This window comes from Ceratosolen solmsi, unplaced genomic scaffold, assembly GCF_000503995.2.
Source record: "Ceratosolen solmsi marchali unplaced genomic scaffold, CerSol_1.0 scaffold29, whole genome shotgun sequence".
Classification (NCBI taxonomy): domain Eukaryota; kingdom Metazoa; phylum Arthropoda; class Insecta; order Hymenoptera; family Agaonidae; genus Ceratosolen; species Ceratosolen solmsi.
Window position 1 is genome coordinate 10033622 of NW_011948417.1, and position 72089 is coordinate 10105710.

The 72089-nt window shown below is 27.4% G+C and overlaps 1 protein-coding gene across 2 annotated transcripts; it reads right to left on the minus strand.

Annotated features, from left to right (window-relative positions):
- Positions 1-1504: 1504 nt before the first annotated feature.
- mirr (iroquois-class homeodomain protein mirror) lies at positions 1505-44216 on the minus strand. 2 transcript variants are annotated; one of them, XM_011496544.1, is made up of 6 exons: positions 43919-44216; positions 23357-23878; positions 21461-21573; positions 3012-3316; positions 2189-2763; positions 1985-2112 (listed from the first exon to the last, which is right to left on the minus strand). In XM_011496544.1, the coding sequence occupies exons 1-6, from the start codon at positions 43955-43957 to the stop codon at positions 2074-2076; spliced, it is 1593 nt and encodes a 530-aa protein (XP_011494846.1). In that variant the 5' UTR covers positions 43958-44216; the 3' UTR covers positions 1985-2073. The 2 variants fall into 2 exon arrangements, with proteins under 2 accessions (XP_011494845.1, XP_011494846.1); XM_011496543.1 differs by having other exon boundaries at positions 1505-2763.
- Between the last annotated feature and the right edge of the window lie 27873 nt (positions 44217-72089).

Below are 72089 nucleotides of genomic sequence, written 5' to 3' on the forward strand. Positions count from 1 at the left end.
AGCGTTCCTTTCTATTTAATCGAAATTCAGTTAGGAATCTCGCTCTCGGAATATATAGAAGTGTCGCGAAAGCAGATGTAACATTAACTTATACTGAATGCGAATCAAGCCTCAGTACTGTTGTTGAATCTCATATAAAACAAAATGATTGAATTATCTTATATACACAATATTTAATTTCGTGCTCCTTAATTATTGTAATTAAATTTAAATTTCAAATCGCCCCAGCGTGCATACAAATTAATATCAATCTATATTTCTGTAAACCCTTTGATTATCTATTAGCAATTAATTATTACATTATTCAACTATTATTTCTAATGAACTAATAAATGCGAATAATATAAAAACTTTTGTTACTTTAATAACATGTAAAACCTAAATGTTATAAAATAATTAAATTTTATGTGTACATGAAGTTTGAACCTTAATTATGAACAAATATGGAATATCCAAAATTTCAATAATTTAAAAGTACTTCCAAATAGATTATACTTTGTAAAATCTAATTAAATAGGTTTATTTCAATATCGGCTTGCAATCTCATCAAAAATTTTTTTTATATTTTATGCGAATGCATATTAGTAATGCTAAACCACATCATAATCTGTAAATCGATAATTACATCATAACAGCACCGCAATAACAATAAATAATAATAATAAGACATCATAATGATTCGATCATAGTGATTGTCACTGTATGAGGGTCATTGTCGTCATCATAATAATCATCGCATTGGTGGTCGTTAGCATGAATTATGAATATCATTTAATTTCATTTTCATCATCATCGGATATCATAATAATATTGTAATCGTTCATAATGTGCCTACTCTACATACAATACATACATCGCATCCGGACGCACGAGCCGGACAGAGTTTTCCAATTTTGTTTCTTTGACTACTATTTACAAACGCATAAATAATATCAATAATTATTATATATTTATTTATTTATAATATTTATATGGTTTCACCTATAGAGAATATTTATCGTGATTTGACTGTAAATACGGTTAATCAGGTATTCCAACATCATTATCATCTGGTTCCACCTTTGCTTAATACGTACTCATCTACAGCCAACTCAACAACACGATTTCTACTGTCACGCACATACGCTCAAGATGGTTCTTCTATTGCTTTTAAATACTCCTTCAAACTATTTAAGCGATAAAAATCCAAGGAGTTTGAATCGGTCCATAGGAATTTTGATGAACGTGTAGAAAGCAACATATTTAAATAATTTCAGCACGTTCAACATTAATTGAGAATTAGTATTAATTGTTAGTACTAAATGTTTCAATATTAAAATATTTTTTAATTATAAGTATGAATTTTTAATTTGATATAAAAATTTAGTAAGGCATTCAGTTATAAAATATGACAACAGTAATTGTACAATAATTTAACAGAAACATTATTTAACAATATAATTTTAATGAAACTTTAGATTATAATTAATAGAAATAATTAAGATAATAAAGGAAATGATGTCCATGGATCGACTCAATTTGTTTGCATGATTTGTTAGAATCTCTCTTACAGAGAGATATTGATATGAAATGAAGAAATAAAATAAAAGTTCACAAAGAATGCATTATGAGAGAGACGATAAATCGCTCGATCGGCACAAATATCTTTAATGGTCACGTATGTTATTTTGTACACTAATTACAAGTTTTTATTTTTAATTATTTTATTGTCAGCCACGCGCCGCTCTCCACACTCACTGCATTCAACAAATAAACGCTGTCAGAGATATGCTTTACCATCATTTATTTTTAGATTAAATCCTCATAATATTAATTATCACGATCAAACGCGTCCAGGTGATTTCAATTCTGTAGATGTCAAAGTACCCCCTGGATTCGGCGACTGGTCTGAACCATTTGATGATGCTGTTGAGGATGATGATGGTGACACACCTGATGATGCAGTTGTTAAAAGCACGGATGACGAACCACCAGTAGTACCAGATCCATTAATGGAAAATGGAGATTTAAGATTAGTCGACGTCGATGAGGCCGATGAGGAATTAAGTATTCCCGGTGCACTTGTAGGTGGAATTACTCCACCAAGTCCTCCCAAAGTTCTCTGATATGTCTCTAATAAAGATATATCCCCTGAGCCTAAATGTGAGCTACTATAAAAGTTTCTATAAAAGTCTGGATGAGGCCTTACGAACTGAGTGCCGTGATGCATAGCTGGGTGTAATGGGTGATGAGGAGTTAATCGACTTGCCAAAGGACTTACAATTTTACCACCTGTATTTCCACCATTATTCATATTATAAGGGGAACCTAAGATATTTCCAGTATTGGGATTAGGCTGGTCACCGTCTTTACTAGCCATATCTGCAAGTGACCATATTCTTGGTTTGGTCGTTACACCACCTGATGTTGTAGAGGTACTGGTACTGGGTGGTATCGCGTGATGATGATGATGAGCACCGGGTGACGTAGTTTCTGGAGACAGATGACGTATTAACCTTCCATGAGGCGATGAACTGAGAAAAGCCGGATGATGTTGATGAAGTTGTAATGGATGTCTAGGTGGTTCTCGTTGATCATATAAACACTCTGGACTATCTGGTCCACTGTCTGCTCGAGATTCACTCCATTCGCTTTCAGCCCGTCCAGATCCTAAACCACCAGCAGGCCCACCAACTCCACTACCGTGCAACAGATCAAGGCGATGATTAGCAGAGCCCCCTCGTTCACCATCCTCACTCGAACCCGTTCCCGAATCTTTTGAGTCTGCAATTCGAACAAAAAAAATATATAGATGAAAATTGAACTTTAAAAATCACTCTCTAATAAATAATAATATTATAAGAATTTTCCATTTTTTATTAATCGATTAAAAATAATAAATAATGGAATATTAATAAAAATAACATTGAAGAAAAATAATATATAACCACATTTATATAATACAAAAACAATTTATATTTATCAATTAATATAACCGTAGAATAATCTTAATTTTATTTGAAAAAACTTACCCAGACGGTCTTTGTCGTCAACGCTTTTACGCCCGCTATCATCGTCCTCGTTATTATTATCTTCATCTTCTACCCTGTTTCTTGGCTCCCACGTCATTTTATTTTCTTTTTTCAGACGCCTACGAGCATTCGCGAACCACGTAGATACCTGAGTTAACGTCATTTTCGTTATAATAGCCAACATAATTTTTTCACCTTTGGTCGGATAAGGATTCTTCTTATGTTCATTCAACCAAGCCTTTAATGTACTTGTTGTTTCACGTGTAGCATTTTTTCGCCTTGCTCCATTCAAATCCATACCATAACTACAAACGATTACAAAATAAAAATATCATATTATTAAAAGACCAATTATATCTTTAAGCAAAATATTAAATATTGAAAATAATTGTTTTTAGCAAAGAGAAAATATTTAAAATTATATAATTCAAATAAACATTTCATATTATACTACTTTGTTTTAGACCTTAGTACCTTATATAAAAGCAAGAATATAACGAAAATAATTTGACGACATAATAGAGACAAAGCAAGCAATTTAGAAAAATATAAAGAATAATAAATAAGTCTCTTCTGAATAAGATAAAAGTTGAAGAAAAAAGTGAACTAGGAAGAGATCTAAGGAAAAGATTGAACACATCTAGAGAGAGGTCAGGCAAAGAAGAAAGTTCTCATCGAGAAAGTTATCCAATCGTGAGACTCGTTACGCCTCTGCCATATAAAAGTCGAGTTCGGTAGGTATAAGCGGTGGGTATTACTTTCATCCTGAAGCAGATCTCTTATCTAACGGTTTAAGCTTACTCTTCGTCGGTGTATGCTTAGACAGAGAAGGAATCCTTTTTCCAAACTCGTCGTCGTTGTCCTATCCGAGTTGGCAAGCCTGCAGGAACCGACAGATCCTCTACTCACTTGCCCCTACATCCCATTACTAACAGACTAACCCTTATCAAAGATTAAACTTTGGTATAACTGCTGAATCGACGGGATTGAAATTAAATTTTCCACCGCTGAACGCGAGGCTCTCCTTCTTCCCCTCCATTCTTACAATCTTACTACGTGCCCACACTTTCTCTCTGCTTCCTGAACTTCCTAAGATTTTCTGTAACACAATCTTTTCATCTTCTTATAGTACACCTTTCTCTTAGCTAAGTTTTACTTGTAAGTACAACCGAAGTAAATTAAAAAATGTCTCAAAATCAATCAACTAATTATTAAAAGAATCTATATATACTAATCAATAAACGTGTTCCTATACATAGAAACTAAATAGTAGATATGCTATTATTAATTAATATTAATGAAATAATCGTAAAAATGATTAAATTATAAGTAGTCTTTTCTGTATTTTCATAAAGTATTTTCTTTGTAATAAAAAAGTTTTCTTGTTAATAATGTTTTGTTAATATTAAAATACTATTTATTTGAAGATGAATTTAAATTTCTTAATTTTTTAATTGAAATATTTCGAAATTTTTATTACACGTAAAAATATAACATATTTTAATGTTATGAATAAAGAATTTATTTTAACGTACAATATTTAAAATTATAAAATAATGAAATTAAGTTTTTCAATAGCAAACTAAAGTAATTTTTTAAACAGTAAATATTTTATCGATACGTTTAAATTAAGGGAATTAAAATTTACATAATGCATATGTGTCTGCAACAAATTAAATAACATGACAAAGAAATCAAATACAAATATAGAACAAAAATATTACTCTTACGGTCTCTTGGTAAAGTAATATTCGAGATTTTATATCGTATATCTTATTATTGAATTTTATGTCACAACTTTTTCTATATTGCATACATATGAACATAAACGCAAGGTGGAAGAGTGAAGTAAATGGAAAGAAAAAATTAAAAGACATCAACTTGATATCGCAATCACATCAAATAGGAAAAATTAATAAACTTGTCGTTTCTATATAAAGGAAAATATAATATTTATCTTAGATTTTGTGTACAAACTATAAAAGATATATAAATATTTCGAAATTCAATAATTGATATATAAATAGCTAAATTATGTATGTTTATAGAAAATAAGTTATGTGCATATGATGTGATGAGTGTTTGAAAATATTTGATTGCATGCATATATATTTTTATATATGTGCCAATGATATGTAATATGTTTCTTCAACAAGATATATTTCTTCAACATGTCTTAATGCATCTCTATATTTTATGTGCTATTTATTTGTTCCTCCATTTTTTAGCAAATATTATAAAATACTATCTACAATCTTTTTTTTAATTATTACGCATTAAATTGATTTAATAACATTTTACGTAATTTTATTGCTTATTTTACTAATATTAACCACAATAACTAATGGTTTTTAAATATGTTTAGTTTACAATATTTTGCTTAATCACAAAATATCTAGAATTTTTTTATTGTTTATTGCTGAAAGGTGTTTCAAGTTTTAAAAATGTTAGCTTTATTTATAAATAGAAATTTATCCGATAACTTTTTAATTTATCTTAATTTTGACTAATTACATATCTGAAATTTTGTTAATATTCTCCCTACATATATAATTAAAAATTGTATATATATATATATATATATATATAATTAAATATATCTTTAAATATGGAAAAAAATTAATTCAATGTAAAAGAGAGAGAAAAAAATGATGGAGAAAATTTTATTCTCCTTTAGGGACCATGCTGTACATTTCATCCTATCTGTCTGCCGGACAAGGTGCGGCAGAAGACAAAAGCGAAACCGAAGAGAAACATAAGCGCGAGTTAAAAAAGCAGAAGAACCAGTGGTGCAGTGCGAGGGGTTACCTCTGAACGATGAGGGCTTAATTCTGTCTTTTCGTCTCTCTCCCCTACTCGAACTTGCTCACTCTCTCTTCCTCTGTTTGTTTCTCACAAATGGTGTTCTGCAGCTATTTTCAAATTCAGCAAGAACGGAAAAGCGAGAAAGAGACGATGGAGGCGGCGAAGATCGGATTAAAAAATCAGAGTGGAAGCTTGTTTCTCATGATAACAGCCAGCCAGTCGGTTGCTGTTACTCCAATGTAGAGAGGGAGAGAGACAGAGCGAGGGGAAAGGGAGTGATAGTGTGAGAGGGAGGAGGGCTAAATAGAAGCGGGAACTGCTGTTACCGCGTTGCCGGCTTTCTCTCCACCACTTTCATTTCTTCTCTTTATCTCTCTTTTCCTGAATCCCACTCTAAATTCTGATACACGTTTCTCCCTCCCTCTATCTCACCCTAACCCCCGATTCATCTGTCGGAGACTGCGCAGCTTTAAATGCGTTCTGTTGTATAAGTGATGAGACGGATGTATATACCTATATTCTAAGGGAGAAGGATAGAGCGACAGCACATCGAAACCCTTTCTTCTCATGCGCAAACTGATCGCATCAAGTGCTTGTTTCCATGGCGATTGCTAATCGGACCGTGCTGTCTCGTCTTCGTTTCGGCATATTTGTGTTTTCAGTCTATCTACCTCCGCTTCTTCTGCCAGCAGCAATTTTCGTCGATTCTCGCGCATTTATACGTATATGATCCGCCCCCATGCGCCTGTCGCCTCTCTGATTCGTCCTGCCACTCTAGCGAGTACAAACGCACTATTCCTCGCTTAATAAAGGACGTGGATGAAGAAACTTTCTCGTTTATTGGATTATCATATTAACCTGAGCATTTATGCACAAGTCTGATTGGTTTATTGTATAATGCAAGAGTAGAGTCGTATCTTTTTGTTTCCTTTAACACCATTGTGAAGTACGGTTTATTGGAAATTATTTAAACAATTAATATATACATTAGCTAAATATTACTTTAAGATGCTACAATAATAAGCCAGTACAAGAACAATCTATTATACAAACATTTTTTGGTATAACTTTGTTAGCTTTAAAATCATTATGTTAGAGATTTAAATGGCTACATAAAAGTAGTTTAAATATGAAAAATAATATTGGTTTATAATAAAACTCCTTTAGTTTATGTATGAATATTTAACGTTTGGAACAATATCATTGATATATATGTTAAAAATTATTATTCTAATTGCAATCGCATATTAAAAATAATTTATAATGTCAAAAAATATGTTATAAATAATTATTTTTGTAAAGCACTATCAAATATATAGAATACCTCTAACAACTAAAAATTATCAATGAAGAGATAATATTTTTGTGAGATTTTTGCGTTTGACGTATAAGTAATATCTAATACGAGATTATGCAGAATTTTAAACAACAGTTATATAATCACATCTGTTAACATGTGAATTTCATTTCAGCAGAAAAGAAATAAATGTCTTTTAAGGTACGAAAAATGAACACATGCACGATTTCTCAAGAAACTCGGCTTGTATATATGAACTAGCAACGAAGTTTGTATCGATAATCGATGAACGTTGTTTGACATGATTTAAACAAGTGCTACTGATAGACAGTGGAAAAGAGATAAAAACGATTACATTCATAATAATACAAGGTCGAAATGTTACAATGGATTGCTCCTATGTTTTGTTAGTAAGGCTGTTAAAATGCATTGCACTACCAATAATTTCTTTTGAAAGTCAGTGAGGAATTAGTTATAAACAAGCCTCATTATTTCATTCGATCAACAGTTATGTCTGATAATATATCAAATATCTCTTATACAAAATCTATTCTCACATTCATTATAAGTATAAGTTCTATTACATACAATATAAAATTTATTGATCATATTATAGTTATCAATTTTTTTTTATATTATAAAAATATATAATACAAAAAATATTGAAAAATACATTGAAATATAAATATTGCATCTTGTAAAAAATTGTGAACTAATAATTTATATTTAATATTGTTCTTGTTTTAAAAATTATTACTTAATAATGAGTAAGTTATCTTTAAATATATGATACTATATGTTTCATAAATGTAGTATCAACGAATCTATTATAAAATAGTTTATTTAAACATAATTGTTACTCACATTATTCTGGTTCCTATGTCATTCGATAAAACTAACTAAGAGAGCCGATTTCATTAATCTATTGAGTTAAAAACGAGTCTTCACTTGTGAATTATTTACTTTTATAAAATAAATAATAAAAAATTCAAATATATTTAATTTAATAGAAAAAATTTAATTTAGAAGAATACAAAACCAAATCAGTATACGAAAGCTGTGTTTATTCATTTTGATAATGGTATAGCCCCATTTGATGCGAGATGTACGTCCCAAGGGAAACCGTGCATCTACACGTGAAGTACCACATTGAAGAAATCGAATGATTCACTTACATTGTAACTACATTAAAAGACTTTAGAAAGATTACACTTAATTATTATTTCTACTTGATGCTATTCTCTCTTCTACTACAAATTGAATGTTTTTTTACATTTAATATAAAAAAAATGAAAGTCTTATATTTATCTCCTTTGATAAAAACTCGAATAACATTTGAAAATGTCGCTAGAAAGAGATGCCCCAATAATAATTTCACCTGTGAAAGCATTTATCCAGGTCCAAAAACTAGTAAAATCAACGTTTCAGCCCATCTAAATAAATATAACAAAAATAGTCAACTCCATCCAAGTCGACAGCAACTCTGTGATAACAATAGAACAAAGGACAAAATGAACCTTTTTATTAACGTTTATTCAGCTCCGTTCGTAGCCCATTATTCCAAAACACGCATCCCTCTGACAATAAAAAAAAAGAAATTTTCTAGCCGCCATATTAGTCGAGGGGTAAGGTCGTCGGCCGAAAACGGCGCTCTGTCCAATTCATTGGAATACACAAAACGAACCGCCTAGATGCATAAATAAAACCCCAGGTGGTGGGGATTGTATGTTATGTGCCCACGCGCGAACGATAGGTAAGAGAGATGGTTTCGTGCATGTGTGCGCAAACGCATCGTCCGTTCAACTCCGCCCCTCATTAGCAGTCGCGCAGCCTAAGGGCTAATATCTGACCTCGGTGGTACAGATGCGGAGAACCTCCCTTTTACCTTCTACTCCTCCCCCCTCCAATTCTTTTCCGAGATATGCATGTGTATCTCACGTCAACGCCACTAACCGACTCTCGCTCATAATGGTGTACTTTATCTGAGGGATGAACCCGAATAAAATAACTAGACAATCAAGAATATAAAATATATGTTATTTACTGTATTTTTCGAAAATTCATTGATAACAATATAAATGCATTACCTTAATTTCATTAATATATTTATTATATTTATTTACATATCCGAAATAGAATTCATTTTTAATTGTAATTGAAATCAAATTTAAAATTCTTAGTTTCAGTGTTGGTAATTTAAATTTAACTAAACTTATGTTTATTATACAAGATTCAAATTAAAGATGATCAATCATAATCATTTAAAAACATTTATATTATTAAATTTATACTTTTTAAAAAGAAATCGTATTTTTATTTACTCTTCATTTCAATATTTTCATATTTTATATTTTTAATATTCTAAAAAGAGTATTTTTTTTAGTGAACATTGAAAATCAATTTATACAAGAATAAATTTAATATTATAAATAATAATTATGATAAATGAAATTGAAGATTAAAATTTCAATTTATAATTGAGATCTTGTAATTGAATCACAAAATAATATAATGTGTACAACATTCGTTTTTATCTTTGAGTTTTCGAGTTGCTGACTTAAAAACATATTTTTTAAAGTTTATCTACAACATTTGAAAATTAATAGTTAATTTTAAACATATTTAAAGTGGATAATTGTTTAAACAAAAGAATTTTGAAAAGAGCATAAAATACTATATGCTTATTGATCTATCAAATTTTAATTTGCTTAACGTATACTGCTATACCTTCAACAGTTTTCTCTCCTCACTCATTTTCTATATCGTTATCTCTATCTGTCTCGGTATAGGCTTGCCTATATATCTATTTTTCTCATTTAGCTATACTTCAGATTCGGCAAATTATAGTACTAATGACGCCATTTTTGTAATGTTATGGCTTATTGTGCATACATGATAATTCCTCTTTGAAAAATTGGTTCTGATCAATCAATACAGATTTATCTGGCTACTTGTATTTTTCGCCATCTTCCTAATTCATAGAGATGGTTTTGTGAAAGGGGCGAGACTTTTGTGCTTAATCAAGTATGAAAGCACACCGCCACTGCTGGTATTCTTTTCATCATCAAGATTGTTTGCATTTGCTGATGCGACTATTTTTCATACATTTTTATGAGTAATAATGTATAAGATTGAGGATTTTTAAGTTCATTAATGTTGTTATATGGTAATTATGTCATAATGTTTTGAAGTCGTTGTAGAAAACATGATTAAAATTAAAAATATTTACCTTATTAATTATATCAATTATGATATAATTAAGCATCATTAAATACTATTAATAAATCAAACTGCAAAATTTCAGAAATTGTAACAGCGTATTTATATTTATTAAAGTTTATGAAAATGAATCTTAACCTTAATTAATCTTAATTAATCTTCAATAATGTTGATGTTAAGAAAAATTTTTATTATATTAATTACTTTAATTATTGTATACCACAACTTAATGGTGAACAAAGATTATGTAAATAATTATGACACTAGTAGAAAAAGATATGTTAACTATCAGATCAGAGATACAGACAAGAAAGAGTAAGAACAATTATTTCATTGAATCAATAGGTAGGAATCGATTTATATAATTACTTGTAATAGTTTATAATGTACACTATACGATTGTTATTACATAATATTTTTGAATAGCATAATTGTTTAGTTGTACAATTTATAGTAAATTTTAATTTTAAATGACATTCGTATTTTAATTTCAAAATATTAAATTAATAAATGAAGATATGAATATCATTTCAGATTTCATTAATATAAGTCATACAATAAAATTAGATTAGTTTCCGTACGAATTTTTATTATAAACAAATTTTTATTATAAAAAGCAAAACTAATGCAATTAAAAATATTTTTGTTCATAGATGCATTCATGCGTATAATCTTATTATAATTGTAATTGTTAAGTTAAAACTCAAAAGATAAAAAGTGTATTATTTAATAATTATTAATTACAAATATATCGATACAGATTCGCAAACTTTTCATAGCAATAAACCCAGAATTTTTCTCTTAAATATAGACGATTTATTACATAGTAGCTGCTTTATCATAATATAATTAAATAGCCATAACTATTTTATTATTAGATCCGCTAATACGTATGTATGCAATCCATGTAAATCAATGAAAGCAAATATTTGTAGAGTAACACAGACACTTATACAACGGACTTCGAGTGACATAGAGCTTTGTCATATAGTAAAATAACTTGTGAAACTGCTGCCATTGTTTTGATCGGTAATAATTGCATGGGTTTTCGGTAGTTGACGTTGCACCCCTATATTTGCATTGTATTATTATATACAAAACCTGAATGGAGAAAGTGGAACCGAAGCCTTCCAAATTTTACATTCTTTGATGAATTGCGATTCACATTTACTGACCATGCTGTTTATATGATTTTGGATGTTTTTAAACAATTTATATTTAGACTTCAATGTATGAACGAATTTTTAACATGATTAAATGAATGAAAGAAAAAAAAACGATGAAATATTTAGAATTCATTTAGTTTGTTCATTAATATCTTTATAAATATTTCAGTAACCATTAATTTAGTAATACATACAGTTGTACAAACAATAATTTATCTTCAATAAACTTATACAAGACTTTTCTAAAAATTTTTAAAAAAACATTTATAAAATATTATTTTATAGGTTTATTTTTAATAATTTTTCAATGTCATTATGAAGTTACACTGTTAAATAAAAATGGAGTTAAATGTATTATCTTAAAAAATATATCTCTCAAGTTAGTTTACAGCAATTGCAACATAAAATGCAGGCAAATCTGAGCTGCATGCAACTTTTAAAACAACGAGAGAGAATGACAAAGAAAGAGAGAGAGGAAGAGCGAGAGAGAGAGAGAGGAAGAGCGAGAGAGAGAGAGAGAGGAAGAGTGAGAGAGAGAGAGAGAGAGAAAGAGAGGGGGGGGGAGAAAAAGAGAGACAATCGAGAAAATTATACGTGTCAGTTAGAAAGTCCGACAGATTTTCATTGGTCTTTAACCATAACCCTTCCAGAGTTTGTCCTACAAAAAGTCATGTATCTATCTATTCTCCAGTAAGCGGGTCATTAAATGGCTGTATATCATCCCGACCTCGCAAACGATATATACAGGGGCTGTTGTACGCTTAGTCTGGTCCTTTGTCATTAGTGTCGAGTATTCGACGCGCCGCATGGATTTCTCATTCCTCATCACGCTGCCCAGATGCGATTGTTTCCTCATCCATTTTTTCTTTTTCTTTCTGTTCTTGCACGAGGATACAATAATCGGAAAGAAGATTGAAGATTATATTCGATAATTTATATTAGACTATTTTAGTTTTATTATTCCTCACAAAGAAATTCATATACGGAAAGTAGGACTAACGAGGATCAAAATAACGCACATGATACTTTACGGAAAAAATATTTTGACGTATTTATTAATAAATTTCCTAATAGTCGACGCTTCTCATTTTTGGTTATTTCACAAAAAGAATAAATAATTTTCTTATTTTCAATTAAGAAAATAACGGAAATTTTATTTTATAATTATTATATTTAATGTGATTAATAAATACATTCAATTAAAAATAATATAATACACAATTAATTCTCGGTATAATCATCAATATAACTATAAAAAGTAATTTATACACGTTGAAATATTCAACATCGAGTAAAAACTTATTTTTATGAAGAAGCATGCATCACTATAAATCTATCGTTATTTTAACTTTATTTTTCATTTCTTGGATCTGCTTAGCATCTCTTCAACTTAGTTGTATCGACTCGACTGTAACAAACTCAAGCCAATGTAGATGACAGGCAACTGTCATCTTGAAGGACGCACACACGCTTTTTTCATCAACGTGTTCTTAATCTTGCTTAACGACATTTTGAGAAACCTTAAAGGCTCTACTTTTCTTTTACTTTTTTTTCCTTCCTTATTATAGTGTAAAGCCAACGTGTAAGTATTAGCTTGTGAATAGTTTTTGAGGCGGATTCGTGAGATGACATTCAGTTTTATGGGAACTTTTCCCCCTACTTTAGTAAGCACTCAGCACTCGTAAACGTTAATGAAGATAACGTAAAATTGGATAAAAATAAACGGTTACACTTATATTTATGTACGATTAGAAGATTCTAAAATAAATAAATAAATCTATATATATGTTACACATATATTATTATATATATATAATAATACGTATATATTTATATATATATATATATATATATATATATATATATATATATATTGTATATAAAATAGGAGAATATTTAAAAAAAAAAATTATGTTACTATTAAATAATTTTGTGTCAAAGATAAATAAATAAAAATATTTCTTTCAGAATTTTTAAAATTTAGAACATTATCATTGATAAATTATAAAACATTATAAATTATAAATCATAAAACATTATAAAAATTTGATAAGTTATCATAAATTTAATAAGAACATTGATATTTTAATTATAATTAATAGTAGATTAAATTATTTATAATACACGAAGTATAATCAAATGTTATAAATTATGTTTAAAGGCTAATCTTTAAACATGTGTGTTAAATAGAAAAAAAATATCGAAATACATTACTGCAAAATTTATTAGCCTATTATATGCATTAACAACTATAATACTGGTTATTATATAAACATGATAACATTATATAGTAACTTTAAGAACATTAGCTATAAAACGGTATATAATTTCAAAAGAAATATTGAAAAAGATAAAGTCTGAAATAGAGCCATATATTTGTGCTTACAGTGATATATGATTTTCATAAATATACTAAGCAAATATTCGTTTTAGGAGAACGCATACTTTTCAGTAAAATAGAACAGCAAAAAGTCCTATAGATCGTTTCCCTATATCCGATAATAAAAAATGAAATATTTGATTTTTGTTACTTACGCTTATAAAGAAACGTGATAGTTTGGAATGTTAATGAATGCCTTCATTTCATAAACACAGAATATTAACTAAGTTAAGAATACAAATTTAAATTAGTTTTACATTTCGACAAGCTACAAGTGTGTATTAATAATAAGTATTTAATACTGTACAAAATTATATTAAATTTTATTTACTTATTTATTCAAATTTTCTATATGTGAAAAAACGCATATAGTATTAGTTAATTATAAAGTCAATAATGAAGATATCTTAATTTCCGACAAATATATTGAGTATTGAATCTTTTGAAGTTCAAATTTAAGCAAGTATTTATCAATCTCCACAAGTTTATTAGATATGGTCATTCATTAGTTTGAAACCTTGTTGCGAAAAAAACAGTAGATAATATGTAATCAAATGCGCCCCTTATTTATTTATTATTTATATTTGGATAGAAATGATCATTTTTGGAAGACTATTTTGTTTTTACGTTAATTTCATTTGCGTGCTTCAATATTGATAAAATTAAACATATTATAATATTATTTCATAATCTAAGGTTAAAAATCCACGTAAAATATGTATTTTACAAAAGTCATAATAAAAGCAGCTCGACTACGTGATTGGGGATATCGAATCGATAGTTATCAAAAATGTTTATGAATTTCAGCGTTGTGTTCACTTTTGAAATTAATTGTTTTTACCCATTTGGTTTATCCACTGCTGTACTTCCGCCCCCCCCCCCATCCAAATTGCTTTGACTTCATTCGCAGATGACTAACTCTTCGGCACTCGCCTCACGTTCCCACCTCGCATACGCGCACGCACAAAGTCGTTGTACGGACACGCTTATTAATACGTGTCGACGAATCAAGGCGATAGCGAAGACTCCCGTGTGTGCCGCACTCTCGTCCATTGTCTTCATACCCTATATGTCCCCGGAAGCAGGGCCAAGTCCGGCGGAAAGCTGGGACCGTTAACTCGCCGAGACATTATAGGTCCTTTATATGCTTGCCAGTGTTAACTGGTAGCCGATTCGCGATGTGACATGCATACGACTAAACATCGAATCGAGCACGACTTTGCGTAATCACTCGTGTCATGCGGTTAATTTGACGATCACATTGCCTTGTACTCATCGAACTTCAAGTTACCGATAATTTAAAATACTATACTGATGGGAACAAGCAATATTATGCTGTAAGAATTATATATTTATTATAAAACTATGCATCAAATTAAAATAATTAGGTATAAAATCGTGCGAATAACTAAAAAATTATTTTTAACGTGTAAAAAATTAAGTATTAAAATCGATCATTATTGATTGTTTGTTAAGATTAGCTTAGTTTTATATTTATCTATTAGATTATATATTTAGTTTTCTTGAATTTAAGAATTATAATTAATTAACTTTGTCTTCATGCTAAATTAGATTTTATTAACTAAAAAACGTCTAAACATGTTTTGTATATAAAAAGTACTTTATCTTAATATATAATAAAGAAAGGGGTATAAAGAATATAATGGAAAAGAGAGAGAGAGAGATAATATGCAATATAAAATATAATATACGATATAAAAGAAGAGAAACGTATGTAACAGTCGAGAGAGCGAAGCGGTAAGGCGATATTCAAGTCATACAAGTTTGTTCTCAAGGCTCAAACTCAACACTGATGACAAGACTGACAACGATAAGAAAAATAAGATATGTTGAATCATGTAGCTGTTACTATATACGTATATATAAACTTGCTGCACTAAATTTAAACTAAAAAGACAAGCAACACTTTTCAATTATTACAGGGATTTTAGATGAATTATAGTTGTCTCGTTATAAAATTGTAAATAAAAATTACAGGAGAAAAAATATTTAAATAAACGATACAAATATAATTAAAGAAAGTGATCATTTTTTTAATTTCTTGCTCTATTACTGCATTTCCATTCTTAACACAGATGTGAGGGTATACGAATTTATTTATTTGAATAAATTAAATTAAATCATTCTCAATTATTAAATAGATTCATTTAAATTTCTAATACGATGTTATTCAAAATTTTAAAATTCCCTATATCTCGCGCATGTTTGTCCAGATAAGTTTGAAATTATCACAGCAAATGAATGTGCATCATCTTTAAAGACGAAGAAAGTCAATAAAAGCTTTATTTTATCTGAGAATAGCTTCTTTTAATTTAAAGATATATTAACATAAAGTTTTAGATATTCGAGAAGATTTTACATACAAATAATGTGATAAGCAGCAGATACAAAAGTGCATCAACAAATCCAAAATAGCAAAGAATATACCGTGAGAGTTATCCATTCTAGTTATCTATTAATTATAGTATAATTATGACAGAGAATTAATAAACCCAAATTTATTAAATGATACTTAGATGAAAATACATTGATAAGTTGAAGAAAAAGAAAAGGAAAAAACATTGGAATGTGAACATGTTAGTTTCAAACAAAGTTCAACAGCAGCTGCTAAATCCAATAAAAGCAGAAGTCGTTGGAGTTGAATGTGATATCTCGCGCGCACAGTTCGATTGCAGTTTCTGTCGTACTTAATCGATAAATTTGTCCATGTATTTGTAAACTTCTACCATACCAAGATAGCAGAAATTGAATAAGTTTAATTTAAAAAAATGAATATCTTGGTTAATTAATGATTGTTCCAAATACTTATTAATAACAAATTTTTTTTTAATTAAACAATGTAAATAAATATTTTAATTAGTTCAGCTTATTCAATTTTTTTTAATAAACATTTCATTTTCATTACGTACAAGGAGACATTTATTTTAAAAGCTTTCGAGCAATATAGCAATTGCATGTGTTTAATATACTGAATTTATTAATTATGAAATATTAATGTTTATTTATTAAATATTTAATGAATTTATCGAATATGTTATTACTCTTATCCGATATTATATTGATAGTACATATTCGAAGATTTACATATGTCTTAATTCCATAATTCAATATTACAATTCAAATTGTGATAATTCTTGACCGCATAAGATCTCTAAAATTACCAATTAGTAAATGTACATTGACATTAGCTACGTTACAATGTAACAATATATGATACAGAGAACAAATTATTAGAGAAACTATATTTCAAAAAAAATTGTCCATAATCTTTTGCGTATGTAAAAAGTCAAAATAAGTCTTTTTTCAATTGTATTTCTAAGTGTCCAAATTAATAGATGTTTAGTCTTATTATCATGAATTAGTAACAGAACCGTTCTCTATAAACGGTACTTGTCACTTCGTCGCCCACTATGAAGACGCGGAGCGAATCATATGCTAAAGTCCAACGTTGAATAAAGAATTAAACGAAATAAAGGACACGATTCCGAGTCACGTAGTTACAACTGCACGATTCAACGCTCCCCTCGTCGATTTTCCTCTATAAGGGCACGCACTAGCTACCAGAGTAAACGCCAAAGAGTGGAAGAACTGACGCACTTCCGGCGCGTGTGCCACTGCGACACTGCTTTTCTTTTATGTATGCACGAAAGTGACTCGGATAGTACAGCTTGCTTAGCATCCCGTTCGGCTTAACATAAACGAGCACCTCTGGTTTTTCTTAGTATACATTTGGATGATTCACGCATGCTTTATTACAAACTGTATTTAGTAACTGAATGATATCAAAGTTTATTTATTAAACGAACAATGTCATCGTGCCAGGGGCGATAGTATTACGTAATTGTAGAAAAATAGGATCCTTACTGTTGACAAGTACAAATCTTAATGAACTTAAAACCCACGATTTAAAAAAGGTTTTACGTGATTACATGATTCATATGTCAAATCACTTTCTATCGTTTTTCAATATTTTTAATTGTAAACTAAATCTATCAGTATATAAAATTATAGTTTTAATTTCTTAATTTAATCCCTCTATTTACAATTGATGATTAAAGGAAATTGTATTAAACCTTGACAGAAAACATAAAAAAGGCATGAATTTTATTTCTGATAAGATTACCGATTAAAAAATAATTTTCACGTAACTAAAAATGTTCATTTTAAGTGTATACTTCAAATATCATGAGAAATTATTATTTCTAATTGCTAATTTTTTCACGCTTTAGAAACAATTTTCTTATATAATTCAAAATAAATTAGCTTACAAAGGCCTTAATACAAAAATTTGAGCAATTACAATCATCTGTTCATTAAATACATAAATAATCAAAATAATCAAAATACAATATATTTTTCCATGCACATGAAAATGTACAGTATCTTTGTAAATCGAATAGATATATTATTTACTATTATTAATAAATACATTTAAACATGAGTGTCTTCGGGAAATTTCTAATAATGCTTCGCAAATAAGAATACAGAAATATAAATATATTCTATAGAATATTTTAATTTTTATGAAGTCGGAAAATAAAAAGTTTTTTATTTAAATAATGTACAATTTTTTCGATTTCTATTTTATAGTATATCAAAAGTAGGTAAAATGACATCTGAAAAAATGATATTCGTAATAATTTTAATATTTATAAAGACTATTTAAAAGAAAAGTATTTAATAATTAATATTTTTATTTATAGTTAAGAACGCATCTTTCTGTATAACTCAATCACCTCAATTTCAAAGTTCGATACGATGAAACAAACTGAAAATATGTGGTACGAAATAAGTTTACTTTCGGTTAATATAGAACTATACAGATACAAAGCAAAAGTTCGAGATGATAAAATTAAGAAAGATATAAAAAAAAAAACTGAGAGGCATTTGAATATCCTGCAACGGCTTTTCATCATTTGTAAGTCACTTAAATGTTATCTAAGAACCAACTAGAAACTTAATAACCATTTTGTATTTTTATATTGTGGTGGGTCTCGATTATCGTGTGAATAGTTTATGATACGACCTTTTAATCGCTTAGTCTTTAGATATTTTGCATTATTATGTGCTGAAGTACGCAAGCAAGCAAAAAAGGCCAAAGATGACAGTCGCGGGTCAAGTGAACGCTAATTTATTGGAATGTTTATGTGTCGCGCGCTGGTTCACTCGTTTGTTTTATCGCTTATGACATTTGCTTTTATATAAAGGAGAAGAAAGATTTATCATACGTACGCAAAACGATCGAGTCCCTAAGTATAATCATGAAGAACGATCACGCTTAAATTCTTCCTATTATTCTACCTACACATTCATGAGTTCATGCATCGATCTATTTGGATAAGCAAAATAAAATAAAAAAGTGTCTTCTATTCTTTTCATTTTGATACCGACACTTCTTAAATTCATCGTATTTTTTCTGTTTTAGATTTAACAAGTATTATATAACAAGTACTAAAAGAATTAAATTTTGTTCAATGTCATTTTCTTATATAAAAGAGTAACATCATTTTTTTAGATTAAATAAGTATTAATAAAAATTTAAAGAATAGGAATACATATAAAAGAAGAGAAATAAGAAAATACTTTGGATGATTAGTTCATTTATAAACCATATACTTTCAATCAATGCTTTTGTACTATGATTTTAATCGTGGTCATATATTACATACAATTAGTATTACCACATTCTGTGAAAAAAGTTTATTAGCAGGTGAAATTTTATATTTTCTCTTTTTTACAACTATATATTCATATCAAGGCTACTGAAATTATAGGTTAGTATTCATTTTATTATATTGAAACTTTTTATTTTTAATGAATATATTTAAAAATTCCTCTTATTATTCGCATGATCGCAGAAAAATATAATGACGTTATACAAACAAATCAAATTGATAAAAATATTAAAAGACGTCATGATCCAACGAATGCCTCACTGTCAACAGATTCGATAAGGCTTATTAGCAATGTTTTAGATATTTCCCTCATAAAAACCAAAACTCATCATAAATTTTATGTTCTTACAAATCTATGGATCATGCGAAGTTTCTATCGTTACAAAACTCCTGTTTTGTCTAATTCCTATTCATATAAACAGGACGTTTCAATTATCAATTCAGTGACCCATAACATTTTCAATATTCCTACTAAAAATAAATTGAAATAAAGCTTCTCATCACTGTTAATTTTACTGTTAATTTCAATATATGGAAATGTATGATTCATGTACAACTTTTTATACATTTGTTTTTCTGTATAAAAAGTTAATAAAAATATATTTATAAAGCTATTTCATATTATTTTTAGTACTTTATTTTATTTAGCTTTAAAAGCATCTAAACCTAAGTATGTATAAATAATATTTATAAGATTTTATTAAAAAGTTATATTATAAAGAATGTGTCAAATCATCAAAAAAATTTGTAGATAATATACTTTTAATTCATTGATTTTATAAAGTTTTTATAAATTATTTTTATTTAGTACAAAGGATGAAGAGAAAATAATAAAAGTTTTAGAAATTTTACTCTACAATTCTTTATTAAATTAAATTGGGAAATATATATTTTATGAAATTAAAAGAAAACTATATTGGCATTGATATCTTTTGAAACGCTGCTTTGAAATACAATTTGGTCTTTCATATTTCCTTAATATATTTACTTTATAAATTAATTTTATTATATGCAAATATTTGAAAAATATGTAACTCGAATAACGCGATAACATTAAAAATCTTATAATGGCTAGATTATTTTATCACAAGAAATAATCGGATATGTTATCAAAATCCTGCTCTTCATAAGATGTTCTTAATTGTAAGATACTTTTTATATAGTAAAAATATGATTTAATATAATTCACTATCATTTCTATTAGATTTATTTTCAAATCTGAACAAATGAAGGTTATCGTAAATTCCATTACAATATTTTAATGCATTAAATCAAATTAAAAAAGAATACATGGTAATTATATTCAAAGAATTATATATAAAATATTAAGAAAATAAAACCCTTACAATATAAAATCTCAATGATCAAAATGAACTGAAAATAATGCAAAGATTTAAAAGTAATTCTCTTTGAAAATTATTATTCCGTTGATTCATACATTTTCATAGTAATTCTGGAATCATTTTAGCTTCTTTTTTTTACTTTGGAAATTAAAAATTTCACCGATTAATAATTTGTTATTAATAATATCCGCTATTAATGATGTATTAATGTATGTATGTAATATATTTCAAAGTAGAGCTCTAAATATTGTTAAAAATATGAAAAGTGTAAATGATGTTTTTTAGCAAATTATATTCGCCTCAATTTTTCTTTATAAAGGTATTATTTATTATAATCCTTTTGATCAAGCAAAAATCAATTAAAATATTTAATTAAAACATTACTCCGAAAATACATAATTAAATTTACATTACATTAACTTATCGTTAGCGATTAATTGTAATCTGTAGATTACCCTGTCATAAAAAAATCAAAACGAAACGTCGATAACGCGGTACAAAAATATTTTTTTATTCAATAAACATATTGATTAAGGAACTCACCCATTGAATGGATAACTTGCAAACGCTGCGTCGTACGGGTGATAAACAGATGGATAAGGCCAGGCCGCGGCCGCTCCAGCGCCAAGATTCTCCTTAAGATCCAAACCAGCTGCCTAAAAATAAGTGTACAACTTCAATATACAATTTTCTTTGAATTTGAATGGTTGAATTATAAATATTTTATTGAATGACGTATACATTACGCATAACATATTTTGTATCGCATTTTAATTTGTAAATAAGATTATAGCTTGGTAATTAATAATTCCCTATTGTTAAAAGTTAAAAACATTACTTATGACGTTCAAAATAATCAAACTATATATAATAAACATTAATTCAACATTACTTCATGTTCCAGCAAAAATATCCGTTAAATTATACAACTGTCTTATTAATTCAAGACAGAACTAAAGAAAGAAGCGAACAATCAAGTCGATAAAACATCCTGGTCGCAATTTGTGCACTCCAACAAAATTCTTGGACCTGGTCATTATTGCGTAACATACTTATAAATTCGACGATCAGTTGAAATCCAGTGGCTTTAATTGATATGAAATTCAATGTCTGTCAAAGGGGCGCATCTTTCGACGTTTTGTAATCTCTTATTCACAACCAGTACAATATCAAGAAATGCCATGAACAGTAAAGCGAATCGAGAACTGACAATGCCCTACCTCGTAAATTAAAGTAACAATCTGTAGCTTTTGAACAGAAGCAAAAAATCAAGCAGATCGCCGAAATTCATATTGTATTTACGGCACGCTGACAGCATCCATCGAATATTATACCTTTTTAGCAATTTTGTGAGATCTCATAGACATAAACTCACATAAACAGATATATAGAATTTTTTAAATAATCGTTTACAAATATAATTATTATATTTATTATGTTATTGTAAAATACTCATGTAAGAACTATTCTAATTTCGTTTTGGGCTTTTATTATGATTAATATAGCGAACTCTTCAGCATTCGTATTAAAAATAAGAAATTTTTATTTACTCTTTTAATACTACATTATACACTCCGACGGAAAAAACGTTATTTCATATTATTATGTGAAAACGTTATGACTTTACATAATATGCACTTCAAACATATATAAATATATCTGATAGTTAATCGATAATCTATCACAAATAATAATAATAAATAATAATCAATAAATGAATACAACTTTTCAAAATACCGTAACATTTCTTTTATATAGAAAATATAGTCCGTTAAAATATTTGAACGATAACGTAATTTTTTGTAATAGAGTACAAGCGAGTTCTGCGCTTTCGCATAATTCTTTACATGCAAGCATACTAGAATGTAGAAGCCTGAGGAATGGAAACCCCCTACTTTAAAGCCGATGAACCCAATTTCATTTCTCGGATCAATTTCTTCAGGCATCAGTAATTCTCGATAAAACTTTGATATATGTTTTTAAAACAGCAGAATGTATGCTTTCATTTAAATATCATAAAGTTAATACCATAGAAATATATAATTCTAATATATATTTGATTATTAATAAAAGTAGAAAAAGTAAATTAATGGAAATTTATGAAAAACTTAATCGCAATAGAATATATTTCTGGATTATGAAAAAAATAATAATGTTTTTATGTAATGGAATCATTTTTAAAATTTGCAATATAAAAATTTATGAACTTTCTTGGCATTAAAATTAATGTCACTTGCAACAAAATAATAGCCACAACGTAAATATTCGAAGTGAAATATAATTGGGAGATGCTGGGATACGCAAAAAGAGTGTCTAACTAAACAAGTGAGCCTGATAACGAGCTGACTAGAATATAAAACTCAAGAAAAATTTGCAAATCAGTATCTTCATCATTTTGTATAGGAAAGTATACTACCCGAGACAAATTGACAAACTCACCGTCGGAGTATAGAAGGGCGCCTGTTCAGCCCCTAAGCCGGGGAAATAAGCCGCCATGCCCTCACTAGCAGCGGCAGCCGCAGCCGCAGCGTAGGGGGCGCTGTACATAGAAAGGGCTGCAGTCGGTAAAGCGCCCAACCTTTGATAGCCACCGAGCAACTCATATTGGCACGAGCAGACGGTTTGACCGGTGAGGGGATCCGTGAAAATGGGCCTCCCAGTGTCACAGCATCTGCCAGGCCCAGGTCCCGAGCTCGCAGCCTGAGTCGCCGTTTGAGGTCCGCCACTTTGCGAAGCCGGACTTACGGAGGCGACGGCCGTCGGACTGCCTCCCGGTGGCCTTACCACCGCACTCGTTACCGCCATTCTCACGCCTAAAGGGTGATGGGGCTGATGAAGCGCTGTCGTTCCACCTGACGAAGAAGTCGCGTTATTTCCTGAACTACTCAGAAGGGACGAACCGATTATGGAAGCCGGAGAGACCGAGGATGACGCCAACGACGAGCTCACAGTCACAGGGCACTAAAATACAAAGCATAAATATTATTATAAAATTGATAATGCACATGTTACTTTTGTACTTTTTATAATATTATTTTATGACATTACAAAATTTCAAACATCTAAATTTCATTCTGTATTAGATCATTGAGATATGTATAATGTATTCTAGAAACATTATATCATGTTTTGTTATTATTAATAAAATTATACTGAATTTATTTATTTGAATGGCTAAAATACTTCTCAATGAAATTAATGTAAATTTAGCTGGAATTTTCTGCTCAACAATTGAGAAGGTTTTAATAAATCTTTAAAAAGTAATTTATCCTTCTGTTCGGAGATTTATTATTTTAATTATATTTATATTTGTTTATTATACAATATATTCTTTTACACTATCAGTAAAATACATAAACATAGTACATAGTACAGTAAAAAACATAGTACATAGTATAGTAAAATTAGTTAATTATTAAATTCAAGTATCGAACAGCGATTCAATTATTAGAAATATAAAAAAAATTCATATTTATGTTACCGCAATATTTAAGTCACTCGTTACATATCAAAAAAGTCTACAATAATTGGACGTTCAATGCTTCATATATCGGCTAGTTTAAAAGATGACAGCAAAAGACTTCTCATTTCAGTCATTGTGTATTCCAGTCTAGCACATACCGAGTCAACGTATTTATAACATACGCCACTTGACATTTTCCGGCATAATCGGTTCGCATTATAATATGCAGTGCGCAATATCCGGTAATTCAACAAAACAACAGACGCACGACATAAATGTTAGAACTCGTTGTATCGTATTGCCCCACCTTAAAAAAATTACTCATTGCTCATGTACAAATATAATGAAGCGACAAGGTAATTTTCATGAACTGGTGTGTCTTCGATTATATTGACGAAACTGACAACTGACGCGGATAGAGGAACAAGAAGGGAACTAATGTGACTAAGTATGGAAACAACATGGTCTCAGCAAAGCTGTCCTCTTTTTAATACTTTTTTTCTCTATCTCTTTCCGTTTGCGACGACTAATGATGTTTATTCAGACGAGACAATAACCCGCGGGCCTTTGACTCACAGATATTATATATTTTCTGCATGTATGTATGCTTGCATGTGTACCTTCAGACGAAGGAGAAGAAACTCATTGTTCAGCTTTACAAGGTTCTAGAGGAAAAGGAGGAAAAAAATTTTAAATTTCTATTAACATTATTAATAACATTTGTTCTTATTGCAGTGATCGATGTAATTGTTATAAAAAAGCAGATCTTTATAGAGGGTTTGGATATTCTTAGGCACTTCAATAAATATTTATTAGATAATATAATGTAATAATAATCTATTATTTGAGCATCATCACGAATTATAACAACTATACAAAATATTTTTTTCATAATTTAATTAATTTGATTTTTTAATAGTTGATTTGTCTGTAATATTAATTAATTGATGTGAAAAATAGCCCATTTATTTCTTTAAAAATATATTTTGCAATTTATATTTTCATAATTTAAAATTATAATTTATAATATAAGAAATTCGTATATTTTGGCGTGAATTATCAAAAAATTTACATACCTTATTTCTATTATTTATTGAGAAAAGAAATATACAATTGGTTATATAAAGATTATTCTTTGGGAAATTATTAATCGTTCGAAATAATAATTTTTGACGCATTAAAAGCTTTACATAAAAAATTTAAGGATTATTTAATAAAATAATCGGTACAATTTAAGTACATAAATTTTAACATAGCAATCATAGTATAAAATTGATATAACCGTTTTTTTCAGGCAGACGAGTAATGCATGTATGCTAAAACATTATATAACATATCTAAAACATTAGAAATACTTTAAAAAATATATTAAAATGGTTTAAAGAAGTATATAAGTATAAAACTTTTAGTAATAAGCTCAGAAAGATTCATAGTTAATGTTGAAAAAATTCATCGATAAAAGCAATCGAGTAATAGGGATATTTTTAACAAAGTATATTTATATATTTCAGGAAAATTTTGTGGTTTTGCAGGTATAATGAAAAATATTTTGCTTTATATTATAGATGATTATTTTTAAATTCTGAAAAATGATATATTTATTAAAAAGTATTTAAATTAATTTTAATACTTTTTAAAATAATTTATTCACATAACCTTTTTTAGAATTTATAATCAAATTCATGGTAGAACTTCAGTGAAGATGCGAATCTTAAAGAAAATCTTCAGCAGAACAGAGAAGTATAAATTTTTGACACGCAGGCTGAACGATGCACTACAATATATTATCCGTTTTGCATATACGTGCTTTTTGTTTGGACGTTTGGACACATACGACAGAGCTGAGATCTATTCAAACTTTTATCTTTACGCGTATTCGTGCATACACTGCATTTTGATATAGGACGACCGTGTTTTTCTTTACACTTTTTGTGCACGCTTGTATAAGATCTTCTTGAGCACCGATGCGTAAAATTACAAATTTTTCATGTATAAAGCTTACGATTAGATTTGATTGTCCACGCATTATTTAAACTTTTTCTTTTAAGAAAAAGAGATTATATGAGAAAGCAAAACGTGAAAAAATGACATATTTTAAAGTTGTTTTCAAAACGCGAATAAAATTTTATATTAATATTCATAGTGGATTGAAGGATATCATTGTATAATAGATATGAAATACATTAATAATATTCATAATCTGTAAATTGATAGAATTAAAGGTGAAACGAAAGGGTTGATGTCCAAAAGAATAAAACTGATATACAAAAGTGAGGTATTTAATTATTCGAATAAAAAAAAGTTTTCAATTTATTTCATTAAACTGATAATTATTTAACATTAACCAAGCAGATTTCTATAAAATATATTTTTATTTAAAAATAATTTATATCCGATTGAAATTCATTTATTAACTTAAGTTGTGATTTAATACTTAAATTAACATTGTGTTAAATGTATGTAATAATTATAAAATAATCTTTTAAATCTATTATACATCATTTATTAATATTATTTTTCAATCTTTATTAATTCTATTGAAATTATTTGTCGACTGTACTAACATACTTCCTTTACTATTATTTAATAAAATAATGAAACTTGTAAAATATTTTTTTTGCATGTGCACATATGAATTAAGAAAATAAAAAATAAAAAAAGTTTATACTAGGAAGAAATATTTGAAAACGAAATAGTTCAGACTGTTATATGATCTACCTCCATAAATCTCAGCATAGTTTAACGTTTTATAACCTACAACCGCAATATGCACACAAGCAAAGTTAAGCTTTGCAAAAGGATCACGCTCAGAACCGAGAACAGCTGTCGTTCTCTAAAAGGTTCTCGCACTTTTCACCAATAGGTAAAGCTCCCCTCAAACATCCCCGTTCACAAGCTTGTTCTTCCCCTCTCTTTTTCTCATTAATTCTACATCGAATACCGAGCTAAATAGATTAGAACAACTTGAGTGTTGTGCTGCCTTTAGAGATCAACGATTCTCCTCCCTTATGGGTCTGTTTACTTTGCCTATGCGTCGCTTATGATGTATGTACGTGGCTGTAAACGTGTCTGGACACGCGGCATCGAACGAGAACCGCGATTAAACATAAGATATTTATGGTATTTACGGATGAGTAACTGTGATTTTTCTGCTCACTCTGTTGACTCAATGATTGTTATACTATGACTTTGAAATCCTCGACGGTTTGATCCTTAAATCTATAGCTTCACCTTCATTCCATTCTTCGTACATTTTATTTCTATACAATTTTATGTTTATTGATAGTGATTCGTTCATGATTCGTATTTAATACATTATATATTTTTATTATGTGATTTTTTTATAAATTTAAGTAAATAATATTATAAGTTTATTATTCGTATATTTATAACGATGAATGAGTTATTTATTTTAATTTATTTAAAAGGAGTGAGTGAAGCTTTTTATTTATACTTTATGAAATGTTCTAAATTTTAACTATCACAAGCTGTTTCCGCTCCACGACTAATAAATGTTGAAATCATTGTTACTGGTTTTTCCCACAATCACCAAGTTAAATGGGTACATGTAAAATAATGTAACATGTAAATATTATACTGTTTACTGCGCGATTTGTTCCACGTTCTTTTTACTTTCCTCATTATCAATTATCAAATATACCATAATATATTTTATTTCGTAAGCTGTAATTGAATCAATATGTAAGAATTTATATATAAATTTAAAATCGAACGCAAATTTTATAATCTTGAAATTTTTATACATATATTTATATATTAATTTTCATGCTTAAAATTAAATTTTTCATCCATAATAAATTTTTTTACATTATTGTATAAAAAAATTTCAAATACATTTTTTCTACCGAATGAATAATATCAAAATAAAAAACTGTAATTAAGATCGCAAAGTTAGATCTAATTTTCTTATTGTTAAAGAAGTTTTCAAATTAGTTAAAAACGCCTCATTTAAATACAAAGAAACTACTACATATATCATGAGTTAATTTATATAAGCATTTAAGAAATTTGTAAAGTCAATCCATTCTAAAACCATTACAACATGATTTGAATTAAATTTAAGCTTTTATTAATTTTTTCTATATAAATTGTATTTTAAAATAGTAATATAATAAAAATTATAATATAGCAATACTTCAATTTAAAAATTTAACTTTTATTGTATAAATAAAATTAAAAATGACAATGCTATCAAATTTTAATATCTACATGCTTGTAATTTTGCACTTATGACAATTAAATATAAATAACAAAATTAGTATTTTAACAATAAATAATTTACCAAGTTTAATATTTCATTACATGCAACTATTTCATTTAGACAATTAAGATTAACGAATTTTCTCTCAATAGTGAATACAAAACTTAATTAATTACTAAAATCGTTTGGATAATTAATGTTAAGAAAGTGAAAGTTTCAGGAAAATTTAAAAAAATTTTTAAACCAGATATTTTGTCTTCACAAAATAAACATTTTACCAATTCTCTAAACAACTTTGCATGAAACTATAAGAAGTTAAGAAGAGAAGTCGGAAAAAAAGAGAAACTCTTTACTTACGGCATTCGTGTGCTTCGGCAAAAAGAAGCGCACGCAACGAGTAGCGAGGACTCGAAAAATGTAATAAAAAAAAATAAAAATAAAAATAAAACAAGAAACGAACGAAAAAGAAGAAAGTATCAAAGAGTGAGAGAGTGAGGGGATATACGGTATAACTATTTCCTGTGCCGACGAGACCGAGGTCTTGGGCCCTGCACGTCGATCGCGCGAGTCCGATAAAAAGCCGTCCTCTTGCGGTAGCCGCTTGCGCCCCCATCACGGAAATACAAAAGCCGCCAGGAATGCTATCCCCTTGACTCGCTACGGCCTATCCTTCTCACATGCGCTCACGAGAAGATCGGTATGAGGGTTAAACGACGAAGCGTGTTGCAAGTGACCCGTGGGCCATAATTCAAGCTCCGCGACGAGGAAAAGAAGAAGCGGCGGAAGGAGAAGAAAAAGTGCACGGGGGCCCGATATACGCCAACACCATCGTATGCAGTGTTACATGGTATAGTCGCAGTCGAATGGAGTGCCAGAGGGGTGGCGGCGAGAAAGAAAAGAAGAACGCCCAGCGATTGCATCGGACGGTAGCAAAGACTGCAACTATATCACGCCCTTGGCTTCCAGTCAGATAGTGAAAGAGAATGAGAAAGAGAGAGAGAAAGAGAGATAGAGAGAGAGAGAGAGAGAGAGAGAGAGAGAGAAAGAAAGAAATGCCAATTGCTCGGACACCTTACTCGAGTGCATCTTTTAAGAGAAGAGATGGGATAGCGCAAGAAACCTGTTTCCAACTTCTCGCGGAATATTGGGAGCGCACTGGCAATCTTTCAATACAGACTGCATACACCAACGAAAAATAATTTCATAATAACTGAAAACAAATATTGTACAGCTACATACTATTGGAGTTGAAAAATGCTTTCTACTAAATATTCATTGTCATAAATTTGAAATGGTTTAAACTATATGGTACTGATTATTCAGTTGCTCGGTTAATACTTATAAAATATAAAGTTTTAATTGAACTTTGCTGAATTTATATTTATATATATATTTGAAGAAATAATGAAGAAATAATATAAAAAAATTAAACAGATAATTGATTGATTGAATAAATTATTTACAAAAATTAATTTTATATCTTATATATTTAATTAACGCTTGTGATTATTACAAAGCAGGTATCGAAATTAAATTTTGCCTTTTATATAAATATCTAGTATGTTTATAAAAACTTGTAACATAGTGAAAATGTAGATTATTACTTCAAATAATATTATCGAAATCATAATTCTATATCTTTCTTATTAAATAAATACACATAGCAATTTAAAAATATCCAATACAGAATACACGTTTACTCTTTATGAAGTAATGGTGTTCTTCATTCGCGCTCCCTGCTTAATCGCAGACCATGTGACAGTATGAATTACAGACCTTTATATAAAGTATGAAGAGAAAACATGCAAATGCAGGTGCTCAAGTGAAAAGAGAGCATCGCAATTACTATAATATGAGAGTGACTGGGCATGTGAGTGCAATCGATGGATATCGATGCATTAGGCTCGTTACATCGTGGACTTGTTTGTTTCACGCTCGCACTAATTGCCCCTTCCGAGAGACGACACACGCACAAAACCGGAATCTCCCGTCATTTTGGTGTAGCTGTGATGTGTCTTTTTCTCGCGCTCTTTTCTGCTTTTTTATACTCTCGGTTGCAAGCTGTTGTGTTGTATACAGTTTGTATATAAATGTTTTTCTTATAGTCAAACTCCACATCATTGACCGATGTGAAATTGAAAATTACATTTTCCATTAAATTGAAAAAGTTGCAGCTCCTTGCAGAAATAGAATGAACTTAAAGTATCCATTAAAATTTGCATAATTCTACAATAATGAAGGAATTAAAGGATACTAATAAAAAAGTCTTATTTTTCAACAAATATTTCAATAATTTATATAATATAACAAATAAATTTTAGTTATATTGTCATAATTTTTTATATAATAACAACCTTAATTAAAAAATATAGATTTCTAGATAGATAAAAAATATAGAATATTCTACTATATTTTAAGATAAAATTATATAAAAATATTTTCTAACCGATTCTAGTTTAGTTCTAGTTTCTATGATACATTTAAAAAATACATAATTTTGAAACTATTAATCAAAGTACAATTATAAGGCTTCAAAAGTTGATTAACGCTAGGCATATTTCGTATTCTACAATGAATTACTTAATTTTTACAAAAATAATTAAGATTTAAGGAGAAAGAAAGAGAGAAAGAAAGAGAGAGAGAAAGAGAGAGGGAGAGAGAAAAGAAAGAGAATATAACCCTAAAAGTCTAATAATCCCAAGAGACTAGTGATGATTTTGAAACGAACTGCAGTTATTCTCAGAAGAAGTATGAAAACAAAACGAGAACTACTTCTTCTATTTCAACACCATTAATGCTTTCAATTTCCTGAGTGCCGTCTATAATGATTAATATGCATAGCAAGCAGTAATGCTATCCATTGAGCTTATGAGAATGAAGATGAAAGAGAAAACTAAGAGAAAAATATAAATAATACGTACAAGTGATATAGGTACAATTATACTATTTGGATAATATGTATATTAGTGTTCTATAAAAACGAATCAAGAATTAATCGCAACTTTTCACATGAGTTCAGTATAGGTTCAGTATATTATTGTTAGATAAAAATTGTCAATTCTTCTCTGATATTTAATACTATCAAGAATCATTTACCTAATGTATTTATATATTGATTATTTTTTATAAATATTTCATTAATTAATTTATTAGAATTTTATTTATATAGAAAGCAAATTATTTTCTTTTACTTATACCCATACGTTAATTATCCATTTTCTATTTTGTAAAAAATATATATAATAATAAAAATGTATTTATTATAAATAAATACTCAAATGATAATCTCTAAGGCAGCTTTAACCAATTAACAACTACCAATTAAAATCACTAAAGTATTAAAGTATTCACATGAAAAACTTAGAGATTTCAAAGTCTTCGTAGTTCTCCCAAATTATTCTCCCAATCTATAACAGTTATGTAATTATTACCATTTACATGTAACACTTTTATAGTATGAATATATAATAATTCATATACATAAGAGTAGGACATTGAAAACAATTTCTATTCATCATAAAAATATCTATTTACACCGAAATACTACAGATATTGGATTTGAAGCAGGTATAACAACTATTACATCACATGATGCTGACCAAATAAATTATATCATAAGGTTAATGAAATTACTTTTCAATTACGTTTTATTTTAAAATTTATTATGAAATATTGTATAGATATTCAATTTTAATCACATTACAATTACATATAAATTTTTATTTACTTAATGTATTAATACATTAAAGTTATATAATTATTATGTATAACTAAAAATATTTTTCATTTTTTAATACAAATCACAGAATTTATTAAATTTTAACTCCTTATGCTATTCAAAATAAACAACAAGGTAGTATTTAAAGAAATTTTCTTTCTTATAAGTACATAGAAGCTATTAAATTTTTTATGTATGAAATGTTTGTAAGATAATTTTAAGTTAAAATATTTAACGAGTAAATTCTAACTAGGTTGGCGACGAATACACTTATCTACACAATTACTTGTTTATAATGTGACTTCTAAACGTTTTCGTGCTTATATGCAGAAGTATATAAGTCCAATATAGCAAAAAAATTTTTTTAATAAACCAACTGTAGACAATCGTAAAGGAAAAATTAAGTCACTCCTACTTTTGTAGCTTAGATACATAAAATGTATAATTAGTTGCTCGCGCAATTTTTTCCCTTTTATTATTTCATGTTTTTCTCTCTTACTTCGGGTACGTCTGAGACATACGTAATGAGACCACGCACTTTTCGAGGCGCGCGCGTAACTGTCTATTTAAGGACAACGCCACCAATGTACGCGTCGAAAAACTTATAATATACATCGGCGCGCGTACGAATGATCGATGAGGCAGCAATCTTCGGGGGAAGAAGGCCGGCGGCTCCGCGACGAATCGATGATGAGCAAGTAACGAGCCTTGAATGGCGAGGGGTCGCGCGAAAAAAATCAAAGTAAGAAAAGCTTGTAAGCACGAACACCAGCTGGCCCGTTGAGTTGCACTATATTGTCAATATTTCGCCTTTGCAAATCGGGGAAGACGAGTCGACGCCGTCGATCAAAAGAGTTCCAGCTGAGATTTATGGCTGATGGCTGATAATCAGAATTTTTAAAGATTCTCATTCTGTCATATACCTTAAAATGTCTTGTCATCTATTTTTTACGGGCCATTTGCTGATTTGTTCTTTTTATATTTCTTATTCTCTCGTTATTGGATGTAATACATTTAAAAACTATTTAAATATGGCTAAGATAATTATTTTGCTTATACCCTTGATCTGTATTTTTTGATTATGAATAATTCCTGTTTATAGATGCATAAGTTTAATAATATATACATATAAGAAATAAATTATATATAAGCTAATTTATTTATTATATCAAATGAATAAGAAAAAAAATTAAAAAGCTTTCTTGAATATTAAAAATTCTTGTCATCAGAGTGTTTAAATTTAAATAAACTATTTAAATGTTTATGTGTATGTATGCAATAACACTATAAAGTAATATTTAATATTATTACCCCTATTCTCAACTAGATTTTTCACATACTTTACGTACAGTATGGCCGAATAGCTCGGAAATTCTTCCGTAGAAGCTCTAAGGGCATATATAAATAATCTTTATTGCTTCGAGAAAGATATACAACTCGTCGCATTATATCGAGTCCATCATCCCCTCATCACGGATCTCTCAGTATACACACGCTCTTTGACCTGCCAAAGATTCGAAGATCTTCCTACCATCGGCTGTGCGCAGATGCGTCGTGTTTGCATCCTGTATATTTGTCACGCGTGTGTCCGACGAAAAGTTCCAGTGGACTTCAGCGTCAATATTGATTCTGAAATTTCAAGGCTCGGATTCTAGGATGTGTAGCACTGCCGTTTCACTCACTTATATGCACCAGCGCCACTGAGAATGACTATGCGAAATATCGTGCCCGTGTAGACTGGATGCTTTTGAGCGGACCGTTATTTGATTTAAACGAATTTAGGACCCTTCCTTCCGCTTTCAGCGAGCTACAATGTTTATGTTAAGCCCATAATGAATTATGATGCGTGTGGGATCGAATCTTTTGTTTGAAACCACAACATGTTATTAAAATAATATACACATAAGAAGCTTTATGTTACTTGAATGATTTAACCAAATGATGTAACCAAAATTATGCTATAAATTATTTTAATAATCTGGTATTTACGAGTTTAATATTAGTATATAATTTCAGACTTGATTTAATTCTTAAATGCTTTCCGAAATTCATAGATTTCAGTTTCATAGATTGAGATTTCATACACCGTAAATAAATGAATGCAACGATGATGTCACTTCACATTTGCCTAATAAATCTTTAAGATTACATTCTAATTTTATTAAATAAACAAAATAAATAAACTGCATTTTTCAAGCATTCAATATATTGTAGTTTTTATAATGCACGAAGAAATATCCGAAGTGATACAGTTTCATTCAATTATATATATTTAAGAAATATCATTTCAAACACGATATTAAAAAAAAATTGGACAGCTTTACAAATTGAAAATTATTTATCTACCAAATCATATGATCATACATTCGAGTCACCGGATACCACGTCTCTCCATTACACATTATTAAGTGTTTATAAAACTATCAAATACAAAGTTTCACGCCGCACGGTTATCACGCGCAATATTAAATAAAGCAAAGAGCATAAGGTACTTACAATCGCACATGTGCGCAGAGGTCCACTCACTGGCATTATAATCCGACACCGGCACTTCCTTATTGATAACAAAACAGACTAAACGTCCGTTATAATGGCGAATTATCTGCAAGACTGGCAAGTGCCTGACCTCGACAAAGCCATCTGTGAGTACGTGATTTTTTAAATCCCATCTTACATGTCCTCACAACAAATGAGTTTCATAAGTATTTTAGTTCATAAATAAAACTATTAATAATGATATTCACATTCTCGTTTGTTCATTTCTCACTTGGATTATATTGAATACAATACTAGAGCATGATAATTTCGCTTAATCACGTATGTTCATCAACGTACAATTAAATATAGTAATGTATGTTAATGTTCTCATATACTCAAGTACGTTGGTATACGAAATAGAAGAATTATAGAAAATGGAATAGGAAGCCCCCTGGTGACGAGTACTGGTGAAGGAATAATGTGAAAGTGAAATTTGAGTGCCGGATGTCTCGAGCTTGACTCGACAGTATTGTCAACAATTGCTACATTGTTCTCGGTTGAGCTTTGAAGTATACCTGTGTGACATACGTTAAAATATAATATCTCTTGATTGTTAGTAAAGTACTTTACAGTTTTAGGAATGCAATACTCATATTTCGGGTACTTCCTTTGGCTTCGTTTAAACTTCAACGTCTTTAATCTTTTGTATTTTTTTTTCATTTCCTATGTTTTAATTATATATTTAATAATTTTTTTATTGTTAATTTCGATAATATAACCTACATAATTAAATTTCTTAACACGTTTTATATTTTCATAATTCTAAAAAATAATTCTTAAAAAAGAACAAAAAAGATCTCGTTTATTTAAAATAATTTTAGTTAAAAATTTAATTATTACAACATCCTATTTAATCTTTATCCAATATGTAAAATGGATCAATATTAATCTTCAACTAAATTTATATAAATTAGAAGCTTATTACAATCTTCTGTTATCAACGTTATTCACAAAATTTGCAAAAATAATATATCGATGATCGAAAACAAATTTTTGAATTTACTCTTATGTATATATGCCCAGTCAAGAATTAAAGGATGAGATTGTGCAGCGGATCCGAGTCAGCGTCTCGTGCTTTATTGTATATCAGATTGTGTCCATTCAGCGAAAAACTGTCGAGCACTGGGAAGGTCGAGAAGGCCAAGCAAATTGCTATTCTATAACTAAAGAAATCGAATAAAAGACAAAATCAAACAGCGTAAAACATTTTTTCACATAAAATCGCGTACGTATACATACATTTCTAATCAGGCCAAAAAATAATTTAATTAGACAAACAGACGTATTTTATGAGATGATTTATTATTATCTACTCAACTTATATAATAAATCTGAGAAGCAAATAAATCTAAAATATTATATTTTAACAATTGTATTAATAGATTTATAAGCATTTTTCAACGATGAATTTTACGAATATTACGAATATTAATCATAAAAGCACGTAAAAATTATAGAAACTGGTATTCGTACTTTGGTTCATACGCACATGTCTTATTTGTATAAACCATTTGAAAAGACTTATAATCACTAGTAAAGAAATAGCCATTACAATATACATATTATTAACAAGCGTAACTAACATTCGTTAGTTTTGTTGTTTGCGCGTGCCAATGATCTGTGTGCTTTCCAGGAAAGAATAAGTTAATAGTTAGAGTCGCCAGTATGCGCTCATCATACAGCATTTAGGCGCGAACACGTGTACCACGCCCCGAACACTCGGTATGTAAGCTATATACGCTAGAATGGGATGTAATGGGACCAGTACGAGTTCCGAAGCATGAGTTTATCGCCTGTCCAAAGCTGATAAATTATAGCTCGAATCGTATGAGCTTTTGGAGTGGAATTCCTGAGGGAGTGAATTCTTGACGATGCTTTAAGAGTGAAGGAAACTGCTTTACAACTAAAAAAATCTCTTTTCCCGAGTCCGAAATAGATTTATTGATAGAATAGAAGCATATTTATTTATAAACTTTTAAGAATACAGCACTGATTCGAGAACTGTTAGATTATAGATTTTATAAAAAAAAGTAGTTAAATTATTATTTTATAAGATTACACTTATCAAGATTTTAGAAAATAATATTTATAACCATGTTTTCATTTAGTTTGACAGATATATCATTTCTATTTTGAATGTATAACATTTATTACATTATGTAAAATAGATAGTACTTATATACTTGTCTGCGTACTATTTATTGTAGATGATAATTAATTAATTTTTAATAAAGATTGTTCGACGAAAATTTGAAAATTATATTAAATATATTAAACTGCATAATAATTTTAAATATATATAAATATGAGAATATCTTATCTACACATATATTCCATAATTTTGAAACCTTTTGTACCTTCCGCTACATATCTAATTAGAATTTTACTATAATAAAGATTAATGTTATTAATATGTATGTAAATATGAGAGATATAAACATCAAACTATTAGAGATTTCAGATTTCATTTTTAAAATTATAATTCTTTGGTAGACCCAAAGAAAATCTTCGAAAAGTTCATTGTTCAAATAATAAAAAATATTTTATACATTCTTATCTGAAATTTAAATCGAAATCGAAAAACACGAAAGTTTTTTAATTTATTTGTAAATCTCAAGTGAATAACATAACTTATGCATTGTACAAGAACAAATACGATTGCCTTTCAAGATGAACTTCATATAGTTGGATATATTACACCTTAAGTAGATGTTCGTGTCACAACATTTTTAACCTCGACAAAAGACTTCTATGAATATGCACATAAATATGACACCATACTTGATTTTAATCTTTTGTAAGCCTATGGAGATAAGAACTGCAAGATAGCAGTTAAAAATATGGAGTAGCCTACTTTTTCTCATTAAGTGCACAAAACAAAAAAAATGGAAAATAGATTTCCTACTATAAGCTTTTTCTGTCGAAAATTATGTTTTTTGATCTGGTTTGAAATTATGTTATAATATGTAAAGAATAATAATAATAATATAATTAATTCCATATCGTACATGGCTTATATTAAATTTAAGAAACACTATATTTTAATTAGGAAGAATTTTTATAATAATGAGAATATGATTATTCTTCTTTTTTCTGCAAAAGTCTCGTAAATAATTTAGTAATTTATTGCACTGATAAGTAATTTATAATATAATTAATAAATTTTTATTGAATAACGTTGTACACTTATATAAATAACTTTTTACAATAATAAAACCGAATTTTATTTTTCCGCTACATTTTACTGTAACTCAAGTTGCAAATTAATTAGAAAACTCAATAAAACGAAACACCTGACACAGTTTATAGATTTATCTTGTATCTCAATAATACATCTTAAAAGTTTCAAATTCTAAAACTACTTATAACTTTTTATAATATACAAATTTTATTTTGGTATTACCTTCTGAATATTATAAATATAAAATTTCACGGTTAATTGAAAATAATTGAACATTTGTAAAATATAAATGATTCAAGCAGTATCGATAAGATATTATTTTTAAATTATGACTTAATATATTTTACGAAAATGTAATACATCAAATCTTTGAATTATTTTATAATTATGAGTATATTTAAAAAATTAGATTAATTACTTTTATTGAAATAAATAATTTTTAATAAAAATCTGAATTAATTATCTGATAAAATTCGTAATTTTATCAAAATAGATGATATTTTTTAAAAAAATGTTAGTTATCTAAATAACTGCCATTTTATGTACGTCAAGTTTTTAATTGGCATATATGTTGTTGGATGAAAGGGATCGATTAAAATATAGAGCGATAGCGAGAAATATAACTGCAAATGAATGAAAACCTTATCATCTACAAACCATTAATAACAGGATACGAGTCTAATAAAAATATTGCCGTGCAATGGAAATATTAGATTTGTATTAGTTATGCATTTTCGAATAATACTAAAAAAGCAACTACTTTCAACTGAAAAATCTAATACAGCGATCAACGTTTTTTTTTTAATAAAAAATCAATAATAGATAAACAATTAAATTCTCCACTCATTAATATATCAAATGAATGAAAAGCCAATGCAGGACGTCCGCAAAAAATTCGATTTAATGTAATATGAACAAATATATTAAATATTTTAGAGAATTCTGTACTTTAAAAAAATTCGTATAATTATTCGTAAGTAATAATTAACGTATACATAATTTGCTTGTACAAATTTTCATTAATCTAAAAATCATAAGTAATCATCAATGATTCCATGATTTATTTTTTATATATAAATTGGCATTACTGTTGGTGAATATAAAATAGTTAACCTAAATTCCAATAATAATATTTTTCTATGCAATTGTTTATATAATAGTGGAAATAACTCAATAACAATAACTTGATATTTGTACTCTATAGATATTTTATACGTGGAAATTTACTTTATTATTTTAACTGATTTAACAACATAACTAAATAATTTATCCAGAACTTTTTCATTCATAAAAATAGAATTTTTATTTTAAGGCTAAAATATTAATAAATCATTCCAATTTTTATTTTTACAGAACATCGTTAAAGTATTTCCTTAGAAAATAAAATTATATGAAGATAAAGTAATTCACATATTTGTAAATTAAAAATAAATTAATAATATTTACAATAAGATATAAAAATATAGAATTAAAAGACATGGTTACATTCTTAAAGTAATAAATTTAGAAATTTTGACTTCAAATTATTCTAAATAATTATAAGTTATTATTACGAGAAGTCGTTTTATAAGTAATATTTCACTATGATTCACTCTCCAAATTATGTAAGATATTACGTATATAATAAATAAAATTATTTCCAATTAAGAATAACTGACAGGTTAGCAGCCAGTACTGATTAACTTGATTGTTTAACTTCTGTTAGTTTCTGTGCTAGTCTCACTCTTTAACTTTGTGTCGAACATTTTTTCTCATACTTACTAAATTTACGAGCGACACGACATTTTTTCATGAAAATCTAAAAATACACAAAATGAAGCCCTTCGTAGTCTCGTGTGCGCATTCTCATCCAGTCATATTTTACTTTGACAAATACGCGGCAGCTCGTTTTCGCATGCATTCACACTCGCACTCAAGGTGTATTTTTCTTTTTTCCCTGTTCTCTCCGCCTTTTTTTCGCAAATTTTTATCGTTTGTTCGTCACTTACCGGAGACATTATTGCACATACTTCGGAGCACTCGAGGATGGTGAATACAGTGAACAATCGTGGCACTTATCGTTTGTATTACAAGAATTGTATTTGTCAAGGTTATCTTAGAAATTTAGAAAACTATAAAGTTATGTCAAATTACTACTTTTTAATCTAACTTGTCCAAGTTATATACTTATACTTATATTTATTTATAACAGATATATAAATCAATTAAAAGCAAGTAATAACTTAATAAAATTATTTTTATATTAATTTTAAATAAACCAAATCTATGTAAAATAAAGACAAAAAGAGATACACAAGAATTCATATTTAAAAATTAAATTTATAGTGAATATTTACATTTGATTTAAATACTCGTTGATTAGGCTTATTATATTGAAAATGGATTAATAATTGACATATTCAGAATTCAATTTAATAAATTAATATTGTAATGGTAACAATTTATCTAAAAATAAAAATAAAATAATTGCATTCATTTAACTATTTATTGTTTTAACTTACTCTATAGAAATGTAGTAAATGTTTTAATTATTTTGATGAATTTTTTCTCTAGAATGTAATTTTTTGGTCATTTCAATTAATATTATGTGAGGGCTTAGATATGATATGACAAAACAACCGAACATAGAACTTTCGCCCGCACAAGACCGGTTTATGGCACGTAAATTATTGTCGTCTTTCAAAATATTAATTTGCGCCAGCATCTATTACATGAGTATTAAAACGTACTAACGAGACTACAATATGAAATACATATGAATGCTCATTGATCGTCCATATTGATTTACATCGCTTTTTATAATGACCAGTGCATACATTCACAACTTCGCATTCGATCGCATTAATTATTCGAGATTTCATTTCAAGTGATGATAAAAAGCTATAATGTATATAATGTATATATATATTGAAAATTGTCGATCAATTGATTATATATATATTTTTTTATTAGATTAATGAAACATTAACTTTACAGATTTGTCACTTGTAAATGTCATTATTAAATGCCTTTTGATCAAATAATTTGACCGTCTCAAAGGTTAGTAATATTACTTTTACGAACTCTGGACTAATAATCGAATTAAAAATTGAATCTCATAAATCTCATCATCGAACATCATAAATTACCTGTTATATATGTATCCAAAACTACAAAAACTAAACTACAATTACATTGCAATGACTTATATTTATTAATTTTTTATTTAAATAATTTAATATTATTTAAATTTATATTATTATTTAAATGAAAATATTTAATTTTGCATACATTATACATATAGTATATTATAATATTAGTATGAATATATCTAAAAAATATAATATAGAAAATGGATAATTACATTAAAAAATTAATAATTTTACAAATAAATAATGCCTACATTTACATATTTATCTTATTTATCTAAACTTCAATCTATTTAATAATTAGAAATAAATACAATAGAGTACTTATACTTGTAATATTCAAAATTTCTTCTTTCTATTTAATAATAAAAGTACGTTGTGAAATAAAATAATAAGCTTAACGTAACTTGCATTATATTTCATTTCCTTAATTGTTCTTTTTATCTTACAGAACTAATAAAATTTCCCTCTATCATATTATGACATATATAAGAATGTTACAAATTACATAGACTTAATATTGGTTTTTAAATAAATTATTTTAATACATGCTTATTCAGACACGTTTATTTATTAACAGTAAAAAAATAAATAATAACATTTCTGATTAAAATGACAATGATGTAATATTCTATGAAAAACCCGAATTCTCAAATGCACATAAATGTCACGAAATATAGTGCAATACTCGGCATAATATTATATGCTATAACTGCTATCGTATTTCTCTTTCCACGCCAAGCTTAACTACAATCTAGTCTGGCTTCGATTCGAAAATTTGCACCTCGTTTATATGGTTCAAAAATTTGTCGCCGTTTTCACGCGTTGATCTATATAAATTCAAATCATGAATAAATTAACATCGAACAGTCAATTCAATTACTTTTGCAATACACATTTTCATATAAGATATTGCACGTACACATGCAAAACACTGTTGCCTACATGCGTGAATAATACGTTGGATACACGTGTGCGCGGTTACACGGCGCAAGGAAAATGGCTTAGCGTCATTTAAAGCCTGACAACGCAATTTCCATATGTATATGCATGTTTAATTGTAATTTGCGAAATAATTGATTACCATTAGAACCATTAGAATTTCCTATTACTAAAAGTCTGTTTGGTTGTTTCCATTTAATTTGATCAGACTCTGATTTAGTAATTTCTATTTGTATAAAAAATACCAGGTTACAGCATTACAAGATTGTTCTTATTATGTACGATTGTTTTTGTAAATCACTATAATTTATAGGTGGATTTTATTAGTGTAATAAATTAATTTTTTATAAATTACAAGCAAGTATAATTGTGACAACGAACATGATGATCTGAAAATATTCTAAATATAATTAAGACTATTGCGCATTTAGTCAGTTACTTTAGCGCTCACGAATTTGAATAAAGAATTAATTAAAAGTAAAATAAAAAATTTCTTTTCTATTCATTTTAATAGATAATTCCTACAATAAAAACTTAAAAGTATATTAAATAAAAATGATTTGTCCTTTATATTTATGAGAAATTTAATTTAGTATTATATAAAAGTACAGATGCTGCATAGCACTGATATAATATAATAAAAAAGGTTTTTATCTACCATAAACGTTTCATGTCGCGTAAATTAAAACTTATGGAGTACAGCATAATATGGAAGACTTAGTTATTTTGTCTGTCATGTTATGTCATTCTGTTTTGCTTTTAAATCTGCGTTGTCTAGATCTGTTTCTCATTCTCTTAGACATTCTCCTTGAAATATAAATAAATAATAATTCGATGACAATATCTCGAACTATTTTGTGAGATCTTTGTAAAATTATTATACAAGTACAACTGATTTCAATATATCTAATAAAGACCACTAAAGGCCTTTGACGAACGACGGTTAGCGTATTGTTTGGAAACTTGCGATGATAAATTTGTACCAAGAACTGTAGAAGCGTTTAAATCTAGTTTTAAACAAAGGCTGTTCAAAGATAATAATATTTAAAAAACATCATTTGAAATTATAATATTTTATCAGTTAATGCAAATGCATTTTTTTAATAAAAAATACAATTTAAAATTATTTTAATAACAATTTTTGAAATTTAAATTCTATTTGAGAGGAATAAAGAATTATAAAAGACCTTGAATATATTATCATATAACCAACTTATAATTTCTATACATTACATCAGTCATTTTAGAATCAGTTATGTGTTAAAAGATTCAAAGCTTCAAAGTAAATAATAGATAATCTAATACATTATAAAAAATTGTTAAAAATTAATTTGGTTGCATCGATTATTATAATTTAATTTTGTCATATTGATTGTGTTCGTAAAAAAATTTTGGTATATCGATTTTATAAGGTATACGCTTATAAGAATCTCTTAAACTCAACAATATATGATGATTATAATATTAATGACTTATAAGTAGTTTCTGTACAGTAACAATCTAAATGATTAATTTTTCTAATATGGGATATAACTATACACTGACAGCTTAAAACAATTTATACAATACAAATATTCATTAAATCGTACATATTAATTTCATTAACTGGAACGATAGATTATGATCAACATTGTTTTATAAAAGTCATAAAGAGAGATGGTCTTTGGTAGCACCTCTCACAGTGCCATAAAGAGCTCCCTAAGAGCTGTATATTTCATTCATCGTGGTATGTGAAATGTAGGAGTCCTCATCGAAAAAGAAAGTCAGAACTGGGTGAGAGGTCACTCTTTCTTGTACTAAAAGACTCACCTGTAAATTTGGCGATCGTCTGAAGGAGAACTGTGACATGATGCGTCGGCCGCGAAAGGGCCGCGATGTTCGGGGACGCCCGCTACGCTATCATCGTTTTATCCTTGCCGTCCACATACGCGCATTCAACACGTATACACGGTGCGTATACGGCTGCGTAGATGGTAACGAGCGCGCGGACACAGTCGGCGCAAACGGGCTGTTCGTCCGCCCTCCAGCTCACGCGTTATCTGAGCGATAAACGTGTCCCGTGCACGCGCTCCTCTCCCTCTCTCTCTTCCTACGACTCGTGCGCGATCGGTACGGTACATGCAGCACAGATGTCAGAGTGCAGCCGTTCACGAATATCGTGCGGCCGAACAATAGACGAACGAACGAATGAACGCACGACGGAAACGGTTTGATCGCACTGTTCACTGATCATGTATACTCGGGCCTTCCTCACATATTTCTCAAGTCATCATTGACGTTGCTCAAAACGTACCTTCCACTTCGTGCCCTCGCAAATCCCACGATGACCTTGAAAATATCCGTATCCGCTCTCCGGAAATCACTAAAAACCAAGGTTGCTGACACACCACACGCGTCACTCACAGGGAGGAGCGGCGCCGCAGCCCGGCGGAGGCAGTCACCGCGCAGAGTAGAGCAGAGCGGAGTAGCAGCAGCGTCCGGATCCCCGATCGACGCGCCAGCTATGATCGGTCACGACTATCGTCCTCCGAAACGTCGTTTCTTTTCGACGGAATCCAGTCCGGTCTCCTGTACGCCGTCTCTCTCACTCTCCCCCGTTCTTCTTTCTATTCGGTGATCGTGTGCGTGGAGGCACGCGCGCGCGCGCGAGCGCGCGCGCACGTATGTATGTGTGTCGCCAGCCGAGAGCGAGACGGAGCGCTGGTAGTTGAAGTCGAAGAAGGGGGAGCGGGCAAAAAGCGACGACGGTGGCGGTGACGGCGGCGGCGGCGACGGCGGCGGCAGCGGCGGTGGCGGCTTCAGCAGTGGTGGCAGCAGTGGCGACGAACGCAGTGGGGCAGAGTAGCGCCTGAGTGAGACGAAGTGAAAGACTCGGTGGGGATTGATATCCTCGGAGGGGCGCGGAGGCTATTTGTGGTGACGAGGATGAGGAAAACGTGCGTGTGATGTCCGTTTCTTGGGCAGTTAGCTGTTGTAGATGATTCAAGCGTTCAATGGAGCACGGATGTGGACACGTGCGTGCGAGTCGTAACGCCGCTTACGCATACGCACGTACACACGCAGAAACGCCTCCCGTTCTTGGTCCGTACGCGACAGAAACGAGACTCTCGGTTCTCTGGGCGCCAAGTACAAACTGGCTTGGCAGCGGCTCGGCCCTCGACCGTGGCGCGGCGTGTAACGCGGTGGCACTCGCTTTCCTCGTCCCTCTCACTCGTTCGTTCTTCTTTCCCGATTCTAACGCCCCCCGCTCCAATCGTTCCCGGCATAGAAGAAGACTTCTTTCTCTCTCTTTCTGTCGTCGTCAACATAGTCGTTGCCTCCCTCTTCCCTTGCCCCGCCACACGCTATTACTCTTTTTCTCAAACGGTCTGAGGGGCGGCACACAGCGAGTAATTGCTCCGCTGTTGGTGTGTGTTGGGCCACCGAGGTATGTTTAGAGGCAGTCATCTTGCACCTCTTCTCCTCGTACATTCAATGCCCTCTCTCCCCATCCTATTCGTTCGATGACCGTTGATAGTTCCAAACGACTCAACAGATCGAGAATAATGCGTCTGTGTAGGAAAGCGGAAGAAATAGCGCATAGAGGGGGGGGGGCTCTCCCTCTCGCCATTCCGTCTTTGTCGCACGAATCTCAGTGGAGGTGGCAATTGTCGCTGTCGTTCTTTTCTTTCTTGGGAAAAGGGGGCAGATTTTTGCGAGGCGGTTTGTTGTGCTCGCTCCCCACCCTGCAGACGAATGGGTGGATCCACAGCTTGGAAGGGGAGCATTCGGAACCACCTCTTTCTCTTCTTTCTTTCTCCTGTAGTCGACAGCATACTCCCTACTCCTTACACAAGTCCCGGCGGCTTCTCGTGCCGGCGGTGATATCGCGCAGAGAGCGAACGAGTTGGTTAGCGCCGGCAAACGCGACAATAAAATAAGCAAGAAAAGCTGTTACTCTTTATTTTCTTTTTCTTCCTTTTCTCTTTCACTTACACACGTATACCCTCTGTCTGTCTGTCTGTCTTTCTCTCTCTCTTTCTTTCGGGCTTCGAATGTGAATTCCCTCCCTTAGTTACTGATCCTAGACGAGAAAGTTTCTTGAAGTTTTTTCCTTCTCTCACGACTGATGGGAAAAGAGCATACAAGTGTAACAACAAGAAAGAGAATCATAGATTGTCTTTTTTCTACTTCAAGTCATTTGGTACAGTTCAATCCTGATCGAAGAGGCGCACGTATTATCATTCGACGTCGGATTGGCATGAGAGAGAAGCAGGAACAAGGAAGAAAACTACATGAAAATTTTATTTCAATAGATCCCAAAGTTTAGCTTGCGACGGCGGTGCTACTGCTTTACTTGTATCGCTGACTTCTTCACCGGTAGTTTGTTCTGTACTTCTCTCGATCCCAGTTTCATTCTGTAGACACATACCGCTACTACTACTACTTATGCTATTACTACCACTACTGTTGCTACGACATCGATAACTACTACTTTTGCTGCTGCTGACTTCAAGCGTTCTCCCACTATTTGGCTCCTCAGTTCAACATCTTCTTTTACATAATCGTATGTTCTCTCTTTTTCTTGCATTTCTACTCCAAATACCTCTCTAGTTTGTCTCTTATACTATTACATTCTTTGATGTGACTTTGTAAAGTGCACGATGAGCAAGAAGTAGTTAGATCTTCCACCATTCATCACAACACTTTTATGTTAATGCTTACGTTACTTTTTAAATTCAGCAACTTAAATTTAAGTGTTTATAATTGTCAAAAAGTATCATTTACTTTTATAGAATTTCTTTAATGTTTTGATATTAACAATTTTCCCTCAAGTTAAAAATTTGCATTTATCTTTCATTTGACAAATCAATAAAGAAAGGTTTAATATAATCATGTCATTTGAAAAATTAAAATAGACACGATTAAAGAAAATCATAATAAAATTGTATATTAATTAAACAGAAAAAACTTATCAATAGTATAATTAAAAATACTATTCACTTTTTCATTATTTTATAATTATTTTACAGTAAAATTTTTTATAATAAAATATTTACAATGCTTCTTATATTAATTTTATATTAATTAATTCAAAAAGAAGTCTGTACCGTTAAAATTTGTAATTACTGGGTTTCTTAGAAATCGTAATAAAAATGATGCAACGATATAAACTATATTCAGTACATTTTTGTATTTTTTGTACATATTAAAGTAAATTATTTTTTCTATTTAACCCTCTTGCCTGAGATAAGAAATTAGTTGAAGATGTTTGATAATATATTTTTAATAATTAATAATTTACGGAAGTAAGAATAGTGTTTTCACATTTTTTTATGCTCTTGTCATACTAAAATTGACGGATTAAAATTAGTTATATTTAATAATTATCAATGCAAGTTCTAATTATTCATATTCTAAAAATAATAAATAATACTTATAAGTATGAATATAAATATATACTTTTTATTACATGTAACTTGCATTATATAATAATATATTATCGAGAAAAAGGAAGCAAATATAAATGAATATATGTTTGTATTATATATTTCATAAATATTCTATAATATTCTAATGTTTGTAATTATTAATAAACTACTATAAATAATAAAATAAAAAATTAATATTAATATTAATAAATATTAATAAATTATTCAAATATCTTTTTGAAATGTATAATATTAAGATATCATAATATAATTATAAAAAATTAAAAACTGAATTATTTATAGGGTAATTCAAAAGTAAAGATTATATTAAAATTCGATAAATTAAATGAAACATACTATATGTTATGCTGCTTTCTTGTTTAATAAATAATTGTGAACTTTTAGTGTATACCGGTTAGTGTATATTAAACAAACATTTTTAAGTAAAATTAATCTCACTAATTTATTATTATTTATCTTGTTCACTGTTTAATACATAAAATAATACATAAAAAAAATTTAAATATGGAATAGTTTCAAATTTAAATGTGCTACTTAAAAAAAAGCTCTTTTATTTAATTGAGTTGATATTATATTTTAGAAAATAAACATTTTATGCATTATTTGTATCTATTGCTACTGAAATGATTAATAATGAATAGATGAATGATATAGATGAAAAAAAAAAGGATATATTTTTTTTTAACAATTGTTTGTTTATTATATATTTATATATAGGAATAATTAAAAAAATATATTTGAAAAGATATCTACATTAAATATTTTCAAAATATTGATACATTACTATGATTTTACTAATATAATAAATTTTAAATTAAATTTGATAAATGTATCTAACACTACGATTATAAAAATCAAACGATATATTACATTAAATTTATAATTTGAAATTGAATTTATATTAAAAATGAATAACTAAATAGAAAACCTTTCTACTATACTATTATTTTTCAGTTGCTTTCAACAGTCTAACTTATTGTGATATGTATGTAAAAATCTTATTATTAATGTACAGACATGTTATGTGTAAATAATAATACGAATGACTAATACAATGAATTGCAATAGTTTTGATAATTGTCGTCTTATTGATAGTTAGTATTAAACTTCATTTAGAAATAATAAGATATTATCAAATATTCAGTAAAATAGATTAAATTGACACAATACTGAATGTATGAGTGTAAAAAAATGTCTGAGTAAATAAAATATTTAATATTTCTTATTAATGATAATTATTAAGAACGATTCGTTGCTATTCATTTTATATATTTCAAATTAATGTTACAAAAAATTATTTTAAACTACCTATATTACTACTCAAAATGTTCAACTTGTAATTGATATTGAATATTATGCTATTTCATAATCCATAATTATTTTTTTAATCTGTATTGTACACTTCTGTTGTAGAAAATTAGTTACTTAAAATCAAATAGTACTATTAAATCTATATATATACATATTATTTGTAATTAAAATTCTTCTAAATTCTATTGCTAATATTATTAAGTTATCATTGATTATAAGCAACATTAAATTTAAAATAATTTTTTATATTATAATAAAAAAATGAATATTTTAAACTTATATATTCACTTGTTTAATTCGCTATCGGAAAATACACAGATAATGGCAAATATATTATATATATATATATATATATATATATATATATATATATATATATCATTTTGAATTCCTTCACTTATATTACGTATTTAAAATAAAATAATACTTTTTCTAAAGCAAAATTTCAAATTAATTGGATTAAGTCTACTTAAAGTAAATAATACTATTATAATATACACATTCATAAATATAAATGAATACCATTTCATTATAAAAACAATTTTATTTTAACTGATTATATGTTATTGATAATAATTATTTCTTGAATTTATGTTATCAAATAATAAACAATTAAAAAAAAACTGGTAAGAATAACTTTCAAATGTCCGTTTAATGAAGTTGATAGTTTTACTGTAAAATTAACGCAACTAGCCTTGGGACAATAGTTTCTAAAAATGCACCCCCGAAGAAAACAATTGGACGATTCGTTGAGATGTCGCTTAGAGGGCAGCAAAATGCACAAGCTATGAGCGCAGAGTATATACAAGTATATATCAGTACTATAAGCGTGTACGAATCGACCAAATCCCCCACCCCCCGCACATACACAAACAGGCACACAAATACACATACGCACACGCGCGCACATACACACACACACACACTCATATATATATATATATACACAGAGAGAGAGAGAGAGAGAGAGAGAGAGAGAGAGAGAGAGAGAGAGACTTGCAGAGTTTGTCGCGCAAGCGAATAAAGCATCGAGCGCTCTGTGGAGAAAAGTGGGCGGACTGGAGGACGGGCCATGAAGGAGGAGCACTGCAGAGATGCGCGTGCGACCCTACGCCGTGAAAAACTTAAGAAGAGGGAGTAGCAATGCGCTAACGCGAAGTTTAACATTTACTATTAGCACTTGTTTTATCTCTTTCTTCTTTCTGTATGACTCTCGATGAGATGTGTGCAAAAGAGCAAAAACTGCTATATTTAGATTGTTAGATTTCTTAAATTGGAAATAAGAAATTATCGTATTTTTCATTAATAATAAATAAAAGTTTATTAATGTGATATAACTTTCATAATTATGATTAAAAAATACAGTTTCTAAAATGATTGTTACCGTAGTACAAAGTTTTACAAAGAAAATGAATATACGCGCAAGTGAGTACATTACAAGATAAAATCGACATACGATTCCCCACTTCTTTCCAGCACTATATTCGTTCCTCCTCTCCCCCCTCCACAGTAGTCAAATGCAACACTCGTTGGATCACGCGCACTGCATTTTTTCTCCTCTACTATGGGCGCGACGGAACCTCGCCCCGCCTCCCCATAACACCTCCTCCACCTTCAACTGCCCACCCTGTGACTACATATATTTATCTCTCTTTCTCTCCTACCCCCAACATGTTAAAGGGGGACAGTGGCGGCATCGTGAACGATACTCCGTTGTGAGCAGCTTTACTCCTGCTTCGTCACTCTGAGAATTCGCACGGAACTCTTCCCTTCATTGAAGAAATAACGCTAACAATTGAGACAGATTCATGGACCAATTAATATGGACATGCATTGATCGAAAATAAAAGACAGATAGCTAGATATATTGGTAAATAGATAGATACATACATAGAAAGATAGATTTATAGATAGATAGATAGATAAATAGATCGATAGAAAGATAGAAAGGTAGATAAATAGAAAGATAAAGAGAGAGAGAGAGAGAGAGAGAGAGAGAGAGAGAGAGATAGAGAGAGAGAGAGAGGGGGGCAGAGAGACAGAAAGAGATGCAGAAGGAGAACGAGAGAGAGAGAGAGGAAATGAAAAAGAAAATATACATGTGTATATGATAAAAAAGCGAAAAATTCTAAACATCGATGGATCATTTGTCAGCACTGTGGTCTAATACATTGTCTGTTAGAGGGCGTAAAACACTGTGAGAATTTCGATACAATCATTCAAGTTGTGGTAATGTGCGCGTTTTTGCAAATCTAATGTGCACGAAGAATTTCATGTGAATTAACAGTTTGTAGGCAAGAACAAGAAGAATATATTCAAAACGAAGATGGTTTATATATCATAATTCACTGTAACTAGTCCTGAATTTATGTAAGTTTCTTTTGTTGTATAATAATTTTATAATAATTAGTAAAATGCATGCTCTTTTCTTATTTCGTTTGTACAACATTCAAAATATATTATCGACGCGAATAAGTTAAGATAACAGGCAGTAAGTATTAATGTATTTTATATTAATAATGACGCATAATTATAAATATTACAGAAGCAATTTAATTTTCTTCATTTATTGATAAATGTATGTTGAATAATTCCAATGATTTTAAGCGTTCAAAGTATTTCATAAAATTTTTATATAAATTTTCTTCAAAAATTTAATTCAAAATGAGTGGCAATTTTCTTTTGTTAATAAAAGAGATAAATTAGTAAAACTTTTATACTGTTTAGTACTGAAATATTTTTAATTTACTTTCATATTTTATAAGTCAATCATATAAACGCAATATAAATAGTTTTTATAATCAGGTGTAGAAAGAAAATATTTACTATTATAACACAATATTATAATAATAATTACACTAATGATTTTCTCTGTTTCTTGCCGTCGCCAGAATGTCGTGGATGTATATCATGTAGACATTGAAATACAACATTCGGGTGATTAATGCATGAAAGCTCGTTTATTAGACTACAAAATGAAATAGAAAAAGTGATATTAAATACATTATATTACAATAATATACTATAAGAATATTATATTCAGTAACAAATATCCGCAATTTTTATATAATACATATTGTATTGTCGAAATAAAAAATATAAAAATAGATTTTTACAAAGAACTCATAAATATAATTATAGTTTAGAACGGTTTATTGTAATTTAATACTTAAAAATTTTCAATCATATAATGTTATAATAATTATTATACTAAGGAAAAATTTCTGTTTGGCTATATTCATAAAACTTGGTAACAATTACATTAGTATTGAAGTGATACAGCTTCAGTTAAACTATTTGTTTAAATGTTCAAATATATTTTGGTATACTTCATAATGTAAAATGTATTAATATAAATATTGTAAAATAACACTGTATATATAAATATTAGTAAAGTTAATTTAAAAGAATATAATTTATAAGTTAATTTATTAGTTAAAGCAATTATTTTTAAGCACTACATACAACAATTCACTTTGCATATAAATTAAAAAGTATTGCAAATATATATGTACTTTTTGATCTGAGTTATTTTTCTGTATATAGCACTAAACTATTATGTAATGAATCAATCTTTTGGCATATCCTATATTATACGCTATTAGAAAGTATATCATATAACTAATATTATATTATATTTTATAAAAATATTCCAAATTTTTATATTTTTACAATAAATTGATGTGTTTGACATTCGGTTCACATTTGTGACATACACATCCCCATTAAAATTTTTGTTTAACGGAATATATAATCACTTGTTTAATATATTTTAAGAATACATAATCAATTCTCTTGTTCAATACATTTATGTACATATAATGTTAATATATTTGTTTCTAACGCAATTTATATGATTATATATATTAATATAAATACATAAATATATATATTTATTTTTATAATTAAATATATTTAATACATTTAATATAGAATTTAATATACCTTACCATACCATACATATTTGTACATATAGAGAAAATAATATATTGTTATTACAATTCTGCTTAATATTTTGATTTCAAAAAAGATTTAATTATTTAATAAAATATTTATTTATTTATGTAATAAAAATAACATTGTACATCTACTAATTATATTAATTCAATTCATATCACCTATTTAATACGTAATGTATAATTTACACATTGCAAAATATTGGAAAAGTATTATATAAAAATAGGCAAGATTAAAAAGTAAAATAAAAGAGAGAAACTGCAGCTGCCACATGATTATCGCAGGGCAAGGTCGAATGAATGGTCGAATCCGACCTTTAGGTGGCAGCACTATTCGATGATTGAATATACTTTGGCCGTGACAAGGCAAATAAAAAGAGAAAGTATGTATGAGTGAGTTAGTGCACATGTCACGTAAATGAAAGAGAGAGAAAGAGAAAAAGAAAGGGAGTGAGAGAGAGAGAATGTCAGCAACGCCTATCATGGATGTACGTAAACTTGATTTGCCGTAAACGGGAGATCGCTCTCTCTCTCTTTCTCTCTTTCTCTTTTTCTGTCTCTCTCTCTTTCTCTCGCACGTTTATGTATACATACTGTCTTTGTCTTTTTCAGCTCTTCGAAAAGTTACAAGCTTCTTATAGAAGGTAAGGCAATAGGTGGTGGGGACAGAAACCTCGAGAGGGGATGATTGCTGCCCCTTTTCGTTTAGTGTCCGGCCCCCACTCCAACTGTAAGTGGAGGGGATAACACAAGTTTACGCTGATGCTGGAAAAAAGGAGTCCGATTCGTGGTCTCATACTCATTCTTATTCTCAAGAGTGAAAGCCGAGGTATACCTGTCTTCTTTTTAGTTATTTTATTTAAAGAGAATATATAAGTACATTAAACATGTATTTTATAAAAGGAAAACATGCATACAGGAAGGAAAGGTTGTACATATTTGGTTAATGTATTTGTATGCATAAGTGTATAAGCCTATCGACTTAAGTGTACGCGCGCGCGTGCGTGTGTGCGTTTATCATAGAATAATATATTGTACAGATTATAAAATTGTATATTAATAAAAACCTACCCAATTCTTACACCATACTTTATTATCATAAATTATAATAAATGGAAATGAACGAATAATAATGAATATATTATTTTAGTAATTAAATATTATTATATTGATTTTATTAACATTAATTGATCAATCGATTATATTAAAAAATAATTATTTATTTTTCAACAAAGTATATATAATCATTTAACTATATATATGCACTTAATTGTGAAACTGAAATGTATATAATGCAATACATTTTTGTATTTGGTTGGATTGGGCAGATATCGGTAAGAAATTTGACAATTGGAGGTACGTATATTAAAGATTTTGAGTATTCCGCAGATGTAGAAGTGGCTGTCATATATTCTGGGATTGATATATAAATGAAAAGGTAAGTTCTTTGAAAATTCAACAGAGCGCGCTGGAAAAGTTTTGTAGTATCCTGCCAGGGCGTCATTCTCGCTTAGCATTTCTCTCTCGTAAGATTCCCATTCTCATATACTTGCATTCCCGTCACATACCCTTTGGAAAACATGCGTACTTTCCCTTCAATAGGGAGGCTAGATGGGAAAACACTAAGCAACGATATGGGAGGGGTAAAAGGTCTCAGCTCAATGGGGGAGATATTGTCGCGGTGATGTGAATAGAGCATGTTATACTGTTCTCGGGTGTCGACTCGTTTGTTGACTGATTGGATTTCGGATATTACGCCGGATTTTATGGATATGCTGTTTACTCGGTGCCTGCGCGAATAATGTGATCGTTCTCACGTTGATTTTGGCAAGTAGATACGGATGCTTGTAAGTAAGTAAATTTATTTATGATGTGGATGTAGTCGTGTACATTTTCGTATATATTCTTCTGTATCTTATAACAGAAAATACTGTCATAATGTCAGTATATTTCTTTATGATTTTACTTAATCGTTTGACGTATTTCTGTGTATATTATAGATATGTATGTTTTGTAAAGAATCTATCTTTATAAAGAATTCTTATAAAATGCATACAGTTTATTACATTTATAAATTTTATATTCTCGGGTTTGATCTCATTAAATACCCAAAAGCATTCATTTAAATCAAGATATAAACTATTAATACAAACAAATATGCGAAACAGAATTATTTCCTTTTTAGAATTTTATATTTAAAATAATATAATTAGAAATTTTATTATTTATTAATATTTTAAATATTATGACTTATTTGAATATTATTTTTTATATGGATTGGAATTATTTAAAAATACATTCGATCAAGTAACAACTGACATTACATTAACCAAAATATAAGTGGTACACGTATGATACTTTTAGGAAAAGCAAAATAATTGATTGTAAGATACATATTTTGTATATCTATATATCTATATAAAAAACATAAAAGCTGTAAAAATTAAAAATTTTATGAATAATTTTCATATTTAGAAATGATACAAAGATTCATTGTCTTTAAAAAAAATTTGTTAATATACGATTAAGCTGTTTTTGAAGCAAATGAATTTTAAATAAATTTGATTTAGAAAATAATTAATTATTAAAAACCCTTAAATAACAGTTTTATGAAAATTATAATAAATTATATATAATAAAATTGTCTTAGTTAACAAGAATATATTTTTTATAAAAGAATTTACATTGTGATATTTATATTACAAAATTGAATAGATAAATACACCCATATGAGTATACCAATGGGTATATAAATATACCTATTTAAAAAACACAAAATTTATAAGCGAAAGTTGCCGAATATATAGGTAATACAAATTATTTGAATTTAATTATGAGTATTAATATTATAAAAAAAATTTTCAAAATAAAAATATAAATTGCAATTGATATTAAATGCAGCAATGTCAAAAATGTTAGAAGAAAATATAGTGTAATCAATATAAATGCTATATATATCTGATTTGTCTTTGAATTAATATTCCAGAATATTTAACCTATAAGTTCAATAGATAGTGAACTTCATGATAATTAAAAAAACAAATAAATATCTCTTCTTTTTAAATAAATTTTACTTCGGTTGCTAGAACTTAATATAACTTAATTCACATTGTGGTACGAACACAATACAGTAATACTAAATATTAGTCGACATCGTCAAGCCATCCGCTGATGGGGTTATATTCAAGACGATGAGGGAGAGAAAGTTCTTAACCCGTTGCGCTCGCAGCTAAATTCGGGAAGGGTAAAGGAGGAAGAAAAGTTGTACACGAATCGACGAAGTTAGCTCGGGGGTTCTTTGAAGTATACCATTTTACTTGTATATCCCTTAGCTTTTCGATGGTGAAGTACCATTGATGCTGTAATGTACGAAAGGAAAACGTGATTTTTAGATTCATGTAAATTATAGCAATTCATATAAAGATACTGATAAAAAGAAAAAAGTACAATATGTCATCTACGATATTTTATAAACTATTCATTTAGTTTCTTAAAATTGATTTATTAAACAACTGCTAGTTATCGTATTTTTCAGTTATACGTTTTATTGGTCAACATTACTTGCAGTACTTTAATTAAAAATAATGAATAGATCTTTTTGTCAATATTAGCAAAGAATTTATACCACGAATGAGCAATAATCCTCAAGAGCGTTCTGATAATATATTGATATGAAATTATTTGTGTACATAATTGATTTAGATTACCAACTTAAACAAATTATTAAATAAATTTAAGAAACTATTTGCTGATTCAATATTATAAATAAAATGAAATGCATAATTCGATAATTAGTAATTGCACTATGTTTATTAGTAACCAAAATTATTAATTGAATTAGTACTTGATAATTTAAGATAAAAAGTAAATTAAAATACGTATAAAATAACTAAATATATAGACTACAATAAATGTTTTATGTTATCAAAGAATGCTAGTTATTCCATTAGCTTAAGAGCTTTATATAGAATTCACTCATCGTTAAATAAAATCAGAAATTATTCATCTTTAATCTATTAATATTTCATCATAATATGTACAGGAAAACGAAATAAAGTCATAATAATATTATGTTTGTAAAATTAACATAAATAATTATTGTCTACAAAAATTATTATAAGATGTATTTATATCATAGTTTAACAATATTTTTCATTTGATTCTAAACGATAACAAAAATTTTGATATCTAAAACAATTTTCATATATCTATATATTTGTACATAAATATTTGAGGTAAGAGTAAGTCGGCAAAAAGACTTTGAAGCGATACTATCACTATAAATTATCGCTCGATAACTATTTGATTTGCCTTGTGTTAAATACTGAAGCATTTAACGTGTCGAACGAAGAGAAGGCGGATAATAATTGTGTTATTCCTGATATACATCTGCATATGCTGTAAAAGATTTAATATAATTATTGACATAGGTAACGAATTCTAGAGATATTGCATGAGCACGCGTATATATATATACTATATTTTATCAATAATTGTATATCTGATCATAAGATTAAAGATATTATTTGAGCACTTAATTTTTGATCCGATCATTTAAAAGTTTTTTTATTTTTATTTTTTTTATAACTTTTTTTTTATTTTTGCAATTAATTAACTAGAAGTATAATCGATAAATTAGTCAAATTGAATCTGTTTGTCCAATAATTTGTAATTTATTTATAAAGCTTTTGTTGAAATAATTTTATATACTATAAGTTACTAATTATGAATTAATTGTATATTCTTGGTAATTTCATAAGTAAATAAATAATTAAAAATTTTCTGAATATTTTGTTTACAATGATATAGAAATAATATAGAAAGAAAATATAGACGTTGTTTTATTTGTTAACGGGTTATGTACAAAATAAATTTTTATATCTGATATATTGAAATTCTTTGATTACTTATTAATTTTCTTATTAATTTAATTTTTCATTAATTTAACATTCAATTTAAGATTTCATTGATATTTATTTAAATTATTTTGACGTAAAATAAAGTGGTATACATATTGTTCTCTTGAAGATATTGAAAAGTATAGAAAATTAAGAGATTTTTTTTACATAAGTCGTATAAATATATAGAAATAATGTACTGTATGATGTGCATTAACAATAAGTTGAAATAGTAATCAATTGCCAATTATTTTAATAGTTGTAGATTAATAGAAAATTAAATATCTTTGATGAAGATTCATATTAAATGTGGATCATTAAAAATTTCAAGTTTTTTTTTATTAAACTAGTTGCTGATATTCAATGTTAAAGACAAACATTAATGATTCCGGCTTTACATAAATCTTTCAAGAATAGTACACTTTCAAAATTTCATAATCTTATCGATGTAAATGTCTTATAAATATTTAAGGTTATTGTGGAAAGAATTAAATAATACATACATAGTACCGTAATGATTAGAATTCTAGAAACAAAAACTTTTTTTTTTACCTACATTATTAAAATAACCCTAATGAAATAAGCGATTAAATAACACAATATTATTTTTATGCCAATTAGGTTTATTCTAACTATATTTTCATGATTGCATCAGATTTTTTTAATTAAATTTTCTGATTATATTGTTGAATCACTTCTTTCTTATTATATATAAAATATTTGTATTAATAATAGTAGCGAACTAATAGACATAAAATATAATTTAAGTTAGTTTAAATGAATAGGAGAAAAATAAAAATTCATTTATATCTAACTTAAATATAACAATTGAAAATAACTCTAGTCATTTATTCGACGTCACTAATAAATTTATTACTCTTTTGATTTTTGTAATGTATTTATTATTTTCAATTCATTAGTATTCAGCACTTCTAGTTCAATCAAGCAATATCAATATGTTCAAATATCGATAATCTGTGAATGCTGAAAAAACGAAAATCAAGTCATATTAAATTGCTGTTAAATGGGATGAGCGAATTGTCTACGTTCGGTCACATCAAACGTCTAAAAGTAGCATCCAGATGTTGGTACGTACGCGTCGGCTACCGGGAAAACAAAGATGGGAATAAGAATATCCCATCTCTATCTATCGTTAAATAAGTGGAGCAGGAGATATAAAATAAAGGCAGGCACCTTTATTGAAACACCGACTAGAAAGATGATCAACGGATGTCTTTCATTGGTCATGCATTTTGAGATATCGTGAAACTTGATATTTGCTCTGATCAGTCATGCAAATTATTCTTATTTTTTATTAGGTTCCGCCGAAATTTTTTATCACCTTACTAATATCATTAATTTGCATATCGCATTAGATGCTTTCTCGATCGTATAATTAAAGAGTGATGAGCTTTTAAATGAACGTGACCTCGTATTTTGGTGATTCTTAGTGAAGACCTCATATTATGGCCTGCTTTGTTTGGCTAAATTTTTTATGTAATATGCGGTAATTGAAAAGTGTAAATAACTTTACTTTAAGTTAAAACAAAATTTTTAAATGATAACATAAGAGTAACAATTGCATTGAAGCATTAAAACTGATTACATTTATACTGAATGGACCATTTACATTTAGATTTATATTTAGATTTATACTATCTTTTAAATAAATAAATTTGTAAATTATTTCAGTATTACTAAACAAAAATATAAATAAATGTACAAGTGAAATACTCGAAAAATTTTTTAAGAATATTTCAAGGCCGTAAAATATTTTACTCTTTGCTGAGCGTGTGATTAAAAGTTTACTTTCAGTGTTTCGCAGCATTAACGGCTAATTTTACGAGCAATGAAACGAGCTTCTACTTTTTTGGGCTTGTTTTTATGTTTCTTTTAAGAATTTGAGAGCTCTCTCAAATCTTAAAAAACGATGGCCTTACGAATTATCTATACTGAAATATTTGAGGATAATTTGATGATTATTATAATCCTTAAATAAACCTTATTTAAATTGAAATATAATGAATTTAATATAAGTATATACAGTGTAAGGACAAACTCATAAATTGGAGTTTATATAAAATAAAACTATGTAATATTTTTATAGTATTTAGAATTAAAATTATCGCGTTAACAAAGTATTTTTTTCTTTTTGAAATAAGTACTTTTTTCCTTATATATATTAATAAAAATTATTTATAAATTTGAGATATACAATGTAACATTATAATTAGTACTTGTAGAACCAGAAAATATCTAATTAAAATGATAATTAAAAATTTAATTAATACTTAATCGTAATAAAACATTAATTTACTATTTTTATTAATTATAAACTTTATTTATAATTATAAATTTTATTAATTATATACTATTTAATTAATTATAAACTATTTTTAGTTATAATATTTGTAATAATTACTATGAATATTTATTTTACTAATAAATTTAATTTAAAATAAATGATGGAGAATGAATTTATATTAAAACAGGTTTAAATAATCTAAAGTTTAAAAGTGGCATACGTAATTTTTATTAAATGTTGATAATATTATGTAGATTCTTTACTATATACGCAATGTATAGTTAAAACACAAATAACTCGAGATCCAGGCGTTGTAGTCTTGCGCTCTTAAATTCCAAATTAAAGAAAACGCCTTAATACTACTTTACAAGTGAGTGTGTGATTAATAAAATATAGAAAGCCCTAGTAAAATTCAAACAATAAATGTATGATAAGGGTGACTGTTTTACTTGGCACGCAATTAGTCTATATATGCATAAATAAATATTTAATTTTTCATGCATTTTAAAAGGTTGAATTAAACTGAGCTCTTTTTCCGGTGTTACGTCTTAGAATTCGCTCGTCATAATCAGCGTGTCCAATATCTATGGCAAAGGCTTGCCTAAAAATATATATTTGTCGTTCTACTAGTCTCATATGCAAATGCGTGGACACGTAGTTTAATATATTTGAAATATTTGTTTCATGCGCCACGACTATTATGATAACTTTTTTTACGCATAGTATAGAGATAGGATTTTATAGGTATAGGATAGGTATAGAGATGGGAAGAGTAAACTACTCATTAAGGTTTATTAATATACTGAGTATTACATTTGTTTGAGTTACTTGTGTATTAACTGACTTAAGTTCATTGTTAGTTTTATTTAAATAGCTGTAACATAACTAGATATATGGTGAAAATTTAATTTAGCGTGTAAAATTTATCTCTGTATATAATTATAGAACTAAGATAAAATTTTTAATGTATACATTAAAAAATATATTATTAATTTTTTAAGAAATCTTACACAATTTTACATTTCTTTATTTGGAAGGTAAAGAGTAATATGCATTATATTTCAAATGAAGAAAACTAATTAAAAATTCATAAATTTAATTACTTTTGATTTTTTAAATTAACTGAATTTTTTATTAAGACATAAAATATTGTATCTATCCTTGCATTTATCCTTGATATATAGCTTACAAAAAGATACTACTTTTGTTAACTTAACCACTTTTTGATAGTAATATACGGTCGATGGTATCAGTTCTTTAAAAAATTTCATTTTTCATAAACTTTTTATAATATTTTGAAAATCCTTTTTATACAAATAAAAGTATGATTAAAATATTTTTTAAATTATATAGGTTTACTTATTTAATTATTTATATTATTTTTTATTTTTAATTATTGTTCTAATAGTATTCTTAATAATTTTATATGTTAAAATACCAAAAGTAAAAAATATATTAGGGCATTATTTCCTTAACTTAGTATCAATATTTTACTGAAATAATTAGAGAATTGTATTTCATAACGGATAAAAAAAAATTATTCAAATAAAATCTCTTATATATTCTAAAGCAATATATATTAGTCTCATATACTGATAAAATATTTCCATAGATTACTTGTACTTTAAAATAAATTTCTTGTACATATAAGATTGAATAAGATTATTATTTTATTAAAAATATTACAAACACTATGGTTCTTATTTAGTAAGCTCATTCTAATACATTATAGTATGCCTGCTAAAATATTTTAAAAATGCTAAATGTAATTTAAAATTATATTATATTATGTGAAAAAAACATTTTTTTCTTAAAAATAATTTATTTAATAAATTAAAAAATTTTATTATTTAATATTGTTAAAATAAAATTAGAGTACACAACTATAGTTGCTGTTTTAATAATCAAAATCTAACTAATATAATAATATCATATTAATGAGAAATTTTATAGGACAGCATAATACTTAAATTCGATAAGTAATAGTAATAGTTATACGTTAATATCGTATAATATATATACGATACTCAACTTAAAAAATGCATTAATGAATTGTACGACCGTCTAATATGTTGGTGATTATATTTTACATTTATAAAGGAATTAACTTCCTTTGAGCAGAATTTCTCATGCAGTATGCATATATCGTTATTAATAGATCATCAAAGCGTAAATACGATCGCATACTGATAAAGTGAGTTTAAGTGATTCCGTCTTCAACGAATATATAGACATATTAACTAACTTCTATCTCTTTTATAAATCTTAAAAGGTGCTATCACGATTTTTTATTTTATGCGCTTTAAGCACGTTCCATTAATTTCATGCAACGTCGATCATCGACAAAGAGGCATCGAACTCGTTAAGTCAAGCAAACAATTAAAATTTTCAGCAAATTCCTTTACATAATTTTTTTCCATGTGTAATTTGCTTAATTTCCAGTATATTTTTATATTAAATTTTATTTTTTAATTTCTATACCTTTCTTGTATATATTATTACTTGTAGGTGAATTCAATTAAATTACATAAGACTAAAGTAATATTGATAATTTTCCTACAATGAAGTGGTATATAAAATTTCACTTAGTACTTTTTTGATATACTTTTATTCAATATTTTTATATATCACAACCAATAAAAAATATTTATTTAAATATGTATTAATAGTGATTTATTATGGAATTATATATACTAATATGAATAATAATTAAATATCTATTGTAAACAATTGCAAAAAAGTACCTACTGAATGCTTTTATAATTTACTAATATTAACTTTTAAATTAAATACTATGTTTTTTCTATTTTCATAAAATTTTGTAAAAATCCGTATAAATATCATTAAACTAAATATTAGTTATATAATGAATATCTTCAAATATATTCTGATACATATTGGGAAGCCGACTACATTCTATATATTTTTCTACTTACATAGAATTATAAGAGTTTTTCTGGCTTTATTTAATGCTGAACATATATATTGTTAATGTTAATTAATATATGTAAATAATATTAAATAAATTGTTATAATAATTTCATAAAAAAGTTTATTATGACAGATATCGATAATTAAAAGTTATTCAATCATTTGATGGTTGTTTAAATAATGCTTTTACTGTCATCAGACAAAAATTACAAATACATTTTTGAGTTTTTGTTATAATTTTTTTTATTATTATTCATGAATTATGATGTTTATTTAATTTTTAATAATATTCTTTTAATTTCTATTCGTTTTGATTTACTTTAGATGATTGTTTTTATTCACTTTATATACTTATATACTTTATATACTTTCGATATATATAGATCATATTACAACAGGTTATAGTTAAATATACATATTAAAAATAACTAGAATAAAGTAAAAAAAAATTAATGATAATATTAAAATTATATTACTCATAAATAATATAATCTAGCTTATTTATAAATTCTAATTCAATAATATGATGATTATACGATCGTTTGATTATTTTCGTTCTTATATTTATTAATAGCTAGTTCGAAACAAATTATTTTAAGTTACAGAATTTATAATTGTGTTAAGTTGAATTTATAAATTTTATAAGTAAAAGAATATTAAGAAAATATTTTCTGAATTTCAAACATTTCTCTTTATGAATACGCTATAATAAGTATTTAATAAGTAATAACGAAATAATACTACATTAATTATTTTGTTTTTTTTACAAATTTTTAAACTATCAATGCGAAATCATTTGAATAAATTATAAATTATACTATAATGTATTTAGCTACAAACTTGTAAGACAACCAACCTATTTTTTATAATTTTAGCATAATATCATAATTTAATAAATAAGCTATGTATTCTATTGAATAAATTGTAATTAAATCTATTATTGGCTTTTGTTTATTATAACGGATATTCTTTATATATTTTCAGCAATGAAATACTGTTAAAAAATGATAAAATGCGTATGTTCTTAACCGTTCTAATTTATTGAAATAATAAATGGAACATATTATCATTGTTATATAAGTTAATTGAACAATGAATCTTATTAATTAATATATATAACTAAGTTACAAGATTCAATATACATTTAACAATGAATATTTGCTTAAACTTACTATCTGTTACTTTATGGAACCAATGAAATTATCGAATTTCACCGCCATTATACATTCTCGTATAATAATAGATGCGTATGGAAGAATACTTGATTATAATTTTATCGATGATATTTATTATTAGTAGACACTAGAATTTATAAGTATATAAGAACAATTTCTGATAACCTTAGTAATAACATTTTCATACTTACCCTTTAAGTATAAAGGTTAATTTGGTTTATGTATTATAAACTACTTATGTCTGAAATTTCTTCATTGTATTCCATTCAATTTTATTTTTTATTTATTTTTCTGTGAAAAATCATTAAAAGATTTCAAAATGCTAGAATATGTAAGCAGTATAATCCTTAATATTAAATATTGTAAAGTGAATATAATAATAAACAATATAAAAGATAAAAACAAAGATGCAAAGGTATTATATAATAAGTGGACAACGTAATTATTGAAACTTATTTTAGTTTTTTTCTACATTTAATTATTAATTGATTTTACTTCGTTTTACGTATATTATTGAATTTTAAGAAAATTCAAGGTAAAATGATTGTTAAAAATTGCATACAATTTTAAAGAAATATTATTATTATTATTAATGATATATTTTCTATTGTTATATATTTATATTATACTAATTATTTCATAATATTCTAAATTAATTTTTCTTTCCCCAACAATATATAATTATTTAGTAGATTTAAAATAAATATTGATTTAAAAATCGTTAAAATTATTTATTGTAACTTAGAATTTGTAAAATTTTACTTGATTACTTGTACATTAAAATAAAATCATATTAGTTTGTAAGATTATTAGACTAATTAACTATATGAAATTGAAGAATAAAACATTTTTAAGTTATAAATGTATGTTGATCAACAAGAAAATAAATGTTAAATTGAATGTGTAAATGTTGAGCTGTGAATTTTATTTCTTTTATATTATATTATAATATATATACTTATAATTATAATATACTCATTTTTTATCACAATGACAATTTATCACGATTATTTTTTAGCAATGAAATTATTACTTTCTATTTTACTTTCTGTTCCTACTAGTAATTGAAAGGTACTTAATACCTTTATTTGTATGTTTAAATATAAATAATTTGTTTGAAATTTATTCAAATTATTAATATATTTCTGGAATACCACAGAATTTAATAAATTTTTTCCAACTAAACAAATTTACATTGATTATATATATTTGATGAATTGGTTCATTGTATAATTTTATTATTAATATAAGTTTGCAGCTCAGACAATGAGACTGGCCATTACATGGTTAATAATATTCAAAAAATTATATTTAGTTAAAAAAAAGAACTATAGAATTATAGTTGGTACATTACTATACAAAAATTTTTTAAATATGCATGATGGCAAAGGTGATAGTGTGCATAGTACGAACCAACTGGTGATTCTTATTCTCTTTTCTTTCTTTTCTTCTTGTCGTTTTTTTTTATATCAAATTTTTAGTTTCATCTACGATATCAGCCAAGACGAAAAGAACTTGATGGCATTTCTTGTCTTTTCCAATCAGCTTGTCTGTTTATTCACTCAGTTTACGACCAATCCCAACCGTTTCTCCTGTACACTTTCAAACTTCTTGAGCTCGGTTTCGCACTCTCTTTGTTTCTCTTGACCATACATTCACAAAGTATAATCTTTATATATCACCATTTTTGTTCTTTTCTTAAGGGGATAGTCTCATTAGTACCCACCTACCTCCAACCGGGCCGATCTTATTACTAGCGTATGTGCATTTTATGCACGTATACGAGTGGTCAGTCTCATATAAAAATCCGTAAGTATGCACAACATACTTAACTGTGATAATATGTATACATGTATTGTATGGACGAAAGGTTCTTTTGCAGTACATACGATAAAGAGAACCAGTAACGCCCCTTTTCTTCCTTTCTCTCTTTCTCTCTCCTTCTCCTTTTGCCCTCCCACTCTTCTCTGTCACACACATGCACGCACGCACGCATACATATGTGTGAACGTGTGAGATCTCTCCGGGATGTAAGAGCGAACAGCTAGCGTGAGTTGAGTGTGGTCATGCTTCATTATTTTACAGAGCGATCATTAGGCTAGCCATCCACCCGCTCCGCCTCCTTTCGACCATCTTTTTTGCAGCGTATGCCACCCCATTCTCTCTTACTCTCTCTCTCTCTCTCTCTCTCTCTCTCTCTCTCTCTCTCTTTCTTCCTTCGACTAAACTTTTTTTTATTGTTTCTTTGATTTTATTTTTATCACTTTGTCTTTATGTGAATTTATCCACATTTCCTTCCCATCTACATTTGTTTGAGATTGTGTCTCTTAATAAATAAAGTAAAACAAAATACAAATATTCTTCTTTTTATTATTTTTTTAATATTGTTGTAGAAAATGTGGAATATAAAATATAATTTTAACTTTTTATATCGATCATTTATAGTCCGGTATATCTTAAGGTTAGATATATATAAATCATCTAAACAAAATAATAATATATATATTTTTCTATTTATTTCTGTTTTTTTTTTAAGTTAATTGAGAAACTTGAAATAAAGACATTAAAAATAAAGACAATTCAAAATATGAATTAAATACTAATTAAGACTATTTTGAAAAATAACTCTTTTTACAATTATATTCTCAATTTAAGTTGTTAATTACATTAGAATATTCATATTTAAAATTTTTAAAGCACTGTTTTGTATAGTTTTTTTTTATAAAATTTTTATTATTTATGCATAATATATCAAGAATGTAATTATACTTTCAAAATAAATAATTGAAAATAAATTAAAAAAAAATTACATATATACAGATGCACGGTTATTAAACTTATATGAAAGTATAAAACATATTTATAGAATATTAAAATTTAATATATAAAATTATCTTATAAATAAGTGAAAACAGACATTTTGTTTTTTACTACTTCTATTTTCTCTTTTTTTACTAAATAAGGTTACTAAATACCTTTTAAATACTACGTGAGCGATTGCTCGCATGGTGCTGCCATCTGCTATTTGTTTGATCTATACAAGTAATTTTGTATTTCTCATCTTTTGCAATATTAATATTTATTCTAATACGTGTGCCTTCACGGGTGTTACATTATACAAAGTGAATTGTACAATTTGGAATACAATTAAATAAATATCGCTTATACTAAATAATGGGTTCCGAAATCTGCTCAAAGAGTGTAAAAATGTAATATGCACATGGGATTAGTTTACTTGAAACATTTCTAATTATGTATGTAATTCCATTAGAATCCTTATTTTCTAGAGTCAAATATTTTATAAGAAATTCCTAAATTTTTGTACTTAATGTGATACAAATATTACTAATGTTAATTCACATACTATCAAATTAAGAATGTTATCTTTATATTTATAAAATACTAAAAATATTTATTATTTATCAAATTTCTTTTAGATACATTTTATCAATAATCTTGTTTTCAAATATACGATATTTCGTTTTAGTTCTTAACTTAGGAAATAATTTCAGATATATTCTTATTACCTTCAAATTTTATAATTATCAATGCTTTTATGATCTTAAAGTAAGTATAAATCATTGTACCTTTTTAATATGATTTGTCAAAAAATAAGATATAGAGAATTTTAGAGAAATAAGAAAATTACTCTGGTATAGGCAAATAAAAATAGGGCATCTTTTAATTAACTTATTCTATAATTAATTTAAATTATGCTTGATCATTTAATTATTTTACAAATTTATGAAATAATTTTTGTAGATAAGAAAAATAATTAACATCCAATATCATTTTTCATTTTAGTTGATATTAAAATTATGATGATATTAAAGCATATAATTATGTTAATGAATATTAATGAATAAATATAGAACTAAATAAATTATGAATTTTATAAATTTTTATGTAACGTTGAATATGACATTCATTTATAACTTTGAAGATAATGAACATTTTGATATATAAAGTTATGGAAAATTAATTATTACGAGACGTATTGGTGTCTTATTAATTATATGTAATTTTGTTAGAGGAAAACTAAAATCTAAAATGAAAGTATGAACATTATATTTCCACATGTCAAAAAAATGCTTTAAAATGCTGGATGAAAACTTGGTTACTAATCAGTAATCCACTTGAAAATACATATGAGAAATGTTATCTCGAAATTTAATCAACATATAACATTTTATAATTCTTAATAGAAAAATAAAATATTTTTTTGGAAATGATATTTGTAATAAATGTTTCTTATTTAATAATTATGTTTAAACAGTTATAATTATACTTCGATTTCACTAATAATTGTGTATGATTTTAATTTTCCTGTATTAAATAAATTATCATTAAGAAATAATATTATATAATATAACGAATTATATAATAGTTAAATGATTTCATGATTTCAGCGATGTAATGATAAGAGATTTAATAATTTTAGACTTGAAATTTTAATGTTTTAATTATTCAATTCTATAATTTTTGTACAAATATAATTCTTTATGTGTTCATTATTTTTTTTCATAGTGTGGAACTAATATATAAAATTCATTTTCATATAAATAGTTATTTGTAATGATTAATGCATCAAATAATTGAAAAGTGTATTTATGATGCAAATTGAGCTATTATGTTATTTTCATCATTTGCTATGATAATTTTAATACACAGCAAACCAAATATGGCGTACCAACTAATAATTACTCTTTTATTAATACATTTATTTACAATACAAGTATATATTAAAAAAATTATAAATGTATGATTGGCTACTATAAACGTGGAACTTCTTCAAAGAAAAATTGAATTCTCAAAATGTTAAACGAGTTATATTTTTGTATAATTTTTATATAATATTATATAATAACTTCATTTTATAAATATTAAGCATAATAACTTGATAACTAATTACTTGAAAATTCAGTCCCATTTGCCTTATCTGACAATTACAAGTATTATTAAAAAGTATTAATAAAAGAATTATTAATCAGTATTTATCAATTTTTTTTATTTAACCCGAAGCAAATGCAAAATAATCTTTAATTTGAAAGTAGTTTTAATTTTCTTTTAAAATCAATATTTTTTTCTAAATATTATAAACAACACAAGTATAAATCTTTAATAATTGAATAAAATAATATATATGTCATTTGTAGAATATATAAATTAATTTAAGTTCCGAGAAAAATAAAGTAATATTTATATACTTCGCGTTAATTGATATGTATATTATTGTAATAAATAACTAATTTTATTTTTATTGAATTGAAAATTAAAATTTAAATTATAAAATATTATTAGAAAATATTTAAAAATATTATTAGAAAATTTTTGAAATATTTTATTGAAAAATTTTTAAATTCTTGTATATTTTTATTTTGTTTCAAAGTAAACTGATATTCTTCAATTCCCTTAATACTAGAATTGCTCATGACATATTTATTCTATGTAAGACTGTATAGGAATAAGATAATTTTCTAGTTTTGATTTTGCTAATTTTTAAAAGTTTGTTGAATTTGAATAATTGTAACTGTAATTTGAGTTAATTTTATAGTTATTGAAGAATAATTTTTTTTACACTTGTATTTGAGAGGTTATTTTGTTTAAACTATATTATCATTAATATTATACGAGTAAATATAAAAGATAAAATTAATGTATGAAGAATATTGTGAAAAAATTTCACTTTAAATCGACTGTCAATATTTATATCGAAATTAATTATTTAATTTAAGATTCTTTAAAAATGGAATTTATTCTATAAGATATTTATTATCATTATTGTTAAATCATTTACAATCTGCATAATAAATTTCATGAAATACGTTCAATATATATATATCTCGAAATATAAAAATTGGTATACCATCGAATGGTAAATATTTATTTAATTTATGAGTTATTGCCATCGCGATGTTGTTAATTCCATTTTCGCAAATAAGCAAGTAATTTTTCAAGTTCAATAAGAATTTATCACGTAATATAGATTGTATAAACATATTTATTCTTTAAATTTTCAAACTTAAGCTAGTAATAGCACTTTAACTCTTTAAAGTTACCTATTTTACATAACATTGATTGTATAATAAAACTATGTTAAATGAAGATGGAATAAATATTAATTCACTTATATTAAACTTAATTAGTGTTCTTTTATTTTAATTTTTAATTATAAATATTCAAATATATTATATAAAACAATGACTTGTCATTCAAAAAATGTTTACACTGTTATAATAGTTTTTATACTATCGAAAGTCCACTTCTAAAATAATGAAACACTTGCATTTATAATAAACATTTATATTAAGCAAGAAAATACAAAAACATCTTTAAAATACATTTCTCAGTATCAATTTAATTTTCTTGCCTTGTAATATAGTTTTTCATGTAAATTCTGATAAGGAATTTCTGTGTTATTGTTCGACTAAATTGCCTATTTTAGGTGCAACACAGAAAAGCAAAATAGGGAGAAACAAACGGTATTGAAGAAAAAATAAAATTGTATATTCGAGAATCGGTGCAGGCTTACGCAGTCGAATTATGAAAAAAGTCAGATATCATGTAGTAATATAAGTCGCGGTCCACCCATTTACTATATCACATTAACGATGTATAAAGATTTAGGATTCTGCTTAGTATATTTATACATATATCACTTTAGCTTGGTCTGTTTGAAGATAGTTCCGATATTTAATTAAGAAAAAATTAATTATTAATTGTTATATTATTAATTAATTGTATTAATGATTGTATTTACACAATTGATTAGTCTTGTTCTTATACAGCTTTTTATTAGATATTATCTACAAATATTTTATTTTAAATTTGAAAATACTTCAAAATTTGAAGATTATCCATATATTTTAAAAATAGTTACGAATTTTATAAAGGATTAATAAAAATACAAATGAATAATTAAAACTCAATTAATTTCAAATAAATATTTTTCTTCCTCAATTTAATATGTTAGAATAAAGTAAAAAATAGTGATATTTATAACATGTTTCTATTTTTGCAATGTTATTATTGAATTGAGTTTAATTTAGAGAATGAAACTTAAATGAAAGCGAATTAATTATTAAAATAATCTAAATTATTTTAAAGTTTTTAAATATAATATAGAAATAATATAAATAATTTTTTTTTTTAATTTGATTGCTCTAGTACAAAAAATTGCAGATTTAATAATATTGATTATATAAAATATAGTGTTTCTCATACGCTGAATTTACTTTTTCACTATCATTTATTTATAAATGGAACAATGTATTTTATAATAAATTTTATTATTCCTAAATTCTTATTAAGTATAGTATTTTTTTTCATCCTCTGTTTAAATATTATTTATTTTAACAGTTTAAGCTCTCATTATTCTTGACTCATTAATCACCAATATTTTTTTCGTCAATTGCGTATTAGTTTAGTAGTCTTATTTCTTAAAAATTTAACATAAATAATTATAAAATAAAATTAAGTTTTATACAATATAATATTATAGCTGAATTATTTTAAAACTGAAACTGTATAACCATATATAAGTTATGTTCATTATGTTTTATCGGAAGATAACGTTCATAATAAGACTTACAATTTACGACGAACGGTCAATTTTATTTATTAACACATTATAGCTTCGTAAGTATTATCAATATAAATAAAATATATATTAAATAATTTCTCTATTAAATTTGATAAAAGATTTTGTGAAAAGAATATACTCTCTTACATATTTAAAAACTTTTTGCTTTTCTTATATTTTTCGTAATTAAATCTTTTTCATTTGTAGTAAAATTTACTTTTGTATAATATGATATGATATTTCAATTTATTTACTTTAAACTTATTATGAAAAATCTGAAATATAATATTCTTTACATTACTAATAATATAATATTTTTTAAAACAATTGTTAGAGAATCAGATACGAGATTACCATATCAAGATTTCAATAAAATTGAATAAATTCCTA

Coding starts and splice junctions, on each gene's coding strand:
- mirr (XM_011496543.1), bottom strand. CDS start 43,957: ATGTCACAGTTCTCCTTCAGACGATCGCCAAATTTACAG. Junction 23,879..43,918: donor GACGATCGCCAAATTTACAG/GTGAGTCTTTTA, acceptor TTTGTATTTTAG/TGCCCTGTGACTGTGAGCTC. Junction 2,764..3,011: donor TGACGACAAAGACCGTCTGG/GTAAGTTTTTTC, acceptor TTCGAATTGCAG/ACTCAAAAGATTCGGGAACG.